Source organism: Pinus tabuliformis, chromosome 3_1 (genome assembly GCF_031772625.1).
Source record: "Pinus tabuliformis cultivar Carrire ecotype Pingquan chromosome 3_1, CPIR1, whole genome shotgun sequence".
NCBI lineage: Eukaryota > Viridiplantae > Streptophyta > Pinopsida > Pinales > Pinaceae > Pinus > Pinus tabuliformis.
This window is the reverse complement of record NC_142301.1, coordinates 151,963,011-152,035,099: the sequence shown is the minus strand read 5'-3', so window position 1 is coordinate 152,035,099 and position 72,089 is coordinate 151,963,011.

The following is a 72,089-nucleotide window of genomic DNA, read 5'->3' as shown; positions in this document are numbered from 1 at the left end:
ATAAGTAAATTCCTCCTCTCCGAACCATCTTCCTATTGATGTCAAATAAATCCCTACTTGGTAAGAAATCTTGGGAGCAGGTTTATTAAAAATAGAATAATGAATGGGTAACATGAAACCGTTGCAGACTTGGTACAAATGGTGCTTATAGGAAGTCTTCCACAATTTCTGATGGTATATGTGAATAGGCGTGGGGTCTTGTGGAGTCCACCTCCAGCCGAGTACAGGAAAATCATAATTAAAACACAGGGTATCTAGTATATAAGCACTTTAGTAGAATGGGGGAATAAACCTTTTTGAGACGGAAGTTTTAGTTCTAAAACTAAGAACTGCTGTCGCTAGCTTATCTGACAGTATGGTTGCCCAATCCATAATCTCACTATTACATGCTGCTTCCATCAAGGGAACCATTTCTATAGTGAAATTAGTGGAATCGTGCAACCCCCACAATCTACACATCATTATCCCAGCATAACAATACGAAGAACATAGAGAATCAACAGAGTACTTACCGGAAGTTTCATGCTTGTGTTTCACCAGATTTTGCCTCCATTCCTGAATGGGTTCAGATTCAGTTTCGTTCTCACTTCGGAATTTCTCCAGAAATGCCTTGTTGTACTTCTTTTCGGGCTCAGGCAAATGATACATTTTCCTCAAATCATCAGCCTTGAATGAACCGAAGATTCTCCCATCTTTGGTGCAGAAGGTTCTGTCTGTGATTGGTATTTCCTCAATTGCCCACTTTACTACATCCGTATATGGGAGAATTTGTTCCCGAGCCGCTATCTGATGAAGGAAAGAGTCGGCCAAGTCTTTCAAAGTACCATCATATTTTCTACTGGAACCCGCTGTAGCTTGCACTGCCGTCACCTTTGGTTCTTCGGCTTCGATCAAATTATAGGTACTTTTCCAAGTGGTCTTGCCAAGTCTTGAACATGTAGTATCAGATATTAATCCTTTCTTTTTAGTTGCTGGATCAGCGACGGCTTGTCCTGTGGCTGGTGTAGTGGAAGCGACTGTGGTTTTCTTTGACTTCTTCCCCATTCTGTTTGACTCTATTACTTCGGAAGAATTCTGCACAGTAGTGGAAATAAGCGTAACACAGAGAATTGGTAGCGAAAACCAAATACGAGTGATATATATTGATCAATGCATGATGAGGGATTAACTTAAAATGGTCGCGGATACAATCTATGAGAAGATTTTTTAAGCTTACTATTTCATTAAATAGCCATTAAAACCTGCCAATCCTTTAAATGCTCATCATATCTCTTATCAGCCGCAGGATTTGTTTAAGCGTGCCTTGGACGTTTTGACAGTTGAGCACAGGTGAATCACTGTTTGAAAGATAAGGCCTTAAATACGAATTAATCGTAATACCTCTGCTTTAACGGCTTTTTGAAGTTTGCGCTTTTAGCTTTATCACAATCGGGTGTCGGGGAAAACTTAAATCTTTATATTGACACCTTTTGAAATCCCCGATCGCCGATAGCGATATCGCATCGCATCGCATCGGGAGTATGGGCACTTTAAAAAGCATGCATGGTATATCCCCGATCGCTGATAGCGATATCGCATCGCATCGGAGCGAAAGGGATGTGATCGCATCGCATCGGAGCGAAAGGGACGTGATCGCATCGCATCGGAGCGAAAAGCATTTAATCGCATCGCATCGGAGCGGGAGGCACTTTTGTTATGGGAACTTATTATTGCCGATATCCGATAGCCTACTGCATGTCATCGCATCAGAGAAAACCAACGAGCCTTTAAGTTATGCTTCTTTTGTCATTGTGATATGCGATCTTGCGATCGCTTTATCGCAATGATAAAAGATTAATTATTTATATTATAAGACCAAATAATTGGTTTGTCAAAAAGGTTTTTTATAATGCTTTCATTTTGTTTTTCGGACCTTTTTGAATAATACAAAGTTGATACCAATTAAAAACAAAAAGGGACCCATTTCATATTATAGTTTTATGATTAAAATGGTATGAAATGGGGGGTTGTTGTAGAGCACAACAATTGGCGATTCGCTGGAAGAAACAGTTATCTCTGAAAAGTATGGAAATACTTAAACTTTTTCAAAATAGAGTTCTCATCAAAGGGGAAAATTCTAATATAACTAGGTATATATGCATTCCGAGTAAAATGAAACTATCTTTGCTAATTTCTTCTCTTGTTTAAAATTAGATACATTCTAAGTTTTAAATTCGCCTCTATTGGTTGATAATGATAAAACAAAAAACCTTTCCAAATCAGCTTTTAGAATTGACTCCTTTGTCACAGGTAGAACCTCTCCTGCCAGCAAACGTTCATAGTTTCGACAGGGATACCTTTTAACCATGCTATTGTCCATTGTCCTGCTCATTTCAGAGTATGATTATCAGAATGAATTCAAAACATATTTTTCATATTTTGCATTTCTTTTCCACTTTTTTGCTATTTTATAAGATAAAAATCCATTGTCCTGGTTTGGTGACCAGCTTAGTGACAATGCCATTCACTGGTAGTAATTTAACAGAACAAGCTGGCTCGTGATGAGACCCCTTGTCTTATAATTCTAAGCCATTACCTTGTTTTGGTATGCAGTATTGATAATGTCGGTTAAACTATTTCCCTATGATCATGGTAAGCAGGCTTGTAATAAGACCTCTTATCTTTTTTATCAAATATTTTAGAATTACCCTCTGAGTAATCATAAGCTTTGGTGAGTGGGATGGACAATTTTCTCCTTAAGAGTAAATGGATGACAAGGTAAGAGTTAAAGATGCTGAAGTTGGATCAGTTTCTATTCTGATATTGATAACCTTTTTGTGACCAATTATAAACATAAAATGATTTACAATAATTCTAAACTTTGAGAAGCATTCACAAAAATTGAAATGTAGTTTTCAGAATGCAATTACACCTAATTTCCCAGAAATTATTCCTTTTGTTTAAGATCTTTATTATTTTAAAAGTAAATATCAACTCTACTCTGTTTTGAGAAATTTTCAAGTACAGCAAAAGTCAATGGTAGATATCTCACAACTTTATTTTCTAATGATCCTACAAACTACAAAATTCTAAAAAGGGGGAGAAGGGGTTACCTTCTCAATTGAAGAATTGTTTTAAGATAAGGCCATTAACAGGGAGAGAATCTCTCAAACCTGATAAATCTTGTAATATGAAGGTCGAATGGCCTATCTTCTCACAGATCTGAAATGGCCCAAGCCACATCTTCTGAAACTTGGTGTGTTTCCCCTTGTCCTCATGGGCTTTGTCCCATTTCAGAACTAAATCACCAACTTGAAATTGTTTTGAACCGGATGAGACTAAATCAAAGGATGACATGATGATTTGTTGATGTTTGGCATGAATAACTTTGGCTTTTTCTCTTTCCTCTTCTAATTTTAAAATTTGGTCATGTCTAAGTTGAATAGAAGAAGAAGGGTTTTCCTCAATAAACTGCACTAGGGCTAGAGAAGGAAGAACAAGATTTGTTGGTAGTACTGCTTCTTTTCCATATACAAGGTTGAACGGGGAAGATACTATGGAAGCCTTTTGCGTTATCCTATCAGCCCATAGTGCGAATATTAAGGATTTGTGCCATTTTTTATGATTCTGTTCGATGGTTTGCTTAATCATTTTAATCAGATTTTTATTTGTAGACTCTGCTAAACCATTACCCTGGGGATAGTAATTAGCAGAATATTTTAACTTAAATCCTCTTTTAATAGCGAAATCAAACATAGCATTGCCTGAAAAGTAAGATGCATTATCAAAAACAAGAGCATTTGGGACACCAAACCTGGTAATGATGAATTGATCTATGAATTCAATGATTGCCTCAGAATTTGTTGTCTTCAAAGGAATTGCTTCAACCCATTTAGTAAAATAATCAGTAGCAGTAAGGATATACTTATGCTGTTTGGAAGAATGAGGAGTAATTTCCCCAATGATATCTAATCCCCATTGCTCAAATGGTTGTTCAATGTTGACTGGTTGCAAAGGGAAAGCTGGTTTTCTTTGCCTTCCACTAGAAGTTTGACAATTTCGGCATTTCCTTACATATTCATGAGCATCTCTAAACAAAGTGGGCTAGTAATATCCAGCATGAATGATTTTATGGGCTGTTGTATCAGCTCCAAAATGTTCTCCTGCTGGTCCATCATGTAATTCCTGCAAGACCTTTTTTGCTTCAGGTTTTTCTAGGCATCTTAATAAGATTGAATCATAATTTTGCCTAAAAAGCACATCATCAATAATGGTGAAATTTTTTGCTTTTAATCTAATGGCCCTTTTGTTTTTGTAAGACAGGTTAGGAGGTGCATACCTATTTTTCAAATAAAAGATTAAGTCAACATATTGTGATTCCGAATCAGTAATACTTATCTGGTTGATTTCTTCGGTTTGATCTGTATCACCTGATTCTGGAATGTTGGATGCTCCTGCCAATAACCTGCAAAAACCTTGGCCTCTAACAATCTTTGCTGGTTTAATTTCTAAATCATATTCTTGAAGTGCTGTAACGCAGTTTTCCCTTTTTTCACCTAGTTCTCTTTGGATTAATAGTTGCCTTACTGCAGGGAAAGGAACTATAACTTTTGTGTGGGCTTTTAAAAGGAAGGGTCTGTAATGTTTGACAGCTTTATATATAGCAAAGGCTTGTTTTTCTACCTCAGAGTAATTCAATTCAGCACCCTGAAGATTTGAACTATAGAATGAAATGGGTGCTTCCGAATTGTGATCATTAATCTGTGTGAGTACTGCTGCATAAGATAAATCGGATGCGATAGTATACAGTGTGAAATGATTAGAAAAATTGGGGGTATTTAAGGCAGGGGCATTAATTATTGATTGTTTGATTAAATCAAATGCTTCCTTTTCTGCTCATCCCCACTTAAAGACTGAATTTTTCTTAATCATAGTTTGAAGTGGCAAAATGATTTGAGAAAAGTCTAGAACAAATCTTTTGACAAAATTGATTTGGCCTAAAAATGACTGCATGGATTTGTTATTATGAGGGAAAGGGATTTCAGAGATTTCTTTGATCCTATCGGGATCAATATAAATGCCATCTTTAGACACAATGAAGCCTAAGAGCTTTCCTTGGTCAAGAGCGAAGAAATATTTTTTAGGGTTAAGTGAAATACCATATCTTTTGCAGCGTTGAAAGATTTGATTTAAATCATGCAAATGATTGGGCTTCTCCTTAGAAAATACAGTAATATCGTCTAGGTAGATGACTACTGTTCTGTTAATCAACCCTTTAAAAGCTATATCCATCGCTCTTTGGAACGTCACTCCTGCATTAATAAGTCCGAAAGGCATTTTCTGATACGCATATGTTCCCCATTTTGTTCTGAATGTTGTTTTGAGTTGGTCATCAGGATGGACCAAAACTTGGTTATATCCTGAGAAACCGTCTAGAAAGGACATTAACTCAGAGCCTGCTACTGATTGGAGTATCTGCTCCATGGTAGGTAATGGGAAATTATCTTTTAATCTCGCCTTGTTCAAATTTCTGAAATCTATACAAATCCTAATGTCGCCATTTTTCTTTCTGACTGGCACCATATTGGAGACCCAGTTTGAGTGCCGAACGGGAAAAATAATCTTAGCTTTTAAGAGTTTATTAAGTTCAGATTTTATTTGACTCTCTAAGTTCGGATGTATTTTTCTCAACTTCTGCTGAATTGGTTTCTGTTCGGGAAGCATTGGAATGGTATGCTGGATGATGGATGTATCATATGTCTTTAAATCATCATATATCCAAGCAAAAACCTGTTTATTTTTCCTTAACAGTCTAATGAATGCTTCCTTTTCTTCCAAGGAAAGTCCTAATCCTAAATTAATGTTTTGAAGAGTTTGCTTAGTGCCAAGTTTTATCAATTCAAACCTTAGGGTAGAACTTTGGAGCTTTGTATTAGTCACAGGTTTAAACCTGTCTTTAATATCATAAAGATCCTCAAGCTTCGCCACAGGCTTAGGGATTGAATTCTCCTCGGGTTTACCTCTCATTTGATGGTCATGCTCATTTTCCTCGATGATTTGATCATCATAGGACTTTTCGGAAGTTAAAAACTGTAAAATGTCTTCATCGTGGTTGAATACTCTCCAATTAGTTACATTGTCGGGAATTGATGGCCTAAAAAGAAATTCTACTGAAAATCTATCTAGGGTATAGTCCTCGGAAGGTAGGAGCTTGGAAGCAACATTGGCTAGCAGGCCGGCTGCCGAATTTTGAGACCTGGGAATAGAAGAAATATTGAATGCCGAAAAGTCGGAAGTGAGTTCCTGTACCAGTGATTGATAATGTTTGAGATGGGTGGAAAGACAATGAATTGTATTACTTACCTGTTTGATAATAATTTCAGAATCTCCAAACACTTTCAAATATTGGACCTTGAGGCCAATAGCTTTATATAGTCCTTGGACTAAGGCTTCGTATTCTGCTGTGTTATTTGTGCATTCAAATTCTAACCTACAGGATAGCATTGCTTTTTCTCCTCGCGGGCTAATCAAAATACATCCTGCTCCTGAGCCCTCACTAGATTTGGACCCATCGAAATATAACGACCAAAATAAATAAGTATTAACAATTTTATTTACAGTTTTCTCAGTATCATTGAAACATCTTGACCTATCTGTTTGTCAATAATTTTCGATCTGAGATGTAAAATGGTTTACTGAGAAAGGGGATGGTTGGGCAGCGAAGTTGCCAAAGAATGAATCTGATGAATAATTCCCCAAAATGTTGTTATTAAATGCTATTGGTTGATTTTCTTGTTCAAATTCAGTAACTGTATGGGTCATATGCTTTTCCCGATCGATTCTTATTTGATTTGGCTTACCCTTATAGGGAAGCCGCATATGTGACCAATCAGTACAAATATACCCATGTAGTTTTTCAGACCAATCCCTACTTAAGATCAAACCATAAAATTCAGGTATATCGGCGATTAAGATATCAATCCTTTGTACTATTCTGGGATCAGCAGATAACCTAATAGTTACGGAGTTGATCTCTCCCAAAACCTGTACTTTAGTCCTGTCCAACTATACAATATGAATAGCAGACTTTTGGGGTTCAATGTTCATTTTGGAACAAACTGAAGCTGGCATTATGTTAGAAGATGCCCCTGAGTCAATCAAGCAGTTGTGCAGGTTTCTATTGTAGATTTCATAGGTTAGAAGGAAAGGTGGAGCATGAGAATTTGATCTATCTCCTATTAGGACTGTATCAGTAGCTTCGACCATACCAAAAGGTGGTTGACCTGTATCGTTTGCAGCTTTAGCACTGGGAAGAGGTGAAGTAGGAACAACATTTGATTCTTTGAGAAGCAATTTTTGTTGATGTTTCAATTTACTAAGTTCAAACATGGTAATGTTTGCCTTAGTCTTTTTCATGTCATCAACAATATTGTAATCCATTGAATCAGATACTACCAATGTCTTAGATGTTGATGGAATTGTTGAGGTTGAAGGTTGGTTTTGTGGAATTGTTACAGGTGGCTTTTTTGGGGGTACCTTTTCTTTTGTTGTAGCAGCACCTGCACTTCTTTTCTTCGAAGTTGTCTGAACAGGTTCAGAGGTACCTTTACTCCTGGTAGTGACAGGAAATGCTTCTTCTTCATTTTCTGTATCGGAGTTAGGTAATATAAAATCCCACATTCCATGACATTCAACAACTTCCTCTTCTTCATCAGTTGGTGTAGCTATTTCTTCTTCTCCTTCTTCAAGATCTGAATCTGCATTTGATATAACATTTGGTGGTTTTGATTCAGTTTTCTTATAATTTCTAAAGGGTCTTTTGGTTGAGGTTTCGGCTACTTGTTTTTTGATTTCAACCATTTCGTTTGACATAGTCTTGAGGACCTTTTGAAGACCTTCCATGTCATATGGATCTTTAGGGGTTTTCTTCTTTGAATCGTCTTTAAAAGAAACTTTTTTGGCTTTTCTATCTTCAAGAGTAGCTTTCTTTTCTAGAGCATTAATACGTTTCTCCATAGCAAGTGCTTCTTTCATGTTTTCAGCTAAAGTAGGTTTTCCAGCCCTGTCTACAAAAATAGCTATATTGGCAGGTAGGGCAGTTATATACCACTCGCTTCGGATTTTCTCACTTGGTTTGGAGGCCATTGGGATTTTATTCAAGAGTTTATTGAATCACGCATTAAATTCTTAATTGGTTCCCTATGCTCTATCCTAAGATTGGAGAGATCATTTATTAGTGTAGCCAAAGACCTATCATCACCATACTTAGTAAGAAACTGTTCTTGGCAAGTTTTCCAACTGGTAATGGAACCAGAAGGTAAAGAAAAATACCAGGATCCTGCTGATCCTTGCAAGGTATGAGGAAAAAGCCTAACGACAACATCTTGCTTCGTTACTCCTTTCAAATTAACTGCCAACATGAAGTTATCAATATGTTCCTTAGCTTGTGTTCCATCATCTGGGTTAAACTTGGGTAGCCATTTTTCAGGTGCATCAGGTAATACATGCAATGGAGCAGGAATATTGACTGCACCAAGCCTGGTCCATGGATCTTCCATTGTAACCGCAGTAGTGGATGATATTACTGTTGAACTTACAGTAGTCTGGGAAGGAGTTAATATTAAGGATTGCGCAGTTTGGGATGTGTAGTTGCTAATCCCTGATGAACAACAATGTGTGATGAGGGAGTGGATGGTTGACTTCGCACGGGGGAAGGTGAGATGGAGGATATGGATGAAAGTTCTTCACTGTCAGATCCTTCAGTGTTTTTCTTCGCCTTTTTTCTTTTGGGTAAAGGGAACTCAGTAGGTTCAATACCGAGCTTTCCACTCTGAAGTCTGGTGAGAGGGTGAGGTAAATTGAACTGCGAAGTCGCACTGCTTTGAGATACCTCAGATTTCTGTGGTAAAATCGAGAAGCTCTGAAGTTTGTGCATGAGAGACTGAACTTCAGGGGATTCAAGACTTAGATGTTCTGGAGTATGATGGGTTTGAGCAGTGGTAGTTGATTCCTCTTCTTCTTGTTTGGATACTGGAGAATCAGCATGCAATTGGGAAGTACGAGGTGATGTGGAGGGAGAATTACTCTTAGAATGGCCTGCAGATTTGGGTTTGCTTGCCATGCACAGTTGATGGCCCTCCTTCTAGCGCCAAAAATGTTGATGCCCCGAAAATCGTTGTATCAACATTGGGGGATAACCACCCGGTCCGGACCTTAATACAGCTCCTTTTCCATTTGGAATGGTGGCTCCGACTGGGGATAAAGGGACTAGTTTCCCAGCAATGAATAAACGGGATGAATGAATGATTGATTGACTAATCTAATGATAGGCGAATAACTTAATTTATCAGCAAAATAAAAAGGAATTACTACTAATCCCAGGAACTATTGTACTTTGACGTGTAGCGCTTGATGATCTATGTTTATTAACAGGCATGTAGATGACTCCATCTAATAAACATGGACATTTACTCATTCAAGGATTACTTTGCTTAAATAGTTAAACAAGGTGACTAACGCAATATTGCTACACTCATCATTTATATCATCAATACATATATGATCAAAAGAAAAGCATTACCATAAACATCCAATAGTGGAAGGAATAAAGAAATGTTGTTAAAACACATACATATATTCGATAATAGCAAAGGCGATCAAATAACAATTCATATAAAAAGAATGGATTCAGACATAGATAATAGTACCATATGAGCTGCAAGTCACTCTCCAATATCAATCGCTATTTGAAATTCTTCCTCTAACGCAGAAATACTTTCAAACAAAGACAGTAGTGCACATTTGCATAAAAGCTTCTTTGCCAAAATCAGAATGATTGGTCCAGTTTTATAAAAGAATATGCCTGAAGTACAGTAGTGCAACTTCAAGTTTCAAGTCGAGTACAAAACTTTACGACCCTTTCCAAAACAATGAAAGGGTCTATAAATACTAAATTAAACTAACTATCTATGAAACTGAAATCCTACTTAATTGGTATCAAATGATCTTGAATATATCCTTCTCAGCAACCTGGCAGTCGGCGGCATGAATCATCAAGTAGGTTGTTTGCCTTTAAACTTGAGCTGACTTATCGCAAGCATTGGCTCCACTTCAGGCGGTCTGTTGAGGCGAGAGTTAAGCTGGGCGGCATAGGTGGCATCCTGAATATCGGGGATAATATACCCGATTGCATCTGTAAGGCATTTGAGGGCGGCTCTTTGACTGTGTGGTTTTACCAAGAAGAACCAATAGGTGTCCCATGTTAAACTGTTAATTCCAGCAATTAATATCCCCTTTTCCTCTAGATCTGGATAACATGACTGCTCCAATGTTTTCACCGCTGTCAATTTACCTGGAGTGCATTGGGAAATCATGTTTGACAAGTAGAGAGTATTATTAACCAATTCAACCAAATTACTTGTGGTTGATTTGCATCTTGAAATTGCCCTCTCTGCTTTCATTAACTGGGACTGCCATTTTGTAAACAATATTTCTTTACGTGACTCTAAAATTCTTGGTAAATTTGCCGCTTGTCCTTGATCGATATCTTGCCAGTCAAGAAATTCAGTTAATGTTTCTTCAGCTTGATCCAATTCTGTTCTAGCCTTTTCTGTTTGTTTACTTATTGATGCCGTCAATTCGCATAGTGGTTCCGCCTGGGCGATTTGTTGACATAGAAGCTTGATTTGTGTTATTAATGCCTTATTTATCTGTAATGCTTCTAATTTGAATTCGGCTATCTGTGGAATGCCCTTTGTCTTTTCAAGCTGTGCTGATAGTTGAGCAATCTGCTCATCTTTTGTCTTCAACATTTGTTCATTTGCTGCCCTCAGTTGTGCCAAGGCCTCAGACAACTCTTTCTGCTTCTGGACTGCGCTGTGATCAATCCTCTGTTTCTCTTCTCGCAATTGTTGAGTTAATTGATTATTTATTTGTTGTTGTGTTAACAATTGTTGTTCTGCCTGCTCCACTTTCTGCTGTGCTTGCAATAAAAAGATTTCCTGGTCTTTTGTTTTTAATAAAAGACTCACCTCTGATGCCTTGTCTATTGTTGCTGCCGAATAGGCTCCAGCATATTGTGATAGCTTTGTTAGGTCATCAGAGGGGTCGAATTCCTCCTTCCAAACCACATTGCCCATGATCGTCTGTTCTGGGAAAATGGAAGGTTGATCAGTCCTTCTCCTCTTCCTCTGTCGTTTTACCACAACTTTTTGTCTTGGGCTATAGAAGACATCCAAAGGAGGAATTTCTTCTATCTGCAAAATAATTTGATCGGAGGGATCCTTTGGGATTATTTCTACTTCCTTTGAACTGGGTAGGCCGCTGGTTCCAGTTGGAACCTGTTTTGAAGTGGTCTCCTGTGTATCTGCCACTTTTGAAGTTTCGGTGTCTTTTGAGCACTCAAGATTACTGATAATTGAATCAAATTGCTGCCATTCCTGGAGCAATTTGGGATCAATTTGAGTATCCACATTTACCTCTATGTTGCTCTGTTCCTGCCTTTTAGTCTGGGTTTCCTCCTGCACTTTCTCTTGCTCTTTGTTCTGGGTTTCCTCCTGCACTTTCTCCTGTTCTTTTGTTGTAACCGGAGGTTCCTTAGTATGTTGTTGTTTAAGCTCGCTTGGTCTTGTTGCTGGGGTTGTCGCTAACAGATCTAGAGGCAGAGTTTGCATCCTCTGTTCTCTAAGTCTGTTGAATTCAGCTAACCCTTCATCTTTGTATTGCATTATGGCCAGCGATCTAACTTGATACATTGATTCAGCTGAAGAGAACAGGTCATCAAACTTATCTTCTACATGATCAAACTTTGTTAATTCGGCCTGTTCAAGTGCATTATAGGCGACTTTGTTGGGATCAAATCGCTTATTTGGGAGAGTTGCTAGAGTTAATGATTTTATTTTCGTAGCTTCTTTTTTTGCATGTTTGAAATCATGCAAAGTGTAGACGCCACATCTCAGAGGAAAGGAGGGCCAGACCTGCTTCTTATTTTTCTTCAGAGTTTGTGTAACTCCTTCGGCAATAATCTGATAGGCTATCTCTCTTGCCAGCAGTTTATCAGGTATGTACAAAGGAAGAACATGAGGTTTAGCTTGGCTGCCGAAAATTCTTATATAATTAAATTTCTCCTCTCCGAACCATCTTCCTATTGATGTCAAATCAATCCCTGCTTGGTAAGAAATTTTGGGAGCAGGTTTATTAAAAATAGAATAATGAATGGGTAACATGAAGCCGTTGCAGACTTGGTACAAATGGTGCTTATAGGAAGTCTTCCACAATTTCTGATGGTATATGTGAATAGGCGTGGGGTCTTGTGGAGTCCACCTCCAGCCAAGTACAGGAAACTCAGAATTAAAACACATGGTATCTAGTATATAAGCATTGTAGTAGAATGGGGGAATAAACCTTTCTGAGACGAAAGTTTTAGTTCTAAAACTAAGAACTGCTGTCGCTAGCTTATCTGACAGTATGGTTTCCTAATACATAATCTCACTATTACATGCCGCTTCCATCAAGGGAACCATTTCTATAGTGAAATTAGCGGAATCGTGCAACCCCCACAATCTACACATCATTATCCCAGCATAACAATACGGAGAACATAGAGAATCAACAAAGTACTTACCGGAAGTTTCATGCTTGTGTTTCGCCGAATTTTGCCTCCATTCCTGAATGGGTTCGGATTTAGTTTCGTTCTCACTACGGAATTTCTCTAGAAATGCCTTGTTGTACTTCTTTTCTGGCTCAGGCAAATGATACATTTGCCTCAAATCATCAGCCTTGAATGAACCGAAGATTCTCCCATCTTTGGTGCAGAAGGTTCTGTCTGTGATTGGGATTTCCTTAATTGCCCACTTTACTACATTCGTATATGGGAGAATTTGTTCCCGAGCCGCTATCCGATGAAGGAATGAGTCGGCCAAGTCTTTCAAAGTACCATCAGATTTTCTACTGGAACCCGTTGTAGCTTGCACTGCCGTCACCTTTGGTTCTTTGGCTTCGATCAAATTATAGGTACTTTGCCAAGTGGTCTTGCCAAGTCCTGAAGATGTAGTATCAGATATTAATCCTTTCTTTTTAGTTGCTGGATCAGCGACAGCTTGTCCTGTGGCTGGTGTAGTGGAAGCGACTGTGGTTTTCTTTGACTTCTTCCCCATTCTGTTTGAATCTATTACTTCAGAAGAATTCTGTACAGTAGTGGAAATAAGTGTAACACAGAGAATTGGTAGCGAAAACCAAATACGAGTGATATATATTGATCAATGCATGATGAGGGATTAACTTAAAGTGGCCGCGGATACAATCTATGAGAAGATTTTTTAAGCTTACTATTTCATTAAATGGCCATTAAAACCTGCCAATCCTTTAAATGCTCATCATATCTCTTATCGGCCGCATGATTTGTTTAAGCGTGCCTTGGACGTTTTGGTGGTTGAGCGTAGGTGAATCACTGTTTGAAAGATAAGGCCTTAAATACGAATTAATCGTAATACCTCTACTTTAACGGTTTTTTGAAGTTTGCGCTTTTGGCTTTATCGCAATCGGGTGTCGGGGAAAACTTAAATCTTTATATTGACACCTTTTGGAATCCCCGATCGCCGATAGCGATATCGCATCACATTGCATCGGGAGTATGGGCACTTTAAAAAGCATGCATGGTATATCCCCGATCGCCGATAGCGATATCGCATCGCATCGGAGCTAAAGGGACGTGATCGCATCGCATCAGAGCGAAAGGGACGTGATCGCATCGCATCGTTGCGAAAAGCATTTAATCGCATCGCATTGGAGCGGGAGGCACTTTTGTTATGGGAACTTATTATTGCTGATATCCGATAGCCTACTGCATGTCATCACATCGGAGAAAACCAACAGGCCTTTAAGTTATGCTTCCTTTGTCATTGCGATATGCGATCTTGCGATCGCTTTATCGCAATGATAAAAGATTAATTATTTATATTATAAGACCAAATAATTGGTTTGTCAAAAAGGTTTTTTATAATGCTTTCATTTTGTTTTTCGGACCTTTTTGAATAATACAAAGTTGATACCAATTAAAAACAAAAAGGGACCCATTTCATATTATAGTTTTATGATTAAAATGGTATGAAATGGGGGGTTTTTGTAGAGCACAACGGGACCACGTTTCATAAATTTTCAGACTGGATCCATCAATAACATTAATCAAACATCAAATATATCTGCATCAAGCAATTTCCTTTGCACCAACCAAAACTGAATCAAACAATCACTTCTCAGAATACTGTAACCAGAATACAGTAACAGTAACCAGAACCCAAGACAGAACCCAAAACATTGTAACAACAAATAGAAGTAGCTAAATCATATCTTATGAGGTATACGCTACTTCAATGTGTCTAACTTGCGTGCATATGCACTTTTATCAAGGTGAACATGTGTATATGTTGTTTTGAAATTCCGAACCAGCATGTATACACGCCTTTGCTATAGTGAACCTGCGTACAGATCTATAATTGATGATTTAACCTTTACAACTATTCAGACATCAGTTATACCCAGATCATCATGTTTACAGAGTATGACATGCACCAATTATTCAGACAAAGCCACACAAAGATACTTCACTTCAAGCCTTAAGATCTTGACCCATTAATAGAACATATCCTTCATCAAGCACTCAGGTTCATCTTTGATTTAGATCCAGCTGTGCACCATAACCCAATGACTTGTATTCTAGATCTTGCTCTTCATTAGATATTCAATGCTTGAGTTCTTTTGCCTAATTATCTTCTCCTCCTTTTATAGTCTTAGGCCTTACTCAATACCATGGACCAAAACCACTTAGAACCAATACATTAGACCAAATGCCTGGGGTCAACACGTCAGACAAGATACCTTGGACCAGTACCATGGATCACAATACCATGGTCCAAAGACCACGGACCAAAACTAAGTTTTCCAACATGTACGCGCCTTTCCTTTCGTGAAAGTGTGTGTGTATGCTATACGCGCCTTTTGGTCTGCGAACTCGCGTGTATACCTGGCTTGGTCAATGGAGAACCTGCATATACCTCTCTTTCTTCATTCTGTGAGTCTGAACTGTGATATGTCATCTGAGTGAGTTTCCATCAAGGACAAGACCTGTGTCATAGTGCCAAATCTGTGTCATATGCCAACAAGGCCAATACTACAACTCAAGCCAAGGTGTCACAAAGGATGTTATAAAATTCTCTTGATGGGGAAAATATTCTACCAATAGTAAGGGGAACTCTCCGATGTGAAGTCCCAATTAGAACTCATATTGTTTGGGATAGGAGTCCCATCTAGTATGTTGTCACAATTACCACCATGTTTGTTTCATCATGGTTCTCAAAAGAAGAGATGTTAATATGAGGGAAAGTATGAAATACATGAAGAGTGAGGAAGAATCGACCCAGAAATGATAAACTTTAAGTACAAGATACAATAATATAACAACAAAAAAAAAACAAGAAGTACATCTCAATGGGAATCAATTAACTAAACCATATGAGACATAAAAGAGTAAGAAAATACTAGAACCTAATAGCAAATTAGTTTACAACTTGTTACCAGTGTTAGCATGGGATAAAATAATAAATATTCCAGCAAACATATGAGCAAAAAGATATGAATTATTTCATGAAAATACAACTCATGTGAAATAAATATTGTACATGTAATAAGAGTATCGACCAACCATTACAACCATAGGAGGACAACATGATAATCTATGCCAATATAGAATATATTATCATTGATTATGTCGCAATATCATGTAAATGTACCATAGGCCCATCAAAATCCAATAGTTGGAGGAGGACTTCTAAAATCATGTCCAAGATAATTCCTTAGCCTCACCACAAATCCTATAATTTCCAAGATTTCTCAAAGCTACCAAAGTTCTAACAATTATGTCTAGTGCTAAATGGATCAAGTGCTAGAAACCTGTTTCCTAGAGGCTTGACGATACATTTATACAAATGGTAGGAAACTCTTTACCTTTCCCGTGACTTTTTGACTACTTCGTGATGTTTAGACACCTATTGATTTTTACAAATTTTATTGACACTTGCATGACTTTGGTATTTCCTAAAATTATATTTACAATAAATAAAAGAAATATAATGAATAAACATTTATGACATGTTTTCTATTGATAAGTGAGGTTAACAATTGCAATTGCTTCTCTCTTTCCATGTAAGTGAATTCTTCATCTATGTCATTGTCATAATCATATATGCCAAAAATGTTGTTGAGAATATAATGTAAATAACATAGTACACATTGAGTTTAAAACATCAAAATAAATTTTTATATATCCCTTCAAACTATATGTTCATTTCTTTGTTGCAGCCCTAGGTTACCAATTAAGCCAATACTTTGAATGTAAGATCAACATTAAAACCTAAACAAGACTTTTTCGGATCATGAAGCTTAAAAAAACATGTTTGAAATCTTCCACTAAATTTTTTTATCATCTCTGAAGAGCTTAGAAAAACAATCCCACCTCTAGCCACCTATAATCTAACATCCTACGATAGAAATATCATAATAACTACATATTCATTTAAAACCCCTATATTCATGCTAAAACATATAATAATAAAACTAGTTAAATTATCATAAGAGAGGGAAATTGAGCTTGAATTTCTTATAGCATGCTAGTCGCTTCAGTCTTACAAGGATTTTTCATTGTGCAGTATGCTCTTTTACATATTTTGGAAGGTAATGTAGCATATGCAATGGTGTTAAGTATGCTCCTTTTGATTACAAATATTACTTAATGGCTCCAAATTCTCATTGGTTATAGGTGATTTCTCAACTTCCTAGTTGTGAAGTTTATGATTACCATAATGCTATGAATCAGTGAGCCTTGCAGAAGTGTTTTCATTGGTGTCCTATATCTTCATATTTTATGTTATTAATTTGGCTTCATCAAGGGAAGTCCCATTTTCCATATGATTATTTGATTATCCATTACCCCTATCTATTTATAAATCATAACCTTATATAACTTTATTTTCATCTTCAATAGTTTCTTTGACTATATGAGATATAGATAAGTTTAGATCTTGTGTCCTCCCTAATTCACTGCTAAACAAAATCCATTTATCTTCATGGTTTAATTTTCCATGACAGTCCATATCTAATGACTTGATATGTTGTACTAAGCCTCCCTTTTTATAGTAAATATAAAGTCCATCAACCATCCTCACCTTGCGTTTTTCTATCCAATATTCTATAGGTGATATTCTAAATTTTTTAGAGTCCAGGAAGTTTGATGTTATTTAGCCTCTGGTAGCTACGTATTCTTTAACAATGCTCCAACATGCAATCTCAATGAAATGAGATTTCTTGTATCTATAAATCTATTATTGCAAGCATATCACTTTAGCTGAAATATCAAATAGAAGTCAATAAGAGGTCACTACTCCCAACTTCCTAACTAACCCACCTAAGAAACCTTTTGTAATTCTGAAAAATATATCTCTTGTACCATGTTGACAATGTCCATCGAGCATGTACCTGGACAATTATTCATCTTAAAGGTTATTTGTGACCCTAAGTCAAAGAGGAATTATTTGATTCAATAGTAAGATCATTCAAAGAAATTATAACCTTCATTGGTTTCGATGGTCTTGAAATATCTTTCAAATTGAGACTAGTATGAGGAAACATGAGCCTATTGTAACTTATTTTTTCCATAGTTTCTGTTTTTTTCGTTAAAAAAAATAAATTGAAAAACTAAGAAAATAAAATAAAAATATATATAGAAAAGAAAGAAAAGAAAATGAAAAGAAGAAAAGAAGAAAAAATGTCAAAAGAAAAGAATAAGGGGATATAAAAATATATATTTAAAAATAATTAATAAAATATGAATCCCCAAGGTTGCATATTTTCCAAAACATTAAAGTTTAATTTGCAAAAAAAAAAATTGATTTGACATTTTTTCGTTTAGTAATCAAGATCGATTGGAAATCTATGGAGCAGAACTTCCTTGCCCACATCAACGATGGGGGATGAGTTCGGGATCCCCCCGCACCATCGATGTTTAACGGGGGGTGTATGAAAAGTAGTATTTGATATTACCACTTTAAGATACATGTTGCATCCTATGCAACTTCATGGCCCCCCTCTCCAAAACTTCTAACTGCCCATGGCCCCCCCTATATAAACCATTTTCCACTCCCACTCTTCTCCCATGTCTAGTTACACTTCTATGTGGGTAATAAACCCTCATTAATTTTCAACTACAATCAGTTTTTGGCAGATAGCATGCATGATCATTTTTTTAAGTTTTCAACTGAAGGTTCTTTCAAACATCAATCGGTCATGGTGTATTTACTTTTGTTTCATCAAGCAGATAGGTTAAAGTTTCCATTGCAGAAGTTAGATGCACAAGGGAAGAATCAATCAGTCATTCACTGAACTTCCATGGTAAGGAAGAAAACAACAAAATTTTCCCTTAGTGATTATGTAAATCATTTATGCATATCTCTTTATGTCTTCTCAGTAGTGACGTTATAACAAGGACTTCAACTAAAATCACAAGAATTCTCCACCTCACTGAACAAGCCAAAATTGGAGACTAGTACCTCTATTAGAATTACACAAAAATCATAATATATGGATGTGAACTTCCTCCCTACAAATTACCAGTATTTGTAACAATCAAAATTGTTGCCTTAGAATACATCAGGAAAATGATGAACATGGATGACCTGCATTTTGTATCCAGGAAATAGAAAACCCAATTCAATTTAAAGCCACACATTGGCCCTTTCATTGCCAATACCATGGCAGTAGCGAAGGAGGTAGATATGTTATTAATGCAGATGAAGTTCAAATTGAGTTTTACTTGGTCCTATGATCGCTTGGAGATTCTTTCAAAGTTGAAAGTTGAGCAGAAACCAACTCCATATGTATAGACAGCCAGGCCATAGATAGATTAGTATGCAAATCAAGAAGATTGGCAAGAGAATACATTACATGAAGCTAAAGAATAGATTGTTAGTGAAACATCTTCACAGACTCCAATTCCACAAGAAAAAGAAACCAAAAGGCCAAGAGATAGTTGTCTCCTATAGGCTCCGAAACTCAAGCTATAGGTTTTACAGTTTCCAAAAGGAGAAAGTAGGAAAACACTCATCAAGAGTCTTAACAAGACAAGAGTTCACAGGAGAAAACAACAGTGGTGATTTTAGGATTTCCACCACTTCTTTTCCGGAGGTTGAAGAAATTGCAGAGTCTCCTATATCCTCTGTTGTCCATGAATCAACACATCAAAATATTTTTGAGAGATTAAAAGGAGGAATGAAGCATTAAAGGCCACCACTTATTCATAATTTTGGAAGTAGTCTTCCACTAGACAGGATAAGCTTCTATCACACTTGATACTAAGAACATACAATTTCAATTGGCTTTCTTGGAACCAAACATTCTAGTCCCTAAGAGTGAAAAGGATTAGAAAACTTCCATTTTTTCTTTTCATACAAAGGAAATCCATTCCATTAAGTAGATTTACTTGCATAATGTTGGGCACGGGATCCCCTAAGGTCAGTTTTGGGGCTTAGAGCCCATATTTTGGTCCGAGTTTGTAATAAAAGTGTAAAAGACTCCGCATTTTATGGGCTCAGAGCGCATAGATGTTAAAGAGTTATAGGGTTGTCCACCCTTATTTTGATAATGTAATGGCAGTTGTAAAATATCTACTCATGGTCTGTGGACCATGGGATTGTATAAATAGAGCTAAGTGTCACACGAAATGAGTCGATCTTGTGGACAAGATAGACCTTCCTAGAATCTAATGATACCTAGTGACAAGCAAGCCAATCAAAAACTATCTTTCTCTAAATATGCATTTATAAACAAAGGTAAACAAGTGCTTAGGCCTACCTTGGGTCCAATGCAAGTTTGTGGAAGCCTCGCTGCTTTGATCCAAATGAGCTCCATTGTAGCGAATCTGCAAACACAAACAAGCAAACAAATTAAATAGCACCTGAAAAGCCAATATCATAAAGCATACTTAACATGATGATCAAGGAATTCATGAAACAAATGACATAAGAAAATTTGTTGAGACAAATGAATCTAATTGTATTAATTCAAATCAAAGAAGAACTTTACAACCTGTGCCTTGATGCTGTACAAGCTCCTCCTAGGGTCCAACAAGAAGTCTCCTCTACTTTGACAAGTTTCACTCTCTTCCCAATGAAGCCAAAAAGGTATGTGATCTCCCCTCTCAAGCTTAACTAGGAAGTCTCAATTCCACCAGCATTTACCCTCAAAAATGCTCAGCTTCTAACCTCTCTAGCAACCAGCCCAATGCCTTAATTTATAGTGCAATGGAGGGAAGTTACTGGGTCCTCCTTCAAAGGGATAAAGTCCTCCTTCAAAGGGATAGCTCCTCTCATCAAGGGATTAGCTCCTTCTCTTTTGGGATGCATGAACCACCTAAGAGCGACCAATCCATGTCAAAATTCCTTTAGAATCATCTAGAATTAACCCAAAGTGAGTTTTTTACAATAAACTTGTGCCTTTTTTACTTTCACAGGGGTCCGCACCCACTCCTTTAGGGATAGAGCGCGCAGGTCCGCAGTTTTTGTGAACAGGGGGTGCGGGACCACAGGCAATAGTGAGAGAAAGTGCAGAACTAGAGCTTTGTTGATTTTCAATGTCTTTCTCTCATTTTCAAAGCTTGACTTGAAGAGCTAAGGTCTGAGACTTATTTAGGAGGACAGTACAAGTGATGATAGACCCATACTGACTGCAAATAGTCATGGTGAAAATATGTTTGTGTAACAGATTGCCCCCTAAAGTGCGAAGTCTGTAGTAGATGAGGATTTCATTTATCATTTAGGAAGAGTGAAGTACTTTATCATTTCGAGGATCATATTGTGGAGAGCCCGGTCGGAACCTGTAAAAACATTCAATGCAAAATATATATATGAGATCATATCATCGCTGAGATAGGCATTCCCATACTCAGATCAAAACTGACTAGAAAACTAACTACTGCTCTGATATAGGAATGATCTTGTAATACATCACAAGTATAAACACATGTAGACACAGTATGGACGCAGCCATCTGTTTATGAATAGTCCACAATATAATGAATACAAAATTCCTCACAGCCTGGATTGCGGAAACTAGATCCAGGGTCTTCATTTCTATTTCCCGAAACAGTACGATTCTATCCATGCAAATGGATGTGTTGAAGTCGAACATGGTAGAAACCACTTGATTACCAGTCAATGATGTAAGCTGTTAACAAGTGTGAGAGAAACCCTAGTGATGTCAATTGCTCTCAAAGTACCCAGTACAATCCATGAGATGTGAATAGATGTGTTGATGTCGAACATGTCACAGAATCCTTTGATCGAAGGTCAATGATGCAACCTGTCGTCAAAAGCGAGAAACCTGCCATTGAGACATGCAGATCCCAAGGTACTGACAATGTCTAGATCATCTTTCTAGATAATGAGCTGAAGTCGATAGAAAGTGATCCGTCGTAGGCAAGCCCACAACACGAAATCATAGATCAAGTTGAAAAAATTTAGTTGCAAGGACTGACTCAGGGATGGTCAAGATGGATGACAGATATTTTGCAGATGAATGGCTTATTGGCACTGACCTCTTGAACACATAACGACACAGTAGATGGTTTGGTGACAATTGACCCAAAGTTAATACCCAGAAACCGGCTGAAGACTTTCAATGTGGTTTCATCAACTGTTAGGCAAAGGATTTCCCAACCCAGGTGAATAAAAGTGTCGTGTTTAAGAGCGTTTACAAAGTATGACAAACAGGCTCATTTTTCTCTCTTTTCCCCCACCATTTCTGGCAAGTACCTCTTTATTTTTTACAAGCTTGAGGATGATAACATTTGCTTGATTATAAGCTCATCTTTCGGATGATTCCAACTTAGTTTAAATTCGAACCCTAAGAAGGAGTGGTTCATTCCTGTTTGTAATTGAACAGGTCCTTTACTGTTAAATTTTAATGAGTCCAGTATAGGAGAAACTCGGCGTTTTTCAATTTTAGAGAGTCTGAAAAACTTAAGAAGACTCCAGGGTTGACCTTTTTCGTAAATTTGTGTCTCCCAAGCCCGAAAAAGTATAAAATAATACTTGAGAGAACCGCTTGATATTTACAACCAAGGAGTACTTTTCGTAATTAGTGCCTCTGATTTGAAAAAGTAAAAAAAGCGATCAATGACACGTCGTTTTATAACCAATATCAAATTTGAAACGACAAAAATCCGACAATCTTTTCATGTTTCTATGGTTAGAAAAAGAGCTGTAAGTGGACCGTCTTTTTAGTTCCGTTTTAACGAGTTTAAAAAGAAAAACTCGGCAATCTTTTCATGTTTTAGGAGTCAGAAAAGAGCTTAAAGGTGACTCTAAATGTTTTTTCGTCGAAAATGACCGATTTCGCCTGCAAAACGCATTATCCTGAAAAAAAATTGCAAACATTACTCATACCTGTTTGAGATGGATAAAAATGCTGCAAAAGTTACCTTTCTAAAGTGAAACATAAAAAAATTTACAATTCATTTATTCAAAAAACTTATAAAAAGGGCTTTCGTCAATTCATTTTTACCATTTGAGATTTGGGTGAGAACATAGTGCTTCTGGTCAGAAACGTCCCGTGAAGATTGCAGAAAATCTGTCCGTCGGAATCGAACGACGTCTCCTCCAGGTAATCCACATCATCCTACTCTTCAATTTCAACCGTTTCAATTTGTTTTTTAGGGTTTTATTTCATTTTTTAGAGGGTTTTTAGGGTAGAAACCCGCACGCGGGGGCCCGCAGGCATAACACTGGCAGCCCGCGAACCCCAACTTTTTCTCAATGGGGAAAAAGTCAGGGGTTCACACCTTCCGTGAAGGCAAGGTGCGGACCCACGCACTGTTTCTAATAGAGAGGGTGTGGTCCCCGCAGCAAGGGTTTTTAACTCAAAAATCTCAAAATTGACCCAAACAATTTAATTTTTTGCATTCTAAGTTTCCTTTTTGTTGGATGTAGAGTATACATCATGCTTTATTGGCGAGAATGGGAGCATGAGGACGTATATCTTGCCGCGTTAAATCACCAACCTTCGATCGATGCATTGAAGGCATGCGGCTTCTACAAATTCTGGGCCATACCTGGCATGGGGGCCCAGGTGGACTTCTTGCAGTGGCTGGTAGACAGGTGGAGCATACAGGACCACTGCTTCCTCATTGGTGGCCACCAGCTTGAAATTGAGATGGCAGACATATACTTTTTGACTGGTTTGCCTAAGAGAGGTGAAGACTTGACTCTATTCGGGACTAGGCCAGGTGGCCAGTCTGTCAATAGCCTCCGGCTAGAGTTCTGCAACAACCAGGCTAGAGACAAAGGGATAGACATTAAAACCATATTCCATCCTGAACTCACGGTGATCGCGTTTACTGTTACCAGGCTTTGCGGGAGCGCCGCACTACATATTGCCACTGGATTCCAGATGCGGATGGCAGTTGACTGCTTTCGAGGCACCATCTTCAACTGGTGCGATGCTGTGTTGGCTAATGTAAAAGGACAACTGACCAGAGCCAAGAACGGACAAATGAAGACCTTTGGATATGGTGCTTTAGTTGTGAGCTTTGGTTTGGAGAGGGCCCCAATGTTGGTCCCGCAACACCTCACTGTTGGAGCTGTACTTCCTCGAGAGCCCAAATTGATGCGATGGGTTGCAGTTATGGCCTGTCATCCTGACGAGGGGACAGAGGTCGTTCGATTCAAACTTGAGTATTTCCATTGGTTGGAAAACCAGGTTTTTGCTATTCAGGACTTCCCTTACGCTGTGGTAGATTTTCGCGGTGACCTAGACATGGCTCTTCCACCAAGAGAGCAATGGGATGACTCAGGTAAAATCATTTTCAACATTTTCCTATTTTTTTTTATTTTATTTTTTTATCTCATCCCAAAATTGATAGTAAAAGTTTCAAATGATGAGAGGAAACAACCAGCTGTAGCAGCACCAGCCCCACAGGACGAATCAGCAGAGACCTTGGCTGAGTTGGAGTCATCTAGAGCATTTGACAGGGGACATTCCAGAGACCAGCATATATGACATTCCTCGTCGACTATAGCGCTATGTGATTGGAGTCCCAAGACCTTTAGGAGGTTCCTTTGTAAGGTGGACCGTACAGTGATTTCTTATCGAGATTATCACCAGTGATAGGATGATCGCCTATTGTAGACACATATGACATTTTTGCTTTTTGTACTTATCATTTTTTCCGATCATAAGGTGTTTTTCAACCTATGATCGAGGACGATGTATATTTTGACACACTCCTATATTATACTATATCACTATTACCGGCTTATCTTGTAAAACATGTTTATGGAATGTTTTTGAATTTATTTGTATTATTATTGGAAATGTCTACTTAACATTCGAGAAGCAATTGCATCTGCTAATGTATTTAAAGATCTTGGAATATTCTGATATTCAATATAATCAAATTCACGTTCCAAGAGATGCACTCTCAAAAACAATCTCAATAACACTTGATTTCTAATGGCATATACTCTATTAAGCTGTAATACAATGAGTTCAGAATCTAACGTCACTATCAAACTCCAAATCCCAAATGAAATAGATTCAGATAATAACTCAATCACTGCACTATACTCTGCAATGTTGTTCGTTGTTTGACCGAGGCTTACCCCATGCATAGATACCAACTCATCAGATGGCAAATAGATAACCCAAGCTGCAGAAGAAATGTTCCGTGTATTACGACAAGCACCATCAGCAAAACCAATGTATGTTTGGAGAGGCATCGACATCTGCAATATCAAGAGTAAAACCAAGATAAGCAGGAATAATGAAGAAAAACACTCTCTAAGCTAAGCACACTTTTTAAACTAAAACACACCAGCTAGAAAGAAAGCTATCCTAACTAAAAATCTCCACACCCATTCTTTAAGCATAATACCTGTTCAGGTAAAGACCATTTCTAGGTTTACCTAAAGAGTCCCCGTCAAAGTTTACCAATTCATAGGCCCCTTTTGCTAGCTTTCGCTTGACAACATAGGGACCATGCCACATAGGAACGAATTTCCCAGCGCCTAATTTATCATTAGCTTGATCATACAATAAAACTAGGTCTCCTTTCGAAAAATTTCGAGGGGTCACATTTCGATCATACTGAGCTTTAATACGTTTTGCATGAGTTTCGATTGTCAATGCAGCATCACATCGATTCTCATCTAGTTGAGCCAGGTATAACAAACATTTTTCCTCTTCGGAAGTGGCTGGAAGTAACTCGATGGCCATTTGCAATGACAAGATTTCGCATTCAATGGGTAACACAGCTTCCAGACCATAAACTAGTTGGAAAGGAGTGAACCCTGTTGACGTTTTTACTGAGGTTCGATACGCCCAAAGCGCTGAAAATAGCATGTTATGCCAATTCGACCGATGAATCCCAATGATTTGTCGGATCATGATAAATAAAACTTTGTTGATGGATTCAACCAGACCATTATCTTGTGGATAATAAGGAGTTGAACTATCGTGACGCAAGCCAAGCTGGCCTGTAAGTTCGGTCATCATAACGTTTCGAAAATGACGCCCATGATCAGTGATAATCACTTGTGGAACACCAAACCTAGCAATTATATGATTGAACACGAAAATTGCTGTTGTTTTGCCGTCTGCCTCAAATGTAGGCATCGCCTCGGCCCACTTGGTAAAATAATCTACCGCAAGGACGATATACACATGCCGCCCGGCCGAGTGAGGGTTACATGTAATAGAATCGATACCCCATTTGGAAAAAGGACTAATGAAAATTATAGGGTGGAGAGGAGCAGGTGGAGTGTGCATCTTTCGATAAAAAATTTGGCAGTTGTGGCATTTTCGGACCGCGTTAATACAATCTCTAAACAAGGACGGCCAGAAGTAGCCAGTGCGCAATATCTTTTGGGCTGTTGCATACCCAGACATATGACCGCCACACGCTCCAGAGTGGCAGTCATTTAGAACTCTTTTAGCTTCCTCGTGAGTTAAACAACGTCGAAAAATAGAGTCCACCCCGCGGCGATAAAGAGTATCTCCAATAATTCTGAATTGTTGGGACTGGAATTGTATTTTTCGACGTTCTGACCCTGAAATGTCTGGCCGAAAGGATTGGGTTTGGAGATAAACGATGATATCCCCATACCACGGATCTAAAGTGCTGATTAGAAACAAGGATTCGCCTGCAATGGGCTCCTCCGCCACAGTTTCCGTGTCAGCACGCGGGAAGTCACACATTAACTCCACAAAAACTAAAGATTTTTTAGACTTAGACTTTTCAAATTCCAAGTCGAACTCCTGCAGGATCACAACCCATTTGGAGTACTTGCCCCCTAGCAATTGCTTGGTCAAAATGTAGATCATAGGGTTGTAATAAGAAATTATTGTAGTTTTGCGTAGTAAAATGTAGTGACGAAAACGTTGGACAGCTTGAACAGCTGCCAATTCTAATTTCTCCACATGTGAGTATTTTAGCTCAATTGGAATTAAAGTTCGACTAAGGTAATATATCACATGTTCAGTACCGAATTCATCTTCCTGAACTAACACCATTCCAATGGTGTAATGGGAGGCGGCGAGATACAAAAATTAGTCGTGGTTGTAGTTGGGAGGATGCAATAACGGTGCATGGGTCAACGCGTGTTTTAGTGCATCAAATATTTCTGAGCTATCTCATCCCAATAGAATGGAGTATTCTGTTTCAACAACCGGGTAAAACCCTTTGTAACCTCGGCGTAGTTAGGAATGAATCGTCGTAAAAAGTTTGCTTTCCCTTGCAAACTTTGGAGTTGGTAAAGACTCGAAGGAGGAGGCAATTTGACAATAGCTTCAACCTTCGAGGGATCGACGCGAATGCTGGCTTTTGAAACAACAAACCCCAGCAACCGACCCGTTCCTATACAGAAAATACACTTGTGTGGATTCTACCTAATCCGATAATGCCTACACCTCATAAAGATTGCTCGTAAATGGATGAGATGATCAGTTCGATGTAATGAATGAGCAGGCAAATCATCGAGATAGGGTTGCACAATGTGCTTGATGTCATGAAACGCATAAGACATGGCCCTTTGAAAAGTTGCTCCGGCATTCTTGAGCCCAAAAGGTAATTTGCAATAAGCAAATGTCCCCCATGGACAAATGAAAGCCGTTTTTGGTTGATTGACAGGTAGAATATTGATTTGATTGTATCCGGAAAAACCATCCATAAAGGAGAATATTTCGCTGCCGGCATAATCATCAATGATATGATCGATATAGGGAGTTGGGTAATTGTCCTTTGGACAGGCTCGATTAATGTCCCTATAACCGATACATATTCTTATTATCCCTTGCTTTTTGTTAACAGGAACAATATTCGATACCCAATCCGTTAACAGAATCAGATAAATGAAACTTTCTTTGAGTAATTTTTCAACTTTTGCTTTAATAGCTGCAGCTTTTCTCGGGTGAATCTGACGCAAACATTGCCGAACGGGTTTAGCATCTGGGTAAGTTTTGATTTCATGAACAACAATTACGGGGTCAATTCCTGGAATTTCCTCATATGACGAGGCAAACACGTCACAAAATTCTTGAAATAGGGCCTTATATATTTGAATTTCATCTTCTGTACACGAGGCACCTATATGAATGCTTTCAACAATTCCAGGCTTAACCGAAATGTCAATAGGAATAGTTCGAGAAATGTTTCCCTAATTTAACTCTGAATCAGGATTTTTCATTGGATTCTGAGGTTCCTTGACATATTCAGTCGTAAAAATTGATGAGAAATCATTTTCAAAACGATCATTCTCGGGTAAAAACAAAGATCTATGATGAAGATCTTCCCATGGTAAATCATCGACACATAGGATTTCACGAATTTGCTCATCAGTGTGAACAAGTTCAGAAAACGTTATTGAATCTGAGTTTGATGTGAAAGGTGATTCCTCATGGACCACATTCATTAAGTCAATTTTGGTTGAAGATGGAAAGTGACTGCATGGCCTGATACACAATTTCATATGGACTCAAAGGCATAACATCACCAAATGAGTCTATCTCAGATTCAGAAGGTACGATCCAAGGATCATCATAAACAATGGTGTCTGATGAAATCATATGAATGGTTGCAAAAGAAGACGATGCGTTGATTGGAGGAAAAGGAAAAGTTCCCAGTAAACCGACATATTTAACTAGTTCTACTCCAACATCCTTATACGAGATAGTCGTTTTACCGACATGCTGAATGCTTTCAGAAGAGGTTGGGTCAGATGAAAAGTAAGCCAGCTGGTCTATTGTTATGATCTTTCCATTATGAGGAAACTTAATAACCCGAAAGACTGATGAAACGACAGCTGTCATAGCGTAAGACCAACTACGACCCAAGAGAAGGTTGTAATCTAGAGGGGCATCAACCACCTCCACATCTAGATTAATAGTTTTGCCTTCAACCCCTATAGGTAACTCCTGTAGAATGCCAAAAGGATGAAACCCACGGCCATCAAAGGCCTTTAGAATCGTCGGGGATTGATTTAGTGAAGGAGAACCAAGTGATCTCCAACACTGTATCGACATAATACACATTGAGGCTCCCTCATTAATCACAGTCCTATGAATAGGTCTGTTTTTTACTATCACTGGGATCTGGAAAGCCATTTGATGAGGTAAGTGCGGTGTACTATTTTCTAGATCGAAAATTATTAGTTTCGAGTCTTGAACATCAACAACTCCTATAGCCGACAAAAGTAATTTACGCTGTGATAGACATCATTGCAACACCTCCAAAGCCGACATCGTTGAAGGTGAAACAGCTAAATCTTCAACAATGTTATAGTTCTGAGCCGCTCTCGCATGTGGATTGAAAGCTGACTTTCAAAGTATACCCTTGGTGGGCGGTTTGATTACTAAGTTTGGATTAGGTTTCTCGATCTGTAGTGGATCGGAACCGAGAGCTGAGGTTGATGGGTTAGAATGAGAAGATTCTGCTTCTTTACCATCAACAGGACTTTTACTACCATAATCATGCGATCGAGTCACAATCCTAACATGGGACATCATCAGTATGGGTTCTTCATTGGCATTCGAGGAAGAACCTATCATCTTACTGTCTTGACTTGGAAAAGGATCCAAAACAGTAGGCGTTTGGGAACCTTGACAATCTTTGCAACCTCTGCACGATGAGGGCAGTCTCTTGTAAAATGTTCTTCATCACAAATGAGACAAGGATAATGAGGTTTGCATTTCTCATCATTTGATTATGCTTTTTCTGGTTTCTCTTTCGAATTTTTATCTGTTTTATTTTCTTCTTCACTTTCTTCTTACCACCGGATTTTGATTTGGCTGTAGATGACTCTACAACATGAATATCGGCGGAAATTTCCGCAGAAGAATCTCCTATCGGGGAATCTGGTAGGGTTATGATAGGAGAAGAATTCTTGGAAGACTTCTTCTTACTTTTGGTATTAACCATACCAATCATACCATCAACGGCATGAGACCCTGAAGGAGCTGCAACAATTTGATTTTGCTTAAGAAGATCTGGGATTTTCTCGTGTAACGTACCGGACTTAGTATAAACTAAGTCAAGCTACTGCGCTTGAGCAATTACTTGCTCCTCAGTAACGACTCCGGCCTTAGATACATCCTCAGTGATCTTTGGCAATAAAGATTTTACAAACCATTCAACTAAGATCTGATTCAGAATAAAAACCTTCACTAAACGCCGTCGACGTCTCCATTCATGAATGTAATCTGAAATGTAAGTGGACGTCGACTGCTTTAACGAAGTTAATAATTCCGTGCCATTGTCATATCTGACTGGCAACTGAAAATGAGTTAAAAACGAAGTAGCTAACTGACTAAAGTTTTAAAAAGTGGCTCGTGGTAACTCAATGTACCACTTGGCCGCAAGACCAATTAGAGTGCGCTGGAAAAGCCTTAAATGGATTGAATCATCTGAAATGGAATTAGATGCACACCAGAGGTGATAAGTCATCACATGGTTCGATGGATCCTCTCCTGATTTGCCTTCAAACTTAGGAATATCACTAGGCAACTTATTCGGCATTGGTGGCCAAAATGGAAGATAGTTAATGGGATTATTCGTTAGGCGCGACAAGTCAGGCAAGTCCAAAGTAGCCAAGAAACACTTCACTAACACTCGGTCCGCTGTGGTGAGACCAACTCTTTGACATGCTTGTGATGGTGAAGGTTGTAAGTTGATGCCAAGCTTGGTTGTCCATGATGGTGTGCATGCACATTGTGGTCACATCTTGCTGAAGCGAACTCTTGGCTCTGTTGCAGCCGATGCATTGGTTCGCCCCCTTCATCCAACTCATCTGCTAACATGTGCATGGTCTTCTTGGGTACGGTTGAAATGGAAACACATCGATACATAGTGTTCGTGATGATCTTCAAGTGTGTGTTGGTGGTCATGCGCATCAACTTGCGAAAGTACATGTTCAACCCCAGTTTGATTTACTTCTTGTCTTCACCTTGGTGAGTGTGTTGAATGGGATGTATTGCATGTGTGAGCTCAACGACATGCATGTTGCTGAATCCCTTGCATGCGATCAACAACATTGCTCACCATGTCTGCTCTGTGTCAGCTGTTGTGATGGACCCTTAACTTGTACGAGCGTGGTTTCATCCTTGAGTGCATGTTGCACCCACTACTGTTCCAGTTCCTCTTGCAGCTCATTGATCTCTTTATGCAGCTTCATGTTCTTCCTAAGTTATTTCTTCAGCACATGCAACTCCTTGTTTGTTCCATCTTCTGCCTTCGCGCAATCTTTATGTTGCGTTGTCACTTCATAACTGAAGTCTCCAAAGTTGCTTTCGTCCTCAATGGACCTACTTGAGCCTGTAACCTTATTCCGTCTCCATGTTGTCAACAACCCTCTTCTTGCATTTCATTGCATTTCATATTATGTCTTCAGTTGTTGTTCATGATGTTGCTCAATATGATGTTGCCACTGTCATATCTTGATCTCCTTGTCTACAGACAACTTGATGTCTTCATGGGTAGGCAAGTTCATGGACACTTGATCGACTACATCCCCAAGTGTGCTTTGAATGGTATCTTCATCTATGCTCTCCTGGAAACCATTGTACTTGTACTGTCGAGAGAAAAATGAACACCTGGGATACCTAGAGACATGGAAACACTCATGGCAAGAAATCTGTCAGTTGAAAACCAAAATGAACATGAGAACTAACTTGCAACATACCTAGGTGCATGATCATGAAGGTTCCTGAATTTTGGCCGGGAGGTCGGGAGACCGACTGCCAAGATTGCATAAGGAACAACCTGCGTTGTTGGGAGACTGAGTGAATGTTGGAACTACGTAATGCATAGTCCAGTATGGTTGTTGATTGTTGGAATTGCGCAATGCACAATTCTAGCTGGGAAGGAGTGTTGGCCTAGGGACCGATTTATGCAATTTCTTGGGCCAAGCAACCATTGTCCTCCAGAAATGTGCAAAATAGTCCTGGAGTCCAATTCTGGGTAGGAATGTAAAAATATGGAGAGGAAGGTGAGCCTTCCTTCCCCATATTGTGCATGCAACCATGGTGAAGGCAGAGTCTGGGATAACGTTGGCCCAACTTGCTGATGGGCAACTGAAAGCAACTAAGACAGTAAATGCATGGTGACACTAAGTGATAGCAGAAGTGATTGATAGTGCATGCAAAACATGCATGAAAGCTTCAACAAAGAGATCACCATGCATGTGGGTGAGGTAGTTCACCGATTGGCTAAACGTCCATGCAAAATAGTTTCATGCATGTGACAGTAGTGAGATAGCAACGAAAACTAAAACAGAGCTAGGACAAGCTAGTATATATTTAAACAACAACAAGAATTCAAATAAATAATGAAAACAGTACTCCCACAAGTGAAAACATAAAAAGCGACAGAAATGTAGCACAAGGCATGGGAAGCGGGCTTACCCAAAAACAACTGAGTTGAATGTGTCGACTGCTCATAGATGTGATGTGAGATGTCAAAGTTTCAAGGTTGATGTGAGGAATGAGCTTTACAATATCTGGTTGATGAGTTTTGATAACATCGAGGTTGTGACGTGCATGGGACGAATCTAGGGGAAGTGACACTTGGTGGGAGGTTTCAGAATTTCTCATTGCATGTAACCTCCAACTGCTAAACATAGATCCATGAAACAAGGGATGCCTTTGCATGGTGCATTGGAAGAAGTAGCCCATGCATGCAATTTTGTTTTTCTTAGTCCCGGAGGGAATCGATCAACTCAGCTGCACATGCAAGAGACTTCTTGACTGCCGGAGAAAAATGTGCATTTTTGGCAAGGAGCTAGGTTGGTTGCCCAGGAGATTTGAGAAATTTTTGGGCATAGCAGCTAACTACTGCCCAGATTTATGCAAATTCTGGGCTGAGCAAACTTGCAGGCAAAATTTGCACAAATCCTCCTGGGAGTGTTGGCAGGAAGGATTGCATAATCTTGGAGCCCAGTAGGCTACTAGAGAGGATTGTGCAATTTCTAGAGGGAAGGCTAGTTTCCCTCCAGAGATGCGCATTTTTCAAGGGGAAGCTGCTCAACCTGTAACTGGACCAAGTTCAGGTGAACAGCTTGTGAGGGGAATGGATCAAGCTGTGACTGGCAGGCTGCCTTTGTGCAAGAAAGACATTGAAGCTTGTGAACTTGAAAAAGAAAGGCAAGTTGTTGTGAAGGTTGGAAGGGAGGCTAAAAAATGAGGCTAAGGAAAAATTTTGGAGGGTGGTTGTAGCCGCTACAACACTTGTCGACACACTGGTATAACTCCAGCTCTTTGAATGGACCTTGTTCGCGAAAAGCAAGTCTAACACCTTCGGAAGTATTGTTCAGTTTTCAGCTCATCTTGGTTTCACACTAACTTGATTTTAAGATGTAGCATTTGCCAAACCCTTGGTCGATTGACACACATTCCAAGCCAAGGCAGCATAGTTGTTTTGATTGGGGCTGAGGGGCATATATGTGCACAAGCAATATAGTCATCAAAGTCTTAGTTTCATCTTTGGTGTTGCTCCACTGCCAGCAGGCCTGGACAACACCCCAGTGGAGTCACATAGGAACAAAAGCATGGCTCCGCTACAAGGAACCTGGTCTTGGCGAAGTTACTAGAATCACCTCCCTATGCAGGAAGCATTTCTCTTATTTCACCTTATTAATTTTTCATTTTGAATATTTGACTTTTCATTTTTTCATTTTTCACTGTGCATAACACTTATTCATTTCAGAGGCAGACGAGGGATCCCGACTTATTGAGAGAAGAAGAGGTTGCTTCAGTAGAGAAGTAGTTTATTGTATCTCTGATGTGCCTGTTAAGGTTTTTCCCCTTGCCTTACTCTACTTTATTGAGATGACAAGGGTTAACCCAAAAATAATCAACTAGAGAAGGTGACACTAGTTAGCGCTCAAGCATTGTGTTTACACCAAGGTTCACTTTGAATAGTACATATTTTCCTTCAATGTATCATGGACTAAAACTAACAAGATCATCATATAGAGGCAAGATGACAGATACCCAAGTAGTGATAGTTGTACAAGCCCTCTTGTACTTTACCCAGCTCGCTTCAAGAGTCATACATGGTTTCATGCAAAACTAACCTATGAATAAAGCAAGTGAATGAACTAAAAATCAACAAAGCAAAGAAAGAGCAGAAGCAAAAATGAAAGTGAAGCAAGTAAACAAACAAGTAAGCAAACAAACAAGCAAACAAAGAACGTAAGTAAACAAGCATGCAAGCAAACAATTGAAAGCAAACACTGCTCCTACTCCTACACTAATGGTACATGGGACTGATCACGTGAAGTGATACTTCCAATGTAGCCACCAGCGCATTGGTAGACCCATGTTGGTGAAGGCTTGGTCCACCAAGCAACCCAGTTGTGTGAACCAGCAAGAAATAAAGATATAACAATGAAGACAACCACACTTCGTGATTAAAAGTGCCCATGGGACATAAGTGAGTGCATGTGTATGACAGGTAGTCTGCGTACTTATCATGGTGTTGTGTGCAACTACATGAAACTTTGAAGCATAAGCACATTATTGACTATGACATGCAAGAAAACAAAAGAAACAAAGATAACTTGCATCGCACACAAGTGCTTGCAATGTAAGAATCCTACAATGCATGAGCAATGGGATCGTGCAGTTCGAGTGGAGGAAGTAAAATCTGAGTGTTAGATTGATCTTGTATGCATACAGATGAGTGATGAGGAGGCTTGAGTGTTTGAAAAATTTCTTGATCGGAAGCAAAACCAACCTCAGGACAATGAGGGCCTGACATAACCATCAGCTCGGGCTGAAGTGCCTCGACAACCTGTGGGGTTTCAACTTGGTTGACAGATGGATATTCATATACCAGTGGCTTAAACTGATTAACAACTAGTGAATAAACATCGTGATTGGATGATAAGGTGAAGAGATCATGACAACCAAGATCAGAAAATTCAAGGTGTTGGTCAGCATCCTCATGGTTTGATGAATCACATAGAGGGGTAGATGAGGAGGAAGGATGTTCACCCTTTGCGTTTCTAGAAAAAGAAGATGAAATATCAAGTGGATTTCCAATGAATGATTGGTCCTCTCCATTGTTGGATGATGGGCAAACATATGGCGTGTCCTGCGAAAGATCAACAATGGGTGCATCCATGGGTTAAGACACACATGCAAAATCATGGATGGCAGGTTCACCAACTATGTCAGGAGAGAACGGAGGGGGCTCAAACGGAAGGGAGTCATCCTTCGCTGAGTGTTGATGCTCAATCTCCCACTCATACTCTTCATGAATGACAGTGTATGTTGGTTGTGGAACACCAACTCTGTGAATGGGTTGTTCCTTGTTCACAACAAGTGAAGAGTCCAGAATGGATGAACACAATATAGCATCATCTGGAGGAACACCCAGGTGCAAAGACAAAGGTCAAAGAAAAGAATTCATAAGAGGACTTGAAGGACTCACAACCAAATCTGTGTGAAAATTGAGTGAAGTGATGTTGGGAGGGTGGAAGGATGAACAGGTGTGTGAGCATGATCCTCAACATCATTGGGCAGTGGTGGAGATGTTGAATAAGAGGAACGCAGATAGTCAGTTGAGACAATGCCTGCTTCCACATGAGATTGTGCAGCTTCATCAATGAAGAATGTTGCGCGAGGCTTGATCTCAAACTTTCTCTTAGGACAGGCATATTTCTTAAGGAAGTACTCAAATTGGTCCCAAATATAAGTAAATTTTATCTGGCTCCTCGGAGCTTGAAACTGCAAGTCACGGAAGCGCTGCCAAAAATAAATAATGGATTCATGCGGAGCCCTCCATTGTTGTAACAGTTTCCAGTCAAGATGGTCTGGATCAAAATGATACAACGCATCTTCAATAAGATCACAAAAGTGCTCAAATAAGTGCACGGTGTTAGCCGGTAGGCTGAGCACCCAACAAAATGGAGATTCACGAAGTGTGTATGTAAGCAACAAACCAACCTCTTCATCAGAAAACTCATTTTCCTCATGAATCATGGAAATAAAGTTATGTAAGTGCTCATGCCAGGCTACTTTTCCTTCACCGTCATATGTGTGAGTGGACAAGAGATCGAAAATCTTCCCCAATATGGAGACATCTTCACAATTCGAAGATCACCTCGGGGGAAGGAGAGTGCAAGGCTCCATGAAAGATATGCAAAGGTTCAAAACTAGATGAGAGGACACAGCTTGTCATCAGGGCTTCCTTCTAGCGTAAAAAACATTGACGGTGTTGGAACCGCCAACATGTCAAGGGGATCTCCCTAGTAAGAATTCCCAATTAGACCTCGGACCGTTTGGTGTAGGAGTCCCAGCAATGGGTCGTAAGGTAATTCCTTGACCACGATGTCGCACAGAGGTACGTAGGATAACTCTGTCGGTAGAAAGGGTGTGACTACAACAATGAGTCAAAGGAGATGTATGAGAGGTTCTAACACAAAAGGGGAGAAAGAGTGAAGGTGAGTTCCAGGTTGAAAGAGATCAGTGCCAACTCGACTAGGAACACAAAACACAACAAGACATACGTAGCTTCCAGCGCAGCTGTCCACTCGGATGTGGTAGTCGCAGCTTACAAGGTAAGATAACATGTACAACACTCATGAATCAGTCTGAAAGAGTGCAATGGTTGTTACAACAAGGTTCATGTCAAAGGTCTATTTGGTGTCCGATAGAGCAGTCGACACGAATGGTGACGACATTAACAACAAGATTCATACAATTGCATGTGAATTAGTTCATACAAAAATACGTAAGTTAAACAACATTTATCATTAAAGCAACTAGAGCAGTCCAACTACAATAACATCATATGCATGAAAATGTGTTGGATCTTATTATATAAAAGTCGAAGTTCCAATCATACAATACATCCATGTAAACCTGCTAGCCCCATCAATGAAACGTTACAACCACATCTGCCTGCTCCTCCAAAGAGATGTACTAGCTCTGTGCAGTGGAGAAGCCAAGGCGCATTACAATACTATCCAAACCTTCTTCAAGATCATCTTAGTAGAAGCTTGGCTGACCAAAAAGCCTATACAATGAGTTATGAGGGTCTATTTATAGCAAAGGGTGAGGTGACCCTTGACATTCCCCTTTGTGACAGTTCAACTAGCCTCATGACTCTTCACCTACTCTATGACTATTACGTCCAACTATTGACACTTGACATGACTCGACGTTACAATGGACATGTACTCATGTGAGACAACATGGTTTGAGCAAGCCAAGCAAGACATCACTGACACTCGATCTGTTGTGGTGAAACCAACTCTTTGACATGCTTGTGATGGTGAAGGTGGTAAGCTAATGCCAAGCTTGTTGGAAATAACACTGAGAGGGGGGGTGAATCAGTATTAGCAAGTCAATAATATTTCATTTCAGATTTATATACACTACTTCAGTTAATCAAACTTGCATGTATAGGCAACTGTATTTAAGGCAACTAGTGTATACGATTCAAACTTATAACTTAGTTAATTCATCATATGTTGATCTTTAATCTATGCATTAGAACCATATAAACAGTAACCAGGTGCAGTAAAAACAGAACAGACAATCACACGCATGAACACAAGATATAAGGTGGAAAGCCAATGTGGGTGAAAACCACCTGCTGCAATCGTCTCTATCTTCTTTTAATAGGAAACTTATTTTTACAATTTTTGTATTGGTGAAGTCGTATACCAGTACACAGGCTTCTACCTGCAGAAGGCTGTAACCTTCCCTCATTCTCTAGCTTCTCCTAGAAGGGAGCTACAACCCCCTAGCTCTTGTACTAGCTGATGTGTTTACTAGTACATAGGTGCTGGCCTACAGAATGATACAACCTTCTATTTCTTCCAGGGATCACATTTCATAAATTTTCAGACTGGATCCATTAATAACATCAATCAAACATCAAATATATCTGCATCAATCAATCTCCTTTGCATGAACCAAAACTGAATCAATCAATCACTTCTCAGAATGATGTAACTAGAATACAGTAACAGTAACCAAAACCCAAGCTAGAACCTAGAACACTGCAACAACAAATAGAAGTAGCTAAAGAATATTTTATTAGGTATACACTACTTTAATGTGTCGAACCTGCATACATACGCCATTTTCTCAAGGCGAACCTACATAAAAGTTATTTTGATATGCATAACCAGTGTGTATACGTGCCTCTGCTAGAGTGAACCTGCGTACAGATCTGTAAATGATGATTTAAACTTTACAACAATTCCAAACATCAATTATACCCAGATCATCATATTTACATATTACAACACACGTCAGTTATTCAGATACAAGATCAAAACCACACAAAGATATTCCTCTTCAAGCCTTAGGATCTCGACCCATCAATATAACTTAGCTTCCATCAAGCGCTCAGGTTCATCCTTGATTCAGATCCAACTGTGCACCATAACCCAATAACCTTTATTCTAGATCTTTCTCTTCATTAGATATTTAATTCATGAGTGCCTTTGCCTAATGATCTTCTCTTCCTTTTATAGTGTTAGGCCTTACTCAATACCATGGTCCAAAACCATTTAGAATCAATACCTTGGACCAAATACCTGGGGTCAACACTTCGGACAAGATACCTTGGACCAATACCATGGATCAAAATACCATGGACCAAATACCACAGACCAAAACTAAGTTTTCCAACATGTACACGCCTTTACTTCCGTGAAAGTGCGTGTGTATGCTATACGTTCCTTTTGGTCTGCGAACCCGTGTGTACACACAGCTTGGTCAATGGGGAACCTGCGTATACCTCACTTTCTTCATTCTGTGAGCATGAGCTATGATCTGTTATCTGTGTCATAGTGCCAAATCTGTATCATAATTCCAACAATCTCCCCCTTTGGACTTGATGGAAACCCCAAGTCACTCTCCCCCTTTGTCATCAAGGGCAAAGGGTTATGCTCCCCCTGAGTACATGCTAAATTCTCTGATATGTTGAAGTGTGCTTTCCATGCTCCCCCTGCATATAAGCAAGGTATGCAAAAAGATGACTCTATATATACATCATAAATGACCTTCCTATCACTAATGACTCATACATACATCCATCTCCCAACCAAGTGTTTATACATGTCAGAACAAGAACAATACATCATCCATCCCATGCATAGTGGGGAAATAGAATAGGTTGTTTCATGACCTTGACAATAAAATATATACATGACATAGAGACCAAATATCTAAAACAAGACTATGATAGTTATCAAAAACTATCATCAGCAGCATCTATCAATCACCATCCAAACTAGCAACCATGATCTCCCCCTAAACTTGTTCCACTTGAATAAAAAACAATTGTGAATTTGTACCAAGATCTTCTAAGATAATGCCAACAATGCATTACTATAAGTATATGCTCCCCCTGAACCTGTGCCAGATGATCATTGTCAGACCCATATCAGACTCCTTTCATCCATTGTTTTTCTTCAAACCAACATATATGCGACTGTATCCACAACAACCCGCGTATGTACACGGATATGATTCATTAAACTCACATACAACCACTTTTCTCTGAAATGGATAACAGCAAGATGATGCATCAACTACTCCCAGCTTTTGTCTGAGATATTCAAATGTCTCTCTGGGCAGTGGTTTGGTGAATATATCAGCTACTTGTTCTTTGGAGGGAACATACTCCAATTTGACCTTTTGTTCAAGCACTTGTTCAGGTAGAAAATGATATTTGATGGGTATGTGCTTGGTCTTGGAATGCATGACTGGATTCTTTGAAACATTGATTGCACTTGTATTATCACATATAATGGAGATGGGTAGAGTACAAGTGATCTGAATGTCTTGCAATGTTTTCATCATCCAAAGGAGTTGTGTGAAGCAAGATGCAACAACCACATATTCTGCTTCAGCTATAGATAATGCAATTGAACTTTGTTTCTTGCTGAACCAAGACACTAATCTGGAACCCATATAGAATGCACCACCACTAGTGCTTTTTCTGTCATCCACGCTTCCTGCCCAATCTGCATCTGTATATGCTTGAAGTGTAAGATCTGTATCCCCAGGATACCATAAACCAAAATTTTGAGTTCCTTGAAGATATTTGAAGATCCTTTTGATTGCCTGAAGGTGTGATTCCTTTGGATTTGCTTGGAATATTCCAACTATTCCCACTGCATGCATGATGTCTGGCCATGTACCTGTTAGATAAATCAAACTGCCAATCATGGATCTATAGGTTGGTTGATTTACTGTTGTTGATTCATCATTTGAGCTGAGACTGCATCCTGTTACCATGGGGGTACATACTGGTTTAGAATCTTCCATGCCGTATTTTTTCAAGATCTGCTTGAGATACTTGGTTTGTGATAGAAAAATACCATCTTTATTTTGTTGAACTTGTAGGCCAAGAAAATATGTGATCTCACCAAGTAGGGACATTTCAAATTCTTGATGTATTACCAAAGCAAAGTTTTGACTCATGGCTTCTTCATTGCTACCAAAAATGATATTAGCAACATACACTACAAGTATTAGCAATTTATCATTATCAATCTTTATATATAGATTTCTATTAGTTGATCCTTTTGAAAAACCTTGTTGATGGAGGTATTTGTCAAGATGGTAATAACAGGCCCTTGGAGCTTGTTTTAGACCATAGAGAGCCTTTCTGAGTCGGCATACAATTTTTGGATCATTTCCAAGGATGAATTTTTCTGGTTGTTCAATAAATACTTATTCTTCTAAGTCTCCATTAAGAAAGGCATATTTTACATCCCTTTGGTATACTTTGAATTTATAAAAGCTAGAAAGAGCAAGGAACATTCTTATGGCTTTAAGTCTAGCAGCAGGTGCAAAAGTTTCTTCAAAATCTATGCCTTCATGTTGAGAATACCCTTTACAAACAAGTCTGGCCTTGTTTCTAATAACTTCTCCATTTTCATTCAACTTGTTTTTGAATATCCATTTGGTTCCTATGATATTCTTATCATGAGGTCTAGGAACTAATTCCCAAGTATTATTCTTTCAATTTTCTCAATTTCTTCATTCATGGCCTTGACCCAACATTCATCTTTGCATGCTTCATTTCCATTTTGAGGTTTGATGGAGGAAAGAAATGCTAGATAGCTTGAAGCTTCTGTAATAGTTCTTCTCGTCTGCACACTTGCCTCTTTCTATCCCAAGATTTGAGTCTCTGGATGATTTTTTTGAACATATCAGGATGGAGTCTTTTCTTCTGTCGTTATCTGTTCTTCTGGTGCTTCATTGGTTTCTTCTTCTTTAGAATTAGTCTGATTTGATGTGGAAGGATAGTCCTCATCTTCTCCACAATCTTTGATTTTTACCTGCTTTCGATTTTTGCCTGCTTCATCAACCACAACATCAATACTTTCAATAATTTCCCAAGTCTTTTGTTATAACACTTATATCCTTTACTTTGGGAAGAGTAAGAAAGGATAATGCTTTCATCTGCTCTGGGTTCAAACTTGCCAAGTTTTTCATCAGTCCTTTTGATGTAACATTTACTTCCAAAAACCTTGAAGTATTTTATTGTAGGAGTTTTACCATACCAAAGTTCATGTGGAGTTTGAGTGTTGCTTACCTAAACGTTTGCTTTGTTTAGAATAGTGACGGCAACAAATGCAGTTTCACCCCAGAAGGTTGCAGGAGCTCTAGACTCATCTAGCATGGCACGAACCGTTTTTTGAATAGTTCTATTCATCCTTTCTACAACTCCATTTTTCTTAGGAGTCCTTGCAGTGGAGGATTATCTTTTTATTCCATGTTATTCACAAAAGTCGAAGAATTCATTCGAGGTAAACTCCCCTCCTCGATCAGATCTGAGGCATTTGATTTTACGATTTGATTTATTTTCAAGCAAAGCTTTGAAGGCTTTGAAATTTTCAATTGCTTCATATTTATGCTTTAGAAGTCCTATCCAACACATTTTGGAAAAATTTTCAATGAAAAATATAAAGTATTCTTCTCCACGAGGTGACTTTTTCCTTGATGGACCACATAAATTAGTATGAACAAGTTCAAGAGGCTTACTAGCTGATCCTTCCTTCTCAGGGAAATGTGCTCTGGTTTGCTTACCAAATTGACATGATTTGCATATTGTATTTTCTGGAAAGCTAATATCAGGAAGATCACGAACAACCTAGAATTTGCATGCTTTCCTTATTTGTGGGAAGCTTAGATGCCCCAATCTTCTGTGCCATAGGTAGTGTTCATCATTTTTTCGTAGATAGCATTGTTGTTGTCCTCCCTTGAGTATGTATAAGTTGTTTGGAGTTCTTATGCCTTTGATCATGGTTTTTCCTGCATCAAGTTCATGAACAACACATCCATTTGATCGAAATACTACTTCATTTCCTTGATCACACATTTGACTGACACTCAATAGGTTATGCTTTAGACCATCAACATACATAACATTCCTAGCTTTAACCTTTTCTTTTAAGAGAACAAAACCTTTACCTTTTATGACAGCAGAAGTGTCATTTCCAAATGAGACATTCTTTTCCTTTCTAAGGCATTCTATGACTGAAGTTTTTCTTTATCACCTATCATGTGTTTCAAGCATCCACTGTCGATGTACCACTGATTTTCTTGTCCTTCTACATACAAGGCTATACCACATATTTCTGTTTGTGGTTCTTTCTTTATCCAGATTTTGGAACTCAATGAAGTTTTCTCCTTCTGAAATGTTTCCCGAAATTTACTCCTGCATTCAGAATCTTGATGACCGAAATTGTTACAGATAGAGCATTCTATTTCATTTTCAAGAAGCGAAAAGTTATTGTAGATCCTTTTCATGATCCCTGTCACATTCCTTTGATTTCATGCTTCTCTAGTCATGATGGTGTTGTAGGCAACACAGTGAGCAGCTTTGTGTCCAAAGTTATGACATGAAAAACATTGGCCATTAAATAAGTTCCTGCGATTATCGAATCTACTGACCTGGTGATTGTAGTTTCCATTAACATTCATTTTTGAAGCAAATTGAGTATAATTTACCTGAGGTTGGTTGTAACTTCTATTCATCCTTGAAGTAGATTGAACCCGATTTACTTGGTGAACTACTTTATGCCTTTGATGATGATTGTCAAATTGTTCACTGCTCTTTGCTGCATCAAGATAGCTTTTAGTGGAGGTTGATGGCTTTTGTGCTTGAGATGCTTCTGTAGTATATCCAAGACCCATATTTATTAGAGGAGAACGCTGCACTTTAATAATTTCATCTAAAGTTTCTGATCCTTTAGCAAATCTGAGATTGAGAGCTTTAGTTTTCTCAATATCTTTCCTTAGACCCACAATTTCACATTCTAGTTTTTCATTATGTTTTTTTCTTCCAGCAAGTTGGAATGTCAGAGCATCTATAATCATATTCTTTTCTTCTAAACAGATTTTGAGTTTAGATATTTCTTCATAAATATTATCTTCATCTAAAGCATCCAAGAAATCATCATCTTCAAAAGCCATCAGAAGTCTATAGTCATTATTATGTTTATCACTATTTGATAAACCATCACTATCTTCATGCGTATAGTAGCTCTTCTTACTTACACATTGTTTTCTATTCCATCTTGTTGATTCCTTACATTTATCAAGCTTATCTTTATGAGGACATTTGGCAGCATAGTGACCAACTCTTCCACAAGCAAAACATTTGAAAGGTAGTTTACCTCTAAATCTTCCAAAACCCCATTGAAGGTTCTTGACAAAGTTTGCCTCTTCCTCTTCTTTGGAAACATGTCCTGATTCATTGAGTTCTTCTCTTCCTGAAGCTTTGAATGTGGCTTCTCTCATGTCTGATGGACCTCCTTTTCTCATTTTAAAAGCAGTTAAGAATCTGTGCAGTTGTGTCATAGTGATACTCTGAAGATCCTACTTTTCTTCTATGGAAGAAACTTTTGATTCAAACTTAGTAGACAAGGATCTTAAAACCTTTTCAACTAAAGTAACTTATTTTATCTCTTCACCCAAGTTCTTCATGCAATTAACAATCTCATCTATATGTAAGAAGTAATTAGCTATACTTTCATCATTGTGCATTTTGAGAGTTTCATATTGAATTTTGAGATATTGTAGTTTTGCATGTTTTACATGATTGTCTCCTTCATAGCTTAGAACGATCTTGTCCCATATTTCTTTGGCAATTTTGAGCTGCATAAATTTGACAAATTCTGATTGTGACAGACTCCCCAATAATATATTGACAACCTTGGCATTGGTTTCATATTGCTTTTTACCTGTCGTATCTGTAGGAATTGCTGATGGAAATGTATATCCTCCTTCCACGATTTCCCAGACATTTGTTCCAAGAGATTGAAGATAGGTTGTGGCATCTTCCAATAAACGAAATTTCTCCCATCAAAGATTGGTGGTCTAATGTATTTCTCTCTTTCATAGTTACTCATGATGAAAGATCTTCCTTCAAGCGATCAAGCTTCTTCTGAAGGACCTGCTCTGATACCAATTGTTGGAAATAATATTGAGAGGGGGGGTGAATCAGTATTAGCAAGTCAATAATATTTCGTTTCAAATTTATATACACTACTTCAGTTAATCAAACTTGCATGTATATGAAACTGTATTTAAGGAAACTAGCATATACCCTTCAAACTTATAACTTAGTTAATTCATCATATGTTGATCTTCAATCTATGCATCAGAACCATATAAACAGTAACCAGGTGCAGTAAAAATAGAACAGAAAATCTCATACATGAACACAAGATATAAGGTGGAAACCCAATGTGGGTGAAAACCACCTGCTGCAATCATCTCTATCTTCTTTTAATAGGAAACTTCATTTTACAATTTTTGTACTGGTGCAGTCTTATACCAGTACGCAAGCTTCTCCCTGCAAAAGGCTACAACCTTCTCTCATTCTCTAGCTTCTCCTGGAAGGGAGCTACAACCCCCTAGCTCTTGTACTAGCTGATGTGTTTACTAGTATGTAGGCGCTGGCCTACATAAGGCTACAACCTTCTCTTTTCTTCCAGGGACCACGTTTCATAAATTTTTAGACTAGATCCATCAATAACATCAATCAAAAATCAAATATATCTACATCAATCAATCTCCTTTGCACCAACCAAAAATGATTCAATCAATCACTTCTGAGAATGTTGTAACCAAAATATAGTAACAGTAATAAGAACCCAAGCTAGAACCCATAACACTGCAACAACAAACAGATGTAGCTAAATCATATTTTATTAGGTATAAGCTACTTCAATGTGTCAAACCTACGTACATATGCCATTTTCTGAAGGCGAACCTACATGTATGATGTTTTGATATGCATAACGACATGTATACGCACCTCTACTAGAGTGAACTTGCATACAGATCTGTAAATGATGATTTAAACTTTACAACAATTCTAGACATCAATTATACCCAGATCATCATATTTACAGATTACAACATGCGTCCGTTATTCAGATAAACGATAAAAGCCATACAAATATACTTCTCTTCAAGCCTTAAGATCTTGACCCATCGATAGAACTTAGCCTTCATCAAGTGCTCAGGTTCATCCTTGATTCAGATCCAGCGATGCACCATAACCCAATAACCGTTATTCTAGATCTTGCTCTTCACTAGATATTCAATTCATGAGTGCCTTTGCCTAATGATCTTCTCCTCCTTTTATAGTCTTAGGCCTTACTCAATACCATGGTCCAAAACCACTTAGAATCAATACCTTGGACCAAATACCTGGGGTCAACACTTCGGACAAGATACCTTGGACTAATACCATGGATCAAAATACCATGGACCAAATACCACAAACCAAAACTAAGTTTTCCAACATGTATGCACCTTTCCTTCCGTGAAAATGCGTGTGTATGCTATACGCGCCTTTTGGTCTACGAACCCGCATGTACACACACCTTGGTCAATTGGGAACCTGCATATTCCTCTCTTTCTTCATTCTGTGAGCCTGAACTGTGATTTGTCATCTATGTGAGTTGCCATCAAAGACAACACCTGTGTCATAGTGCGAAATCTGTATCATAATGCCAACATGGTCATCCGTGATGGTGTGCATGCACCTTATGGTGACATCTTGCTGAAGCGAATTCTTGCCTTTGTTGCAACCAGTGCATTGGTTCACCCCCTTCATCCAACTCATCTGCTAACATGTGCATGGTATTCTTGGGTACGTTTGAATCAACAACAAATTGATGCATATTTTATGTGCTGATCTTCAAGTGTGTGATGGAGGTCATGTGCATCAACTTCCCAAAGTACATGTTCAGCCCTAGTTGGACTTGCTTCTTGTCTTCACATTGGTGAGTAGTCAATGGTTTGGATTGCATGCATGCACTCAACGACATGCAAGTTGCTGCATCCCTTGCATGCGATCAACAACAATGCTCACCATGTCTACTCTGTGTCAGCTACTCGGATGGATCCTTAACTTGTATGGGTGCAGTTTCATCCCTGACTGCATGTTGTGCCCACTGTCGTCACTGTTCCTGTTGGAACTCATTTGTCTGTCTGTGCAGATTCATGTTTAACCTGAGTTGCTGCTTCAGCACATGCAGCTCCTTTTTTCCATCTTCCACCTTCATGCGATCTGCATGTCTCAATGTCACTTCATAGTGGAGTCTCCAAAGTTTCTTTCATCATTAATGGACCTTCTTGAGCTTGCAACCTTATTCTGCCTTCATGTTTCAACAGCCCTCCTCTTGTATTCGTCATATCTGGTATGCTGTCTTCAGCTCTTGTTCATGATGTTGCTCATTGTGATGCTGTTGTTGTCATATCTTGATGTCCTTGTCTACGAACAACTTGATGTCTTCATGGATAGGCAATTCCATGGACACTTGATCGAATGCATCCCCAATTGTGCTCTGAACTATGTCTTCATCTCTGCTTTATTGGAAACTATTGTACCTGTACTGCCGAGAGGCAGATGAACACCTAGGATACCTGGAGACTTGGCAACACTCATGGCAAGCAATCTGTCAGTCAAAAGCCAAAATTAACATGAGAACTGATTTGCAACATTCCTGGGTGCATGATCATGAAGGTTACACAATTTTGGCCTAGAGGTTGGGAGACCGACTGCCAAGATTGCATAAGGCATAATTTGTGCTGTTGGGAGACTGAGTGACTGCTGGAACTACGCAATGCACAGTCCAACCTAGTTAATGATTGCTAGGATTGCACAATGCACAATTCCAGCTGGGAAGGACTATTGGCCTAAGGACAGATTTTCACAATTTCTTGGGCCAAGTAGCCATTGTCCTCTAGAAATGCGCAAAACAATCCTGGAGGCCAGCGCTGGGTAGGAATGCACAAATATGGAGAGGAAGGTGAGCCTTCCTTCCCCAGATTGTGTAATGTAGCCTTGGTGAAGGCAGAGTCTAGGCCAAGGTTGGCCCGACTCGCCGACAGGAAACTGAAAGAAACTAAGACAGTAAATGCATGATGACACTAAGTGATAGTAGAAGTGATTGACAATGCATGAAAACATGCATGAAATATTTAGAAAACAGATCAACATGCATGTGGTTGAGGCAATTCACCAGTTAGCCAAACGTCCATGCAAAACAGTTTCATGCATGCGACAACAGTGAAATAGCAATGAAAAATGAAATAGAGCAAGGACAAGCTAGTATATATGTAAACAATAGCAAGTGTTCAAAGAAATCAAACAAACATTACTCCCACAATCGAAAACATGAAAAGCGACAGAAATGCAGCACAAGACATGGGAAGTGGGCTTACCCAAAAACAGTTGAGTTGAATGTGCCGACTGCTCCTAAATGTGATGTGGGATGCCAGAGCTAAAAGGTTTATGTGAGGAATGAGCTCTGTAGTTTCTGGTTGATGAGTTTTTATAACATCAAGGTTGTGATGCACATGCCACGAAGCTAGGGGAAGACACACTTGGTGGGAGGTCTCAGAATTTCTCCTTGCATGTAACCTCCAACTGCTAAACATAGATCCCTGAAACAAGGGATGCCTTTGCATGCTGCCTTGGGAGAAGCAGCCCATGCATGCAAGTTTGTTTTTCTCAGTCCTGGAGGGAACTGGTCAACTCAGCTGCACATGCAAGAGACTGCTCGACTGCTAGAGAAAAATGCACATTTCTGGCTGGGCGCTGGGTTGGCTACCGAGGAGATTTTCCCAATTTCTAGGCAAAGCAGCTGACTGCTACCCAAATTTACACAAATTATGGGTTGAGAAGCCTTGCTAGGGAAATTTGCGCAAATCTTGTTGGGAGTGTTAGTAGGAAGGATTGCAAAATCTTGGAGCCCAGTAAGATGCTAGAGAGGATTGCAAAATTTCTGGAGGGAAGGCTGGTTGCCCTCCAGAAATATGCAATTTTCAAGGGGAAGCTGCTCAACCTGCAGCTGGACCAAGTCTGGGTGAACAACCCGTGAGGGGAATGGATCAAGCTATGACCGACAAGCTGTGTTTGTGCAAGTAAGACACTGGAGCTTGTGAAATTGACGAAACAAGGCAAGCTGCTGTGAAGGTTGGAAGGGAGGCTCCAAAATGAGGCTACGACAAAATTTTGGAGGGTAGTTGTAGCCGCTACAATAAGATCTTGGTCTTCTAAATTTGAGTCAAAAGTATCTGCCATAGAAGAAAAACATGATCTTTAATGTATACTGTTGTTCAACTTTCTTGGAATTCTAACTACCTTTGAAATGAGGAAAGGAGGTCCATCAGATATGAGAGAAGCCGCTTTCAAAGCTTCAACAAAGGGAAAAGAAAAGGAAGAGCGCAATGAATCAGGATATATTTTAGAAGAAGAAGATGAGGTAAACTTTGTCAAGAATCTTCAACGGGGTTCCAGAAGATTCAGAGGTAAGCTACCATTCAAATGCTTTGCTTGTGGTAGAGTTGGCCATTATGCTGAAAAATGTCCTCATAAAGATAATCATGAAAAAGTAAAGGAATCTGCAAAAGGAAATAGGAAACAGGTTGTTAATAGAAGAAGTTACTATACTCATGAAGACAATGATGGATTATTTAATAGTGATTAAGATGAAACTGAACAAGATTATAAAATACTCATAGCTTATGACAATGATGATTTTTTCGATGCCTTAGAAGAGGAAGAATTTCTTGAAGAAATCACAAAACTCAAAATCTATTTGGAAGAAAAGAATATGATCATAGATACGTTGACACATTATTGAGAATGGGATCCCCCAAAGGACAGTTTTGGGGCTAAAAGCCCATATTTTGGTCAAATTTTGTAGGAAACTTGTAAATACTCCACATTTTGTGGTCGCAGAGTGCGTAGGTGTTATAAGTCATAAAGGGTTGTCAACCATCAGTTTTTTAAAGTAAATTCTATTGTAAGAGATCTACCCATGGTCCTTGGACCATGGGATTCTATAAAAAGAGCTAAACTCTAAGTAGTTTTAAAGAGACACAAGATAAGAGAGTGATAGCTCTGAAGTAAGAAGTCTAAGTTTTGGGTCGTAGCGTAGGTAGAGGCTCCACAGCTGAGTGTGCAAAGTCCTAGAGTAGAAGTCCGCAACTGAGTGCGCGGACCCCTGCAGCTGTGTGCATAGGGCAAATAGAGTCTATAATCACTTGGAAGATATCAATAAAGAGAAGTATTCCACAATTTATGTGTCTTTGTTTTGAGTAATGCATCTTATCATTCTATGTATGAATTTCCTTTATAATTCTTATGTGATGCATGAATGTGTATAATTATGTTGGATAATTGAACACATATAAGAATATCTGCTTACGCAGTGCTAAGTGTGAGTAACTAATAAGATAAGCAAGTCACTTGGAATAGTTTAGGGATCTGCATGGAACGTTGCCTTGGTAGCGTGAAAGGGTCTAAATCGACGGTTAGGGATGCGCAAAGGACAATCAAACCCTTTCGTGGAAGTATTGAAGGATGGAATAGAGGGCTCGACTGGAAAGCCCTAGAGTGAAGCGACCTTCGTGAGGGTAGGAATAAAGGGAATTAAACGACATCACGACCATCTCAGGGTGCAAAAATTTGGTTCCAACATCCCCCATACTGCTTCGGGTGGGACTTTGGTCTATGCTCCGCGCGCTGATGCCGAAAGTGCTAGTAGTGTATGGATTTGTTTAGCTAATTAACGTTGAACCTAGGTTAGCCCCCCTCAAGAAAACACACATCAACTCACTGAAAGAGAAAGGAACAATGAAAAACTAGAATGTGAAGTTGTGGGTCTAAGAAAAGAACTAGAGAAGACAAAATATCTTAATCTTGGATTTGATAAAGGATTAGAATCTTTAAATGAAATCATGAAGGTTCAGTGTTCTCCTCTTATAAAGACAGGTCTTGGATATACTGAAGAATCATCCCACTCACAAAATCGCCAGCCTCCACTAGAAGCTATCTTGATGCAGCAAAGACGAGTGAACAATATGTCAATCGTTAGCAAAAGCCTAAAAGTACTCATCAGGTAAATCATGCTTAATTTACTCCAAGGATGAACATCAATAGAAGCGTCAACCAAAAGGTAAACAATGCCAAAGATTCTATGATCACAAAAACTTCTTTAATAGACAATTCTTTTCATGCCATAACTTTGGGCATAAGGCTGCTCAATGTGTTACTTACAAAACTGTCATGACTAGAGAAGCAAAAAATAAAAGGAGCGTAATAGGAATCAAGAAAAGTTCCTATAATAACTTCTCTCCTCTTGAAGATGAAATTGAATGTTCGTTTTGTAATAACTTTGGTCGTGAAGAATCTGAATGTAGGAGGAAATTTCGGCCAACACTTCAAAAGGAGTAATCAATATTAATTTCCAAGGTATGGTGAAAGAAGGAAGTTCAATCAGAAAGATGTGGCATATCTCTATTTGCAGAAGGACAAGAAAATCAGTGGTACATTGACAACAGATGCTCCAAACACATGATAGGTGATAAAGAGGAACTTCATTCATATAATGCTTTCGAAAGGGAAAAGTATGTCTTGTTTGGAAATGACACACCAACTATCATTAAAGGTAAAGGTTTTGTTTATTTTAAAGAAAAGGTTAACGCTGGAAATGTCATGTATGTAGATGGTTTAAAGCATAACTTATTGAGTGTCAGTCAAATGTGTGATCAAGGAAATGAAGTTGTGCTTTGATCAAATAGATGTGTGGTTCGTGAGCTTAATATAGGAAAGATTGTAATCAAAGGTACAAGAACTCCAAACAATTTATACATACTCAAAGGAGGACAAAAACAATGATATCTAAGAAAAATAGATGAAAATTTCTTATGGCACAGAAGATTGGGCCATCTAAGCTTTTTTCAAATTAGAAAAGCATGCAGGCTCAAGGCGGTCCGTGATCTTCCAGATATCAGCATTCCAGAAAATGCCATACGAAAACCATGTCAAGTCAGTAAGCAAACCATATTTCATTTCAATGAAAAAAAGGATCAACAAGTAAGCATCTTGAACTCATCCATACTGATTTATGCAGACCAGCAAGGAAAAATTCACCTAGTGGAGAATAATAATTTATTTTATTCATTGATGATTTTTCTAGAATGTGTTGGATAGGTCTACTAAAGCATAAAGATGAAGTATTTGAAAAGTTTAAGGCCTTCAAAGCTTTAGTTGAAAATGAATTAGATCGAAAAATCAAATGTCTAAGATCTGATCAAGGGGGAGAATTCATATCAGATGAATTCTTTGATTTTTGTGAACAACATGGAATAAAAAGACAGTTCTCAATTGCCAGAACTCAACAAAATGGTGTAGTGGAAACAATGAACAAAACAATTCAACAAATGGCTTGAGCTATTCTTGATGAATCTAGAACTCTTGCAACCTTTTGGGGTGAAGTTGCATTTTCTGTTGTGACTATTCTCAACAAAGCTAATATTTGGGTAAATAGTGATTAAACTCCATATGAACTTTGGTATGGTAAGCCTCCTACTGTAACACACTTTAGAGTTTTTGGAAGTAAATGTTTCATCAAAAGGACTGATGAAAAACTTGGTAAGTTTGAACCGAGAGAAGATGAAGGAATTCTTCTTGGTTATTCATCCAGAAGTAAAGGATACAAATGTTATCATAAAAGACTTCGGACAATTGTTGAATGCACTGATGTAGTAATTGATGAAGGATGCATAAATCTAGAATAGATGAAATCAACAAAGGAATATGATAATGAGGAAGACGGTGAATGCTTTCCCATATCAAACTAAAATTATATAGAGGAAGAAACCAATGAAGCATCAGAAGAAGATACAATAGATAGGGAAAATACTCCACCACGTATGTTCAAAAGAATCATCGAGAATCTCAAATTCTAGGAGAAAAAGGGTTTGGAGTACAAACAAGAAGAACTCTTACAGTAACCTCTAGTTATCTAACATTACTATCCTCCATAGAACTACATAATGTAAATGAAGCTAGCAAATACGAACGTCGGGTTAAGGCCATGGATGAAGAACTTGACCAAATTGAAAAGAATGATACTTGGGAATTAGTTCCTAGACCTCATGATAAAAATGTTATAGGAACAAAATGGATATTTAAGCATAGGTTGAATGAAAATGGATAAGTTATTAGAAACAAAGAAAGACTTGTTTGTAAAGGGTATCCTCAACAAGAAGGTATAGACTTTGAATAAACTTTTGCACCTGTTGCCAGACTTAAAGCCATAAGAATGTTTCTTTCTCTTTCAAGTTTTTGAAAATTCAAAGTATATAAAATGGATGTAAATTCAATTTTCCTTAATGGAGATTTAGAAGAAGAAGTTTATATTGAGCAACCAAAAGGATTCATTCTAGGAAATGATGCAAATCTTGTATGTAAGTTCAAAAAGGCTCTATATCAAACAAGCTCCAAGGGCCTAGTATTGTCGTCTTGACAAATATCTATGAAAAGAAGGCTTCAAAAAATGCTCTATGGACAACAACCTATATAAAAAGATTGAAAACGATAAACTGCTAAATATTGTTGTTTATATTGATGATATCATCTTTGGTAGCAATGAAGAATCTATGAGTCAGAACTCTACTTCGGTTATGCAACAAGAATTTGAAATATCATTACTTGGTGAACTTACTTATTTTCTTGGTCTACAAGTATAGCAAATAAAAGATGGTATTTTTCTTTCACAAAATAAATATCTCAAGCAGATTATGAAGAAGTACGGAATGGAATATTCTAAACTAGTATGTACTCCAATGGTAACAGGATGTAGTCTCAGTTCTAATGATGAATCGCCTGTGGTGAACCAACCAACATACAGATCTATGATTGGAATTCTGCTTAGGTACCAGACCTGATATCATGCATGCAGTAGGCATTGTTGGAAGGTTCCAAGAAAATTCAAAGGAATCACATCTTCAGGTAGTGAAAAGAATATTCAAATATCTTCAAGGAAATCAAGACTTTGGTCTATGGTATCCTAAAGATACAGATCTTACTATTCATGCATATACAGATGCAGATTGGGTGGGAAATGTTGATTATAGAAAAATCACTAGTGGAGGTGCATTATATATAGGATCACGGTTAGTGTCTTGGTTCAGTAAGAAACAAAGTTTGACTTATCTACAACTGAAGAAGAATATGTGGCTGCTGCACACAACTACTTTGGATGATGCAAACATTGCAAGACATTCAAATCACATGTACTCCACCCATCTCCATTCTATGTGATAGTACAAGTGCCATAAATATTTCAAAAAATCAATTCATGCACTCAAAGACCAAGCACACACCCATTAAATACCATTTTATACGAGAACAAGTGCTTGAACAAAAGGTTAAATTGGAGTATGTTCCCTCCAAAGAACAGGTTGTTGATATATTCACCAAACCGCTTCCCGGAGAAACATTTTAATATCTCAGACAAAAGTTGGGAGTAGTTTCTGCATCATCGTGCTGTTAAATCTAGTTTTTCAGAGGAAGGTTCATATACACAAGTTTAATGAAGGATAGTCGCGTAAATACGTGAGTTTCTGTGGCTGAAGGACCGTATATGTTTTTCTGATAGAAAAGCAGTAGAAGAGGTTTACGGGGAGCATTATCCTTCACAAACATTCTACATTGTTCACATTATGGTTGCTGATTTTAGCTATGGTTTCAGATATTCATTGTTGCATAGGTCATGTAAATATCTAGGGTGTAATATGTCACATTCTATCATAGTCTATTTTTGAATGAGTCCTATTGGACATATGATGTAATTTGTATCCACAATGTGCATGGGATGGATGATGTAATAATTTCTATATTTCAATCATGTATAACCATTTGGTATATCCCCACCTGGTTGGGTGGATGAGTCAAATTTGGTGTATCCCCACTTGGTTTGGTGATTGATGTATGTATGACTCATTGTTATTAGGGAGGTCATATTCACTTAGTTGAGTTATAGAGTCATGTTATTCTTTTGAAACATATCTCTGTAAACTCTGCATGTACTCAAGGGGAGCACGGACAACATAGTGGATCTCAAAGGGGGAGAATATCTTGGTCCACTCTTTTCCCTTGATGTCAAAGGGGGAGAGTATTTTGGTGTTGCTTGATATCTCTAACAGTGTCTATAACTTGCAGTAATCAACACCAATATGGTTGCCGTCAAGGCTAAAGTGGGATATTGTTGGCATTATGATACAGGTGTTGTCCTTGATGGCAAATCACTCATAGGACTGCTTAGACTTGATAAAAGGAAACTCACTCACAGGACCACTCGGACTTGATAAAAGGCAACTCATAGTGTAACAGGTCAATTTAGAGGTAACAGGGAATTTGTACAAAAGAACAGGAAGTTGGAACAATGGTCTACTGATTAGAATCAAGAAGTTGAAGGAAAACAATGTTTTTCAGATAGTTTAAGATGTATACGCAGGTTCACCTTGTCAAAGCGATGTATGCACGTAAGTTCACAAAACAAAAAGTGTGTATACGTATGCACTCACTTTCACAAGAAGAAAAGCGGGTATGGGTTGGAAAATCAAGAAAAATCAAGAGTAAAGAATACCAAGAGTCAATACCATGGTATTATCCCACAATATTGAGCAGAGTAATGGTTATTTGATCCCATACAATAATACCATAGGCTCTAAGTGTTGTTTTGGTCTGAGGTATTAAGGAAGGCCAAAACTATATGAGGAGAAAATCAAAGGGCCAGGTGTGCAAGTGAAAGGGTTCCTTAGGAAGACTTCTATCTGAAGTATATTTTATGTTGCAAGGGTTATGATTATGATAATATGAAATATTTTGTGCACCTTGGATACAATGTTGGACCAGGATCATGAGACCTGAAATGAATTATCATTATATGATCTGATATTGGTTGGGTTAGATCTAATTTCTTGCGCATGTTTTATTCTTTAAATATCATGATCTGGGTATGTCTGAAGTCTGGAATAGCAACAACGTTGTAAGTTAATATTTGTAGATCTATATGCTGGTTTCTCTAATCGCAGTAGCATGCACATACAAGTTCACTTCACTGAAGTAGCATATATAAATTTGTTTGGGAAATGAAAAAATATTGAATTGTAAATACTGATTCACCTCCCCTCTCAGTATTATTTCCAAAAAAATACAATGATCTATGTTGAAAACATGGTTCCTCATCAAGATTTGGACAACAAGACTCCCAAATAAGTATTCATATGTATGAAGCTCGATATTAGACATCTTGGGATATTTGGTTGTCCTATATACTTTCATGTGTCGAAAGATAAGAGGAATAAGATAGAAGCCAACAAAAAGAAAGGTACACTTGATAGATATTGTGAAAATTCTAAAGCATTTAGAATGTATATATCTGGCCACAAGAAGATTGAGTTTAGTAGGGATGTAACTTTAGATGAAGTTCTTTCCCTTGGAAAAGCAAGCGACCTTCCTCCACCTCTTGTTGTGAAGATAGATAATGACATAGACCTACTAGAAACTCCTTTTGTGCCAGAATATGATAAGGATGTTGTTGATGATCCCATTGAACCTATGGATCCCTTGGATGCTCCTCCAAGCAATCCCCCCACTGAGAAGAGATCATTGTGGCTTCATGATATATTATAGGATGCTAAGAGACATGTTTATGTTAAAGGGACCTTTCAAGAAATAAAGAAGCCATGTAGGTACAAAGGATACATTGTACCTATGAGCACTATCATATAGGCTGAGCCTCTCACATTTGAAAAGTTATGAAAGAACATGTTTGGAAGGATTCCATGGCTAAAGAGTATGAATCGATTATGAAAAATGATGTATGGGATGTTTTTTATACCTAAAGGAAAGTATGTCATAACTTTAAATGGTTATACAAGATCAAGCATGGAGTTGATGGAAGCATTGATAAGTACAAAGAAAGGTTTGTGGCACGAGGTTTCTCCGAAAAATAGGGAGAATAATACAATGATATATGTGTTCTTATTTCCTATTACATTACCATTAGATTGATTTTTTCCCTTGTTGTTAGTCAAGGATGGACCCTTCACCAGATGGATGGAAAAAAAACATTTGTTCATTGCACACTACAAGAAGAAGTATATGTTGAGCAGCCTCAGGGATTTGATGTGTAGGATAGGAAGACTCACATTTACAGGTTGAATAAAGCATTATATGGTTTGAACCAAGCCCCAAAGCCTAGTATGCCTAGATTGATAGTTACCTAGTGAAGCTTGGATTCATGAGAAACAGTGCTGACCCAAACCTCTACTTTAAATTGGTTGAAGTTATGCCTTTAATTTTGGTTTTATATGTTGATGATCTATTTGTTGTTTGGCTAAATTGTCCTCTTTTTAACCTCTATCCTACTCTAGAATCATGACCTAAACCTCTATTTTAACCCAAGAACCTATTCATTCCTGTACATTTATGTAAAATCATGCACATCCCTACACCCTCTTTGTATTTTCATATTTAAAGGTTTGTGATGGACTTAATTATTTATTTATGGATTTTATACCTTTAATTATCATTTCAACTAATATTTGTCTTTCCTAAAGTATATGATAAGGAAATGTATTAATCATTGTGTTAGCATGGTAGAGTGTAGGTAAGATTTTTGCACGAGCTGGTGGATTCTTGCACTCCCGTGACAGCTCACCAACCGACGCATATCTTTGGCAATGGATCAGTTGACCTCAATTTGGGCTTGGAGTGGGAGAGAAATCAGTGGATGAAGATCATGACCTCAGCTAGATACCTTATATTAGCATTTTGTAAAGCACCTGAAAGGCTTAGTTAAGCTAATGTTGAGATTTTTTTAATGTCGTAAGCCTGAAGGCTTGTACATATTGTAAAATTATTATAGGAATTAGGGAGCGATGCCATGGTAAAATTTGGTTGAGAGACTGTGGTTGTTTTGGAGTATCGCCTTTCTAGGTTGGATTGTAGATCCAAGATGTATTTTTTCTTTTGAAACTAATATAAAGGAATGCACTAGTATGAATTTTCATTTCCTATTTGCATTCTGATGAATCCTTGACCAACTGCGTTTCTCGATTTCTTAGAAGGGAAATGAGCTCGTTGGCCAGGGCCTGGCCAACCCAGCTTGTTATCCCTTTCTTTAAAGGTGTGTTAATTTATCTTAGAGTGCAGGCGTGAATTCGTTATTTACTTTAATATTTGCCACAAGTTACGGGTTTGATTTCATTTATAGTTATTGTGTTACAGATCCATGGTGTGCAGACTTATAAATGTTTGACTTCAATTTACATAAGCTTTCCTTTTAATGATTGGTTTCATTTCTGCAAGATCAGTACAAGCATGCTCGCTGTCCAAGAACACTTCTTATACTTGTGCATTTTTGGTTCTGAAAGTCGATTTCATTGGTTCAATTTCGCAAGTATTTTAGTCCTTTATTTTTGAAAAATTTCTTTTATTCCTTCATGCAAGATTGATGTTTGTTTCTAAAACTAATGGCCTTATTAATATCTGAGATTTCACTTAAGATTTAATTGTGCTGCATATGGAACAAATGTTGTAGTAACTTACAGGTTTGTGTTTGCACTGAACACTTTCAAAGAAAGGGTTGAATTTCATGATTAATTATTGAATGAACCCTCTGAGTTAAAGCATTAAAAGGCAGATATAAATTACATTCACAACTATCTCAAGAAAAGCTTGATCTACAAAACCAGATGATTTATGTAATCATATAGAAGGGTTTTTTGTTTAAAAGAAAGATTTACATTAACACTTTTGAAAATCATTTCCTGTTCAGAATCTAAGTTTGGTTTAAGCATATTTCTGCTTGTGAGAATTTACTTTCAAATTATGTTCGCCTTTCACTTTATTTCATTGAATTCACTTTTTGTTTTTTTGAAAGTAATCTAGAAACTGAGTGCAGAAATATTGATTATCTGGTGCAGGAACCTCAGATCCGGTACAGGATCAAAGTGTTCTAGCCTGGAGACTTAGAAATCCTGCATGAAGGTTAGAACTTCAGTACATGTACAAACATCCTTCTGGTAGCTAAACCTCATTTCAGTGCACGCACAACATTCTGTTACAAGAACGTTGTTGTAGTGAAGGAATACTAGCTTAGTGGAGGTAGTAATATCTTTAAAGAAGACAGATACATTGAATAATTTATTTATCACATTGTCTAACTAAAGGTAAATATAAAGGATCATGTCTTTAGTTAAGAATGTTCACAATGAATTAGGAAACCATTTCAGTTTTTGCAAAAGCACTTTTCATTTATTCCAACACCAGACTTTCTTTGAATATCAATTACCGCTAGATCATCATTCTTTTCGATTCTATAAATTTGTGGTTTAAGAAGTAGGAATACAATTAGAGAAGGTTCATATCATTTCTTGGCATTTCCTGTGCTATGCCTCGAAGTGTGTGAAACCTCAGGTTGACAAATTAAGTGTCGAAAGGAGCTTGCTTAACCACAATTCCTACACCCAACATTTACGTGTCGTTTCCGGGGAGGCGTTTCTAAAGATTGGTAAGAACTTTCTTGTTCTCTTTCCTTTGCAGTAGGGGTAAGTCCGATTTTATTTTTTCTACAGTGTGCTTCTATTGTTGAAGTATTTCATAGTGTTGATTTATTTATTCATTTGCAACATTTGATTTAAGATTATTTTTTGTAAATTTGAAATTTTTGTCATTTTTGGATTTTTATTTTAAGATGAATGCCTAAAAGGGGTAGAGGACCGAAGCCCAATAAGGGTTGAGGGAACGCTGATAAATCTGAAACTTTTTCTCATATTGGACCTTCTATTGCAGGTAGAAAGTCCAAACAAACACAAACTCATCGCGTAGGAACTATCAATTTGGATTCTGGAAACAACAGTTCAGCTGTAACATGACCCAAGAGGGGAAAGAAGGAAACTAGTGGTGCTCCAGAGACCAATTTGAACCATAGTCAACCTTCTCACTTTAACAAGAGTGGTTTGATTAAGGGAACAAAAATGGCAGAGCACGAGGATCATGCTAAGGGGACTGGCGAGAATCAGGTAATTGATGAACAATCCACCTTTGGATTTCCAATAGTGGATCCTGAAACAATTACTCAAATGAAGAATGTTCCATCGTTGTCTCTCCCTCATTTTTATGGTAAGGTGCACGAAGATACTGAATTTTTTATTTTTGAGTTTGACATCCTATGTAGAAGATATGATTACTCTTCATATGCCAAGAAATTAAAGTTATTCCCCGCCACTCTCCTGGACTCAGCCTTGCGCTGGGTCATGGGACTCGGAGAGAGAACTATAACTTCTTGGGACCAAGTGAAGAGGGTGTTTATGACTAAATACCAGGAATATTGTAAAACTAGATAAATGCAGGACGAGGTCTTTACCATTGTGCAAGGTGATGATGATACCTTTGAGGATTACTTAGAGATATTTTTATACATCGTCAAGAGGTCAAAACACAAGTTTGACATAAGTACTATCAGTACCTTGTTCTTACATGGAGTTACTAAATATTCTAGGCATAATTTGAATTTATGAGGACAAGGGGATATTGCTCAAAAAGATTTTGATCAAATTTGTGACTTGTGCAGGAAATTTTCAAGGAATCAATCTAGATCCAATAGAGGAAATTGAAATAAAACTAGTACACTTGGATCTATGGATGTTATGATTATTGGGTTGGAGAAAAAAATGGACAATATGAAAATTGAGATAATGAATATTGTTAGCAATCAAATAGACTCTTTAAAAATTCAACATAAATTGGTAGATGAACAAGAGTCTTTGTCTATTTTTTGTCCTAAATGTAGAGAAAAACATCTTTTAAGACAATGTCCTGCTGATTTAAAATGTGTAATTTTTGCAGAGAAACATGCCACTAACAAATTCCCCTCCATACCGGGATTAAAAGTTATATTTACAGAGGAGCATTTTGAACCTGAACCATTACATGCTATGGAAGCACAGAGAAATTGGCCTCAGGTAGGTGTAGGTATGGTTCTTGAATCTCCACCACAATTTTTTGGTTATAATTCACATCCACATTCCTATTATAACACTCAACACTCTCAACCTTGGCAGCATGGGAACCATTATCAGTATGGGTAGCCCCCTCAATCCTGGCAACAAGGATGGAAAGGGTCAAACCATTCACATCAATCCTATCCTGCATAGATGTCATCATATCCTCCTACATGTGCACCTCACCATATGTCACAACAATCCTTTCCTCCCCTACCTCAAAAAAGTCAACTGATGCCACTATTACCTTTACAAAAACCTTTTCAACCACCCCGACTGCCTGCTCAATCGGCACGAATTCCTAATAATAAGGTGGTGTAATTGATCCATTCTGTTAAACTAACCCCTTCTCCTATTCATCAAACCTTACTGGTTGGGATACATGAGCTTCAATTGAGATCGAGAAGGGTAATTAAACCAGAAAAACAAAAACAACCCATGGTGATCATTGAGGAGAAAAATGAGGAGGAAACTCCTAATCATTTGAAGAACAATGACACCATTCAGCCCATTCCCACACCATCAGAGTTATGGTCTTCTTCAAACTAGCCTTCCTACCCAGAGAGGCTAGTTATGGATATGAGTGACCTCGAGTCTAGTACGGCTTCTAAACTGAGGAATCTTTACATAAAGGTACCTTTTCTTCAGGCTATAGAGTTGATTTAGTCTATTAGAGAGATCCCCATCTGCACAAATATCATTAGGGAACTCTGTCTCAAAAATCCAGGGAGGAAGAGAGCAGAACCTCAGACCATTCAATTTGTTGGCCGAGTAGCCGAGTTAATGACAAGATGTGCACAAATGGAAAAGTATACTGATCCCGGAAACCTAGTTGTCTCTATTCAAATAGGTGGTATCCTTGTCCTGAATGTGTTAATAGACCTAGGTATGGCCATCAATGTCATTACTAGGAAAACCATGGATCAGCTTGGGTTAGTCCATATTCGTCCTACCCCTATTTTGCTTGAACTTGCAGATAGATCAAAAATCAAGCTAGAAGGTGTACTGGATGATGTGGTTGTCTCCATATACTCTTGGGAATACCCCACAGAATTTATTGTCTTTTAGCCAAAAAATCCTATTGGTGGACATCCCGTGATTATGGGGAGACCATGGCTTGCCACAGTCAATGCTTACATTGGATGTCGCTCTGGTGACATGTATATTTCACATGGAGACTCTAGGAAGAAAGTCACCTTATACCCGCCTACTAGATCTATTCAGGAGCTCAAGGACACCTTGTGGTTATATTACGACAGAAATGATGAGGAGACTCAACCTAGTTCTTTGATCCACCATTTTACAGAGTCTACCTAAGAGGGTGCATTACAAGATTTCTTAAACAATTTGGACACAATGCCTAATTTTGACACGTTTCATCAAATATTTAGTCCATATTTTCAAGAAAAATTTGATTCTCAACCCTCCTCATCACCAGTCTTAGTAGCATATTCCTGCACTCTTGAGCCTCAGACTACTCTTGTTGAAATTAGTCCACACAAATCCTTACATGTCAGTTCAGACCTAGACTCATCTCAACGAGAGCAGCTTGTTGATTTGTTGAGTGATCACCTTGATGCCTTTGCATAGAGTTATGAGGACATGAAAGGCATACCTCCTAAAACCTATACTCACCATATTTATATTTAGGAGGGAGCCCAACCTATTCATCAACCCTAAAGGCGCATGAACCCTGCACTAAGAGATGTTGTAAAAGAAGAATTACAAAAACTCTTAGATGCTAACATTGTATATCCTATATCTGAAAGCCAATGGATCTCCCTATTGGTAATAGTCCTGAAAAATGATGCGAGTTGGTGCATCTACATTGATTATCGATAACTTAACAAAGCCACTCTCAAGGATTACTTTCCCCTTCCTTTTATTGATCAGGTGCTAGATACCCTCTCTGGTAAAAAGTACTTTTAATTTTTAGATGGTTTCAGTGGGTACAACCAAATTTAGATCGTACCCACACATCAAGATAAGACCATCTTTACATGTCCATGGGGAAAATTTTCTTATTGAGTGCTTCCCTTTGGGCTATTTTATGCCCCAACCACCTTTCAAAGGGTTGTGTTGGCCATTTTTTTTTATCTTGAGTGTGTTGAGATCTATATGGATGATTTTTCAGTGTTTGGTAACTCATTTCAGGAAGCCCTCAAAAACATAGAAAAAGTGATTTTACGTTGCCAAGAGGCTCACCTTGCTTTGAGTGATAAAAAGTGTAGATTAATGTGCAAAGCAGGAGTAGTCCTTGGACATTTTGTTTCCGACAAAGGTATCCAGGTAGAGCCAGCCATAATAGCAGTTATCTTGCGTCTTCTTGCACCCAAAACAAAAAGAGAAGTAAGCAGATTCCTGGGACATGCAGGCTATTATAAGAGATTCATTGAGAAATTTTCAAGGATAGCTCCTTTTCTGATTGTTAGATAAGGATAGTGAGTTTCTTTGGTCCACAGCTTGCCAACACTATTTTGAGACATTAAAGGAAAAATTAGTGTAGGCACCAGTTTTGAGAGGTCCCAACTAGTCCGTTCCATTCCACATTTCCTCTGATGCCTAAGATACCGCTATTGGCGCTGCTTTAGGACAAGAACAAACAATCCTATGTTATTTACTTCATTAGTAAAAATTTGTCACCTGCTGAATTGAACTATACAGTGACCGAGAAAGAGTTTTTGAGCATCATTTTTTCTATCAATAAATTCATACACTACATTTTAGGATATGAATTCTTTGTGCATACTGATCATTCTGTGATAAAATATTTAATTAATAAACCATTGACAAGTGGTAGAGTGACTAGGTGGTTATTATTGTTATAGGAATTTAATGTTACTATTGTTGATAGACCAGGAAAATTTAATGTTGTAGTTGACTATCTTTCTAGATTGAATAATCCTGTTGAAGTAATTGCTGTTGATGATGATTTCCCTGACGAACATCTTTTTTCTATGTCAACAAAGTCTCCATGGTTTTCTTACATAGCTAACTATTTAGTCACTGGAAAAACACCACCTCACTTATCCGCTCGTGAGAAGCGGAATATCATATTAAAACGTGTTGCATATTCTTGGGTCCAAGGAAACCACTTTTACACTGGACCAGATCTTATCATTTGTAGATGTGTAAAAGAGGAAGATAACGAAAGCATGAATTAGCATACAAATACAGGACTGAGAGAAGGCTCGCTTGTTTTGTTTTTTTGGCAGCAGGTAAAGATTGTGTGAGGACACACAACAAAATAGGGATGGGAGGATGTTGGTAAGCTAAATTGTCCTATTTTTTAACCTCTATACTACTCTAGACACATGACCTAAACCTCTGTTTTAACCCAAGAACCTATTCATTCGTGTACTTTTCTCTAAAATAATGCACATCACTGCACCCTCTTTGTATTTTCATATATAAAGGTTTGTCATGGACTTAATTATTTATTTATGGATTTTATACATTTAATTATCCTTGAAACTAATATTTGTCTTTCCTAAAGTATTTGATAAGCAAATTTATTAATCATTGTGTTAGCATGGTTGAGTGCAAGTACGATTCTTGCACTAGCTGGCGGATTCCTGCCCTCCCGTGAAAACTCACCAACCAATGCATATATTTGGCAAAGGATCAGTTGACCTCGAGTTGGGCTCGGATCGCGAGAGAACTCAGTGGATTAAGATCATGACCTTAGCCAGATATCTTATATTAGCATTTTGTGAAACAACCGAAAGGCTTAGTTAAGCTACTCTTGAGATTTTGTTATGATCGTAGGCCTAAAGGCCTGTATATATTGTAAAATTATGATATGAATTAGGGAGCGATGCCATGGTAAAATTTTGTTAAGAGACTATGGTTATTTTGGAGTATCACCTCTCTAGGCTGGATTGCGGATCCAATATTTATTTTTGCTTTTGAAAATAATATAAAGGAATGCACCAGTATGCAGTTTCATTTCCTATTTGCGTTGTGATGAATATTTGACCAATTTTGTTTCTCGATTTCTTAACAGGGAAATGAGCTAGTTGGCCAGGGCCTGGCCAACCCAACTCGTTCTCCCTTTCTTTAAAGGTGTGTTAATTTATCTTAGAGTGCAGGCGTGAATTCATTATTTACTTCAATCTTTCTCACAAGTTACAAGTTTGATTTCATTTATAGTTATTGTGTTACAAATTTGTGGTGTCCAGACTTAGAAATGTTTGATTTGAATTTACATAAGCTTTCATTTTAATGGTTGGTTTCATTTCTCCAATATCGGTACAAGAATGTTGCTTATCCAAGCACGTTGCGTGTACTAGTGAATTTCTGGTTCTGCAAGTCGATTCCATTGGTTCAGTTTTGCAATTATTTTAATCCTTTCTTTCTGCAAAAGTTCTTCTATTCCTTCATGTAAGATTGATGTTTGTTTCTAAAAATAAGGGCATTATTAATATCTGAGATTTCACTTAAGATTTAATTGTGCTACGTATGGAACAAACGTTGTAGTAACTTATAGGGCTCTGCTTGCACTTAACACTTTTGAAGAAAGGATTGAATTTCATTATTAATCATTGAATGAACCCTCTGAGTTAAAGCATTAAAAGGTAGATCTAAATTACATGCACAGCTATCTCAGGAAAAGCCTCATCTACACAACCAGATGATTTTCGTAATCATATAGAAGATTTTTTTGTTTAAAAGAAAGATTTACTTTAACACGTTTGAAAATAATTTCCTGTTCAGATCTAAGTTTGGTTTAAGCATCTTTCTACTTGTGAGAATTTAGTTTCAAATTCTGTTTTCCTTGCACTTTATTTCATTGAACGCACTTTCTATTTTTTTGAAAGTAATCTAGAAACCGAGTGCAGATATATTGGTTATCTGGTGCAGGAACCTCAGATATGGTACAGGATCAGAGTTTTCTAGGTCAGAGACTTAGAAATCCTGCACGAAGGTCAGAACTTTAGTACATGTACAAAACATCCTTCCTGTAGCTAAACCTCATTCCACTGCAGGCACAACACCCTGGTATAGGAATGTTGTTGTAGTGCAGGAATACCAGTTTAGTGTAGGCAGGAATATCTTTAAAGAAGATCAATACACTGAATAACTTATTTATCACACTGTCTCACTGAAGGTAAATATAAAGACTTTTTTATTTAGTTATGATTGTTCACAATGAATTAGGAATCCATTTCAGTTTCTGCAAAAGTACTTTTCATTTATTCCAGCACCATAATTTATTTGAATATCAATTGCCACTTGATCATCATTCTTTTCGATTTTGTAAATTTGTCGTTTAAGAAGTACGAATACAATTAGATAAGGTCCATATCATTTCTTCGCATTTCTTGTGCTAAGCCTCGAAGTGTACGAAACCGCGGGTTGACAAATTAAGTGTTGAAAGGAGCTTGCTTAACCACAATTCCTGCACCCAACACTATTCTTGACAAGTAATGAGCCCGTGATCCTTGAATATAAGAGGGAGATAGCCTTTGGGTTTGAGATGAAGGATGTTGGTTTGATGCATTACTTCATGGGACTAGAGGTGTGGCAAAGACCCAAAGAAAATTTACTTCTCAAGGAAAATATGTCTTGAAGTTGTTGGAAAGATTTGGACTAGTATGATGCAAGTCCCTGACCACATCGATGGAGATAAACTTGAAGAAGTTGTGTGGATATGTTGTTGGATCTGACTTGGAAAACCTTTTTGAGTACCGAAAATTCATTGGTGCATTGTTGTTCCTTGTGAGCACCCATTTGGACATATGTTTTGCAGTGAACACTTCGAGTCAGTTTATGAATGAGCCCCTCCATGCACATTCGATTGATACCAAGCATGTACTAAGATATTTGAATGGGATGATTAACCTTAGTCTGAGATAGAGTGCAAAATATATTTGAATTCATGGGTACACTGATGCTAACTTGGCTAGGAAGAGCACATCTGGATGTTGCTTTAGTTTGGGTTCAGCCATGATATCTTGGATGAGTAGGAAAGAAAATTTTGTAGCTTTGAGAAAATAGAGGTGGAATACATTGTTGTTAGCATGGCTAGACATGAGGTAGTTTGGTTGAGAAATCTCTTTGGCTAGTTGTTTAAGCAGTTCCATGATATGACCGTGATATACTGCAACAACAAAAGTGGGATCGATTGGCAGAGAATCCCATATTTCATGATTAGTCCAAGCATATTGAGATCATGTATCATTATATATGAGACATGGGGTAGAGAGGAGTAGTGAGGCTCCATCATATTTCGATTGATGAGAAGATGACATATATTCTCTCCAAGGATTTGCTGAAAGGGAAGTTCTTTGTCTTCAAAGAGAAACTTAGACTAATGGACGTGACCCTTCTAGGTAAGGGTCTCGAATGATTGAGAACACTGAGTGTGCTCTTCCCCCCCTGTCGAGAACCCATGGTGGGATGTCGTAATAATGGCTCCTATGGTTGAGGGATCTATGAAAAATAGGATAGGCTATGAATGCTTACTCGGTGGTAAGTCAATCTTGCCTATTATCACTTTGACAAAATATACCCTAGTTGGCATGCCACCCACAACTTGGGCTTGTTGGGACAAGACCTCCCAATTTGGCCAATGGGTTGAGGTGGCTTGAGATAGGGTGTGTATCCTTATCGATGTGGTAAGTTGATCTCACTCAAGTCTTGGATGTAGGTGTTCTACCACTTGACTCTTAAGGGTCTCACTGGAGGACCAATAGACAATAGGACAGAGTATGATCCTCAAGTCAATCTCGCCTATTGTTATTAGACGATAGGATAGTGTGATCCTTGAGTATATCTCACTTATTGTCCCAGGTCAATAGGATAGAGTGTGATCCTTGCCCTTGCGATAAGTAGATATCTCCTATTGATAGAGGGTGGTAGCTTTAGCTTCCCTATTATGTCAAATTCTTCTTCCTTTAGATTCGTATGTTCAACAAAGATGAGTAGTGATGACATTTGACTTGATGATGATGAGATACTTTAGATGGGACATATGTTGTAGTCAGTAATTTCTTCCTTGTTGAGAGGGAGTGTTAATTTGGTAGGGATGAATTCCCTCCTTTGGACAACCTTCCTCATTAAGAAATACTCCTTCTATCCCTTGGAAGAATTTAATTTAGTTAAGGAAAAATGTTTTCTTAAGGTGAAAACCCACATGTGCACAAAAGTACAAGTCAACTTTAAAAAAAGATTAGGCATCCCTTGGAAGCATATAAATACAAGACAAGTCAACCTCATTTAGGCATCAAATGAAGCATTATGTTCTCTCTCCTCTTTGGATTTTTTTGTATATGTCTGAAGTTAGAGGGTCTGAGCTCACACATGTGAAGCCCGAAGACATTAAGCTATAGTTTCAGGGTTTTGATTGAATGAAAATTGGCTACAATTGATAATGTGATTCCTTTGATTGGAGGGCTATAGCCACACTGTCTGTCACTAAGTCCCAGTGGTTGTGACTTAAGATACTATTGAACCTTGATCGCAGACTTTTATTAATTTTGGAGAATTTGACTTTGATCAATTTTTTCTACTCATCCCATCTCTTGCATATTGTCTGGTTTCTTTTATTGGATAGTCAAAGGATGGATTTTGAATCTTGATTGTTGAATTGAAACATTGTACTCTTTATACTGAACATTTTATGAAATCTAATAAGAATAAGAAATTTGAAAAGGTTTTCCCCCTTGTGCAGTTTTTCCCTAGCCTTTGACCAATCGTGGTGTCTTTTTTTATTGCTCTTGATTATCTTCTATATTTCTTTTACTATTCTATCTAAAATTTCTATTTATTACTAGAAGATTGATTTGATTTCTTATCGAAGCTAAGAATTGGGATAACATGATTGTAATAGCATAAAGCAGTGGAAAATTAACATCCATGGGTAGTGGATAGATACATCAACATAGCTAGCTCATTCAACATTTTCCTAGATAAATTATTTCAACAAGAGAAAATATGGATAGTTATTATGAATACCTCCCTAGTTAAGAGGGATTATTGATTTTTGTAGCTATGGTTGGTCTTCATAATTGATATTTTAGCCCTCCAAATATATGTAAGATATGTTCTTCATGTCAGCTTCAAAAATAAAGAATTTTGAGTTTTCAAATATTGATTTTTTTCCTCCAAATATAAGGTTCGATCCTCCATAAGTTCAGGTCTACTCATCCCAAAAGACACATTTATTTGGCCTCATCCATTCATTATAAATAAGTCATTAGTCCTCTCCTTTCAAGCAAGAATTTCAAATTACATATGACATATTTGAGGCATAATTTTGGACCAATCTGAAGTAGAGTAAGAGAGCGACTCTGAGGAAATTTTTGAGGCATGAGAGGAGGAGGAATTCACTGAGGGAGGAGGCCAAAATTTCAGGAGGGTGGATTTTATCTCTATTTGATCATTGGTCATTTTGATTTGTTTTGATTGGAAAATTTCATGTTGTATATCTTATTGAATGGAAAAAATTATCTATGAAAAGGTTGTTGGATTTTTCCCCTATTTTGGGGTTAAAACTGTTGTCTCTTCATGTTTTCACTTTCATTAGTGTTTTAGAGTTGATTATTTTTCTTATATAATTACATAATGATGAATGTGGTATAAAATGAATTGGTTAAGAATCATTGGAGGTAATTATTAGTTGAAGAAATCACCAAAAATCAAAACCTTAAAGCCTCTTAAATTTCAGTACTAGACTATCCAATGCAAGAAACACAAAATTTGAATACCTGGGACACCTTTAATACTAGGAAATCTTGCGAAACCAAGTTTTATTTGGGCCTTTGATGGGAACCTTTTATATTAAGAGAGGACGATATTTCTATCCCTTTGATGAGAACCTTTTATATTAAGAGAGGACGATATTTCTATCCCTTGCAACCATCAATCGATGAATATTGGCCTATCAAATATTCAATAAAAAAAACACCCTTGGGTATATTGTTCAACACTGAGATGCTATAATGTCAACGACTGGCCAAAACTATGTGCTGTGAGATGGAATTATGTCAGTTGTCATGCTTGAAAGAGCCTAGTTTCATATTGAGACATCGATCTACAATTTGATCTTCATGTTAATTTTGGATAATGTACCAATGGAACATAGTTCCTTCCAACAAGATCTTTAACTAAATCTCATGTGATATAATCAATTGTATGTACTTTTTCATATCTACCTAGGGTTCACTTAAAAATTCTAAGGCATATTATTTATGTTTATTGAATCTTAATAACATTTATAATTTCCTCCCAAAATTTATTGTTAATAACTCTCCCAATACTTTTTTGAAATAAAATAAATGCATATTTTCATCATATGTATCTTATTTCCTTGCATCAATTTTTTATTATTTATTTTTTCTTTCCCTTTTGTAATGTTCCCAATACCTTTCATAAATATTTGATGTTTATCATATGGTAATTAAATTTTTAATCAAAATCATCAAACGATTTCTTTATCAATCAAGTTTCATATTTAAAACCATATATTATGAATTATGTGGTCTATTTTATGATTTTCATAATTAATTGAGAATTTCTATAAGGTTTTGGAAGTAGAGATTTATAACAGTACTCTTTTGTTAAATGTTTCTTCCCACCCAAAATTCACAAAGTTAAATCGCTTCACAAAGCTAACCTCATACTTTTAAGAAAAATTGGTAATTTCAATCTCACAATAAAACCTAGATTATATCATTATATTATTTGTATGATCATGAAGATGCATCTTGTAAAATCATTTTAACAATGAGTCTTAGTTTGAAAAATTAAAATCTAAAACCTTCCATAACAGTTTTGAAGCATTAAATAATATATTATAATCAAATATTTAATTAAATATTCATAATAATTTATAAATAACATCTAATTTCAAAAAATCTTTCAACCTCTAAATATCATTAAATATTTAAATTACATTTTAACAATTTTTAATTCACAATAAAATACACAATAAAATATCTATTTGCAAGCAAATCATATGTATTATCCTTAAAAACTATCTTATATGAACTCTAAATTATCTAACCAAAGAAAACGAAAAACTTGGAAGAGAAAAATAAATACAAATAAGAAAAACAATCATGGAAATAAAATAATCCACATGACTCCATCCACATGAAAAGACTCAATGATTCTTTGTGGGGAACGTGGAAATAACTTTCTTAAACCCACTAAATAATTAATGTCATTCACATGTAAATTTTTGCAACTCTTTGTTATAATTATCAACATTATTATTGTAGTACATTTCACATGTTTGGTATTATTATATTCCTCAGTACTATCATATTCCTTTTATGAAGATTGAAAATCAGTCCAATAAAATAATAGGGTTACACAGATAAAACTGTAACATGTAAACTTTTGGGATATAGAGTCTTCAGCAAATGAACCCCACTTTTCATTAACAGTAAATTAAAGCAGCGAACCCGTAAATGGGGGAATTTAAGTGGCCATACAGATCAACCCATAACCAAAACACGAACTCCAAATCTTTTTTCGATGCAAGGATTTGATTGTGTTGTCAATTCAAACCCAAAGTTGCCTTCCGAAATATTTCATCAGTTACTAGTTTGATGATTATAGTTTTATTCAGGTACATATGATATAATTTGCATATGTAAATTTTCAAAGTTAGTCATGTTATTATAGAAATTTTGGAAAGTACACTGTGTTCAGGGTTTTTGAGACATTTCAAAACCATGGATACAGTTTTATAAATAAATAAATAAATAGAGAGCATAATATAAATTTAAATTTTAAATGTGATAGGTATTAAAGTGCATATTTTATAATTATTTATATTTACTTTATAATAATAAATATTTATTTTTCTATAAATAAAACTATGTTATATTTTGGTTAATTTTATTATAAATATAAAAGTAGTTTATATATAACATAAAATAATTATGAAATTATATCTGACATAATATTATATACTTTTGAATATATTTGTACTTTGGTAAAGTTTAACAAATTGTTTTGATAGAGTAATGTACACACTATTTAATTTGGAAAGTACCAAATAAAAAGTTTCAAACTTCTTGCTCTGTTGATAGATTGTTTATAAATGAATGATTTGCAAAATACAAAACAGTATACAGTGATACCAAAATAGGTATAACATATGAGGAAAGGGAAATTATTTAAAGATGTAATTCAAATTCAAATCAGTCACCACTTTGATCTTGATATAATTATCAATCTTTCATTCCCTCCTAGCGATAGCTACTTCTAGTTTCAATCATGTAAATGAATAGGAAAATTTCAAACATTGAAGCTTAAAGTACTTTCTAATTCTAGAATTTTACACTTTCAAAAACATATTTTTCTTGTGAACCTTGAATCTCATTCTTTACGTAATACTTCATAACATTATAATCACCAATTGAGTTCTCTCTTCCCCACTCCCCGTGGACTTCAAAAGCATAAAAAAAAACAAGTAATTAATTTAAATATACAAATGAAATTTATGATTTTTTCATACAACATTGGGCACACCACCTGTCATATTATTTGTAAATTTTTAGCTTGCAAAGTAATTAATTATAGTCAACTATCAATAATCATTTTCAACCATACTCAATAATGAACATTGGTCAGTCATAGTTAACTATTTAGCCATAATAAACCAAGAACAACCATAGCCAACCATGGTCTACTAATCCTCCCCTTGTAAGTGTTGTCAACCAGCATAACCACATTAATAAAGTGATACAATCACATTAATAGAGTGGTTGACATACATTCATGGGCACCATTTTCTAAATTACATACCTTAATCATCAGGGAATCCAGATATTTGTGGTTGTGCTAGTTGTAAAAGGTGTAGACGTGCTCTAGCTTTTAGTGCTCACTAAGTCTTTTGGGGAATGAAACTGTCCCAAGAAGTCTCCAAACTTTAACTACTTTAACACAATCCTACTAAAAACAACCCAGTAATGAATAGATCACTCTTCTATCTAATATAAGATATTTAATACAATAAATACAATAATGTATATTCAATGAATAATGGAAAAAGATTTGTATTTAATATTTACAAAGATATATTTTTAAAAACATACCCATCAAATAACATACAAAGGTCTGTGTATATTTGGACAATGTTTCTCACCAAAGTAATAAAAATTTTACTCTCAACAAACCTAAGCGAATCTGTCATCTGT